This window comes from Canis lupus, chromosome 11, assembly GCF_003254725.2.
Source record: "Canis lupus dingo isolate Sandy chromosome 11, ASM325472v2, whole genome shotgun sequence".
Classification (NCBI taxonomy): Eukaryota; Metazoa; Chordata; class Mammalia; order Carnivora; family Canidae; genus Canis; species Canis lupus.
Window position 1 is genome coordinate 464,771 of NC_064253.1, and position 60,948 is coordinate 525,718.

The 60,948-nt window shown below is 41.7% G+C and overlaps 1 protein-coding gene and 1 pseudogene across 1 annotated transcript; one reads left to right on the forward strand and one right to left on the reverse strand.

The window, feature by feature from the left end:
* Window positions 1–17,201: 17,201 nt before the first annotated feature.
* On the reverse strand, window positions 17,202–18,278 carry LOC112659728 (olfactory receptor 56). Its single transcript, XM_025446800.2, has one exon. The coding sequence runs from the start codon at window positions 18,157–18,159 to the stop codon at window positions 17,212–17,214; it is 948 nt and encodes a 315-aa protein (XP_025302585.1). The 5' UTR covers window positions 18,160–18,278; the 3' UTR covers window positions 17,202–17,211.
* Window positions 18,279–36,609: 18,331 nt separating this feature from the next.
* On the forward strand, window positions 36,610–37,575 carry LOC112659715 (metallothionein-2-like; annotated as a pseudogene).
* The last annotated feature ends 23,373 nt before the right edge of the window (window positions 37,576–60,948 follow it).

Sequence of the window (60,948 nt, forward strand, 5' to 3'; positions counted from 1 at the left end):
ATTCTGAAACCCAGTTTCATCATCTATAATGGTTATGAGGATAAAATGTGATTATGCATGTAAAAACCCCTACTTTAATACCTTGCACATAGTAAGTATCCAATACAAAGTGACAGCTATTATGAAATCTACGCTCCCCAACACTTATTATGTTTTGTACAAATGGGGTAAGGGAGGAGGGAAGTTTTTTTAAAAAAAAAATGCTCTTTCAATTGGAAATCAGAAATTTCAAATTGAAAGGGAATTTGGATATGTTTACTCTGACTCCTATCAGAGGCATCTATTGATTTTTAATCAATTTATCAGATAAACTAATCTTTGCAAAGAAAGTCACCAATCCTTTTTTTTAATAATAAATTTATTTTTTATTGGTGTTCAATTTGCCAACATACAGAATAACACCCAGTGCTCATCCCGTCAAGTGCCCCCTTCAGTGCCCGTCACCCACTCACCCCCACCCCCCACCCTCCTCCCCTTCCACTACCCCTAGTTTGTTTCCCAGAATTAGGAGTCTTCATGTTCTGTCTCCCTTTCTGATATTTCCTACCCATTTCTTCTCCCTTCCCCTCTATTCCCTTTCACTATTATTTATATTCCCCAATGAATGAGACCATATACTGTTTGTCCTTCTCCGATTGACTTATTTCACTCAGCATAATACCCTCCAGTTCCATCCACGTTGAAGTAAATAGTGCGTATCTGTCGTTTCTAATGGCTGAGTAATATTCCATTGTATACATAAACCACATCTTCTTTATCCATTCATCTTTCGATGGACACTGAGGCCCCTTCCACAGTTTGGCTACTGTGGACATTTCTGCTAGAAACATTGGGGTGCAGGTGTCCCGGCGTTTCATTGCATCTGCATCTTTGGGGTAAATCCCCAGCAGTGCAATTGCTGGGTCATAGGGCAAATCTATTTTTAACTCTTTGAGGAACCTCCACACTGTTTTTCAGAGTGGCTGCACCATTTCACATTCCCACCAACAGTGTAAGAGGGTTCCCTTTCCTCCTGAAAGAATATGTGACCTCCAAACCAGCTCTGCAAGAAATTTTAAGAGGGACTCTCAAAATCCCCCTTTAAGAAGAAGTCCAATGGAACAATGCACAAAAACAGGGACTGAATAGATATCATGATGACACTAAACTCATATCTTTCACCAATCCTTGTAATCCAGACCTTGCTACCAATTCAGATGCAAATTCCTCATAAAAAAGCCTTACCAGGTGACTACAACACACCTAGTTTCTGTTGGGCAACAGTGGGAGATATTAGGGCAGGAAGGTCTTTCTATACCTCTCAGATCAGTCTTACCAAGGCCCTAAGCTATGCAGCAGAGATTCTTGCAGAGCTTTCCTTGAGAATTTTGTCAAGGATCCCTTCAAGAGAAAGGGGGAAAAGCAAAGATACAGATGCAATGAAACGCCAGGACACCTGCACCCCGATGTTTCTAGCAGCAATGTCCACAATAGCCAAACTGTGGAAGGAGCCTCGGTGTCCATCAAAAGATGAATGGATAAAGAAGATGTGGTTTATGTATACAATGGAATATTACTCAGCCATTAGAAACGACAAATACCCACGATTTGCTTCGACATGGATGGAACTGGAGGGTATTATGCTGAGTGAAATGAGTCAATCGGAGAAGGACAAACAGTATATGGTCTCATTCATTTGGGGAATATAAATAATAGTGAAAGGGAATAGAGGGGAAGGGAGAAGAAATGGGTAGGAAATATCAGAAAGGGAGAGAGAACATGGAAGACTCCTAACTCTGGGAAATGAACTAGGGGTGGTGGAAGGGAGGAGGGCGGGGTGTGGGGGTGACTGGGTGGTGGGCACTGAGGGGGACACTTGACGGGATGAGCACTGGGTTTTATCCTGTATGTTGGCAAATTGAACACCAAAAAAATAAATTTATTATTTAAAAAATTAATAAATTTATTATTTAAAAAAATCAAAAAATATAAAGTGAGTCTCTTGTAGGTCCAAAAGAGAGAGAGAGAGAGAGAGAGAGAGAGAGAGAGAGAGAGAAAGGGGAAAAGTCAATTGGTTGCAACTTTCTCAAAGAGAAACAAAACTAGAATCGGAAGAGAAAGGAGCAAAGGCACCAAAGTATGCTTTTCAAAATAACAGCAGGGCCTTAACTGTCCTTCAAAAGAAGGAGCATTCAAAATCCAACAACCAGGGACACCTGGGTGGTTCAGTGGTTGAGCGTCTGCCTTTGGCTCAGGGCGTGATCCCAGGATCCAGGATTGAGTCCCATGCTGGGCTCCTTGCAAGGACCCTGCTTCTCCCTCTGCCTGTGTCTCTGTGTCTCTCAGTAATAAATAAATACACCTCTAAAAAAATTCAACAGCCAGATGTCATCAGGAACAGATAGCTTTCCCAGTCACTCAGGGAGCCAGTTTCAGAAGGTCCAGCCATTGTCACATCCTCCCTAGACTTGAAAAGATAAAAGAGTGTCCATCCTTCCTAAAACCTGTGGTGAGACCCTGAGGAGTTCACTTCCTCCCCTCGGTCTCAGTCTCCAAAGAGCAACATGACAGGTTGGATGAAATAACCCTGAGGTCATCTCTAGTTCTACTCACAGAATAATTAGGAGGCAAAATGACATTCCAGAAACAAAATCTAACCACACAAGAGGCCTGTACGTCAAGAGAAATAGTAAGCAATAGAATGGCAAAGGTAGTTATGGGATGAACAAACATTTTAAGCATTTGATAATAGAGAGAAGAAATGCAAGACACATAGAAGGAAGAACCTTACCTAAAATCATGTAATCAATGATACCAGGAAGTGCTGTAGAGTGAAAGGGCAGATCAGGAGTCTGGAGCCCTATGCCCTTGGAAAATAGACTTCACCACCAAGGACAGGATGCTCTAATCAGTCAGTTGGATCTGCAATGAGTCTCTTTCAGTGCAGGGAAGCCAGTGAACCTTCATCTCCTTAGAAGGAAATGGAACTGAAATGGAAAAAGGAAGGACATTCTCTTAGAGGAGCCATGTTTCCAAAATTAAAAAAAAAAAGACTTGTGTAGTTCGAGCTCCTTCATAATCTCTCCTACATTGTGAAAATGGGAATTGACTGTGGGGCTTGAGGCACTCCCTTTTTACAGACAGGAAATACCAGATGCCTCCCATGAGGGTTATGGAAAGGTTTTGAACAAATGCATTAAAATTGGTTAAAATGAGAAGAAAACAGGTTCTGTTTTCTTCTGTTTTTGAAAGGAGGAAACACACACCTAGAAGTCTTAGCTGCATGCTAAAACCTTGGTGGAATCTTCAGGCGTTAAGAAATAGCCTTCCAGAAACAATAATTGTAGCACAGAGAGATAATATAGCTTTTATCCAAATAGAAGGCAAGCTGGCAGTGGACTGGGCCAGGAAAAGAGAGAATCTTGCAGGGACTCAGAAAAGAACCTCTTACCTATGGTTGAAACCCCTCACTGGGCCAGGACCAACACCTGAGTGTGAGGTTTTATTCCCTCACTCCCCACTACTACCTATTGTTCTCCTCCCCCTCTGTGACTAAGGAAAGTTGCTTCTATTTTCACAAATCCTTAGAGACCCCTCCTCTGTCACATCTCTGTCCCCAGTCTCTGGCAATTAAATTCCCAGGGAAAGGAGCCTCCTGCAAAGTTCTCTGCTCATCTCAGCTACACCAACAAACAAACTCTCTCCCAGGAGAAGGAGGAGAAGAAAATTTAGGAGGATTGCTATGGGTCAATCTGGGAGGAACTGGCTCTCCCTCTATTCCAAAACGGAATAGGAAACATTGGTTTTTGTTCAGTGTTGTGGCTCATCTTCAGAATGTCCACTAAATACCATATTGTAAGCAAAGGGCATCTTCCAGTGACTTCCAGATCATCACCCTTCTGCATCTTTCTGCTTTCTCCAGAACCTCAGCCTAATAAGGAGGCAACCATCCAAGATCACACTGACCTTTCTGAGCTCAGAGCTCAGTTCTACTGAAATTCAAAGCAGTCTCTAAGAAGCCAAGGATTCAACAAACGTTACTATTACCAACAGTTCATCTGTCCCTGGCACTGACCACCTCCTCCCACTCTCCTGTCAGCTCCCACACACTTGACTTTCTCTCACATTAAGAAATTCACACAAGCAAAGATAACATAGCACAGATACTTGACCTCAAAGTCAGACAGAACTGGTGGGAATTTCATGTAAATTTGACCTTGGGCAAGGGACTCATCTGAATCCATTTCCTCATGTGTAAAATGAGAATGATTATGTTCACTACAAATATTTGTTGTGAGAATTAAATGGAATAAAATAGCAAAAGTGTTCTCCCTGTCACAAGTTCTAAAAATTCTAGTTACTAATGTCACTGCTCTCCCACCTCTCTAAAGCTAGAAAGCAGAGACAAAAATACACACTTTATAAAAATAGTCAAACTCACTAAAAAATAACTGAAGCCTATAGAAAGCAATGAAACAGATGCTGAGGCTGGGAAATTGATCTGATTTTTAGAGTTACCACATTATAGTATTCTAAATGTCCAGTTTTCCTTGTTTTAAGCTTTTAAAAAAATTTTTTTTTGAGGGAGGGCAGAGGGAAAGTGAGACTCTAAAGCAAACTCAGCACTGAGCACAGAACTCAACATGGGGCTTAGTCTCATGACTGTTAGGTTCTGAAATCAAGAAATCAATGGTCAGATGCTTAACTGACTGAGCCCGCCCTAGGTGCTCCCATAAATGTCCAGTTTTCTATGTAAATTACAAAGCATAAAAATAAATAAGAGCTAAAGGAGGGGAGTCTGGATATGTGAATAGGAAGATGGTGCTGGAGTAGGAGGACCCTAGGTTTGCCTCATCTCACAAATACAACTAGATGACTATCAAGTTATTCTAAATATCCCAAAAACCAACCTGAAGGCTGACATAACAGACTCCAAGAGTAAATGGAGAGAAGAAGTCACAGTAAAGGAGGTAGGAAGTACAGAGACAAGGCTTAAGTGAGAAATGGATCATGGGGCTGCAGAGAGAAGGAAGTAATGATCACAGAGAAAGGCAAGAATGAGGAGCACACAGGGGAATGCACAAGGAAAACATTTCCCCAAAGCCATTAGTTTAGAAAATGAGAGGAGCTGAATCTCATGACTTAAAACCAGAGGAGCTTCATGACTGGAACTGTAAAGGTTGGCATACTTGGCCAGGATAGATCCCTGAGGGTACTGCCCTACACCTGGAGAGAATGCAGGAAAACAACCCAGAGGCAGGTGACATGAAAATAGCAATCTGAAGAATGCCTGGAGTACACATGTAGGAGTGTTTCTCTTTTTGGAGGCTGTCTCTGAGAAGCAGTGTTCACAGGGATGACTCCCTAGGAACAAAGGAACTGGTTGTCACCATTTCCTTCCCTTATCCCTCACCAAAAACAGAACCACCTATGGAAAGCAGCACAGCACCATGATGGCTGCATAACTTGCTTACACCAAGCTCTACACCCCTGTCCTTCCCAGTCATACTTGCCTCAGTCCCCACAGAGCAGACCCCTCCCCCAGAAGACCAGAAGAAACTCCTGCCCACACCATATTTCCCAAACCAGAGAGTCAGTCCTACAGGGCTTAGGTTCCAGTGGAAGTAGTATCAGGTTCATTTAAGAAGCAGACCAGAGAACACCTAGTTAAAACCCACCACATTCAGGCCAAGACCCCAACATTGCCCACACAGGCAAGGAGAGCCTCTCCAGATGACTGGCAAGAAGGATAGAACAGCCAGAACACAACAGTATGTTGCATGCAGCATATGCCACAGGCAATCCCTGGAGTGTGAGGCCCTGGGAACTACATGACCTCTTCTTCATAAGGCCATTACTTTCAGGAGCAGGAGACATGCCTGGCTTTTCTAACCCAGTAGGAAAGCAGAGGCTTATACAAAATACCAAGACAGAATCATTTATGCCAAATGAAAGAACAAGTGTCTATAGACAGATATCTATGCTAAACAGATATAGATAGGTAACATACCTGATGGAGAATTTAAAACAACAATCGGGGATCCCTGGGTGGCGCAGCGGTTTAGCGCCTGCCTTTGGCCCAGGGCGCGATCCTGGAGACCCGGGATCGAATCCCACGTCGGGCTCTCGGTGCATGGAGCCTGCTTCTCCCTCTGCCTATGTCTCTGCCTCTCTCTCTCTCTGTGTGACTATCATAAATAAATAAAAATTAAAAAAAAAAAATAAAACAACAATCGTAAGGATATTCATTGGGATTGAAAAAAAAAGAATAGAAAGCATCAGTGAGACCCTTACAAAGATAGAATAGATTTAAAAAAAAAAGAATCAATCAGACACAAAGAGTGCAATAAACCTGATTGGAAACAGGCTTGATGCAATGAATAGCAGACTGAAAGAAGCAGAGAAACAAATTAGTGACTGAGAAGATAAATTATTGGACAATAATGAAGCTGAACAAAAGAGAGAAAGTATTATGCAATGTGAGAATAGACTTAGGGACTCCAGTGACTCCATGAAACAAAATAACATTCATATTACAGGAGTCTCAGAAGAGAAGATAAAAGGGTGGAGAAAATTTACTTGAATAAATAGCTGAAAACTTCCATAATCTAGGCAAGGAGACAGACATTCAGATCCCAGAGGAACAGACAACTCCTATCAAAACCAAGACATATTGTATTTAAATTTGTAAAATATAATGAACTTCATCATTAAAAGTGGCAATATAAAAGAAGTCCCTAAGTGCACAAAGAAAAACCCACAAAACAAGTTTCTCAACAGAAACTTTGCAAACCAGACAGGAGTGCCATGATATATTTGAAGTGCAGAATGGGAAAAAGATGCAACCAAGAATACTGTAATGAGAAAAGCTATCATTCAGATTAGCTGAAAAAAACTAAAGGAGTTTCTGACAGTAAACCATCCCTGAGAGAAATATTAAAGTGTACTCTTTTTGTGTGTGGAGAGACCAAAAGTGACAAAGAAAGGATCAGAGAAAATCTCCAGAAACAATAAAAATCAAATTATAAAATGGCACTACATACATATTTGTTAATAATTACTATGAATGTAAGTGCACTAAACAATTAAAAGACATAAGGTGATAGGAAAGAAGATGATGGAGGAGTAGGGGACCCTACATTCATCGAGTCCCTTGAATTCAGCTAGATAGCTATCAAATCATTTTGAACAACTGTGAACTCAAACTGCGATCATAGAAAAGAATGGCTTCTATCTACAAATAGAAAAGTGACCACTTTTTTTCAAGGTGGAGGTATGCAGAAGCGAATCTAAGGAGATACGTTGGAAGATAAAGCATAGGGGGAGGAAGCCTCCATAAGCTGGCTACCAGAAAGTGGCATAGCAGAGGAGCACAAAATCAGAACTTTTAGAAGTCTGCTCCAGTGAGGGAATTTCCTGGCTGAAAGGTCCTCAGGTGGTAAAGAGGGGCAAAATCCTAGGGTGCAACGGTGTAGTCTCAGGATCCCCAGGGTCACAGAAAGAACAGGGGTGCCTGAGGGCAGCAGAGTAATCAAGCATTGCAGCAGGGAGGCTGGCTGAAATTAGTGAGCCCAGAAGTGGGCTTTCAGCTTGATGTTGTCACAAACCATGAATTGGTTTGGGCAGTTGGGCAACAACTCCCTGAGCAGGGACCCAACAAAAGGCAGGACTGGGGTGAAACAATATTAGAATAATAGGGCTCCCAGAGAAAGAGGAAAGAAGAGAGGGACAGAAGCTATATTTGAGCAAATTATAGCTGAGAACTTTCCTAACCTATGAAAGGAAATAGGCATTCAAGTGCAAGAAGCATGGAGAACTCCCTTCAAAAAACAATAAAATAGATCAAGATTTTGACATATTAATGGTGAAACTTGCAAATTTCAAAGACAAAGAGAAAATTCTGAAATCAGTCCATGATAGGTCCTTAACCTACAGAGGTAGAAACATAAGGCTAGCAGCAGACCTCTCCACAGAGACCTGGCAGGCCAGGAAGTACCAGCATAATTATACTCAAGGTGCTAAATGAGAAAAACATGCAGCCAAGAATACTTTATCCAGCAAAGCTGTTGCTCAGAATGGAAGGAGATGAAAAAATTCCAGGACAAACAGAAACTAAAAGAATTTGTGATCACGAAAACACCCCTGCAAGAAATATTAAAAGGGATCCTCTAAGCAAAGAGAGTCCAAAACTAATATAGAACAGAAAGGAATAAAGACAATATACAGAAACCATGACTTTACAGGTAGTACAATGGAGCTAAATTCATATCATTCAATAGTTACTCTGGACGTGAATAGGCTAAATGCTCTAACAACAACAACAACAAGATATCACATTGGCCAAAAACAAAAAACAAAAAAACCCAAGACCCATCCATGTGCTGTCTAAAAGAGACTCATTTTAGACCGAAGACCCTCTAAATTGAAAGTGAGGTAGTGCAGAAATATTTATCATGCTAATGGACACCAAAAGAAAGCTGGAATAGACATCCCTATATCAGACAAATTAGATATGAAACAAAAGAATGTAGTAACGAATGAGAAGGGACACAATATCATACTTAAAGGCTCTGTCCAACAAGAAGATCTAACAATTGGAAATATTTATGATCCTAACTTAGGAGTAGCCAATTATATAAATAAATTAATGACAAAATTAAAGAAACACATTGACAATAATACAATACCAGTAGGAGACTTTAACATCCCACTCACAACAATGGACAGATCATCTAAGCAGAAGATCAACAAGGAAACAAGGGCTTTAATGACACACTGGACCAGATGGACTTCACAGATATATATACAGAGAATTCCACCCTAAAACAACAGAATACATATTCTTCTCAAATTCACAAGGAGTTTCTCCAGAACAGATCCCATACTGGGTGACAAATCAGGACTCAAATGGTACCAAAAGATTGAGATTAGTCCCTGCATATTTTCAGACCACAATGCTTTGAAACTTGAAATCAATCACAAGAGGAAATTTGGAAGGAACTCAAACACTTGGACGTTAAACAACATCCTACTAAAGAATGAATGGGACAGCCAGGAAATTAAAGAAGAATTTTAAAAATTCATGAAAACAAATGAGTATGAAATCACAATTGTTCAAAGCCTTTGGGATACAACAAAAGTGGCCCTAAGAGGGAAGTACATAGCAATACAGCCTTTCTCAGGAAACTAGAAAAGTCTCAAACACACAAGCTAACCTGACACCTAAAGGAGCTGGGGAAAAAAAACAACAAATAAAGTATGAACCAAGTAGGAGAACAGAATTAATAAAGATTAGAAGGGAAATCAATGTCATAGAAACCAAAGGAAGAGTAGAACAGATCAATGAAACTAGGAGCTGCTTCTTTGAAAGAATTAATAGGATTGATAAACCCCTAGCCAAATTATCAACAAGAAAAGAGAGGAAGGGCAGGGCAAGATGGTGGAGGAGTAGGGTCCCCAAATCACCCGTCCCCACCAACTTACCTAGATAACTTTCAAATCATCCTGAAAAACCTACAAATTCGAGCTGACATTAAAGAGAGAACAGATGGAAAGCTACAGAGAGAAGAGTTTGTGCTTCTAACAAGGTAGGAAGGCGGGGAAAAAAAGAATCAAGTGGAGGAGGAGCCCCCTCGAGGAGCTGGGCTAAGGCCGGGTGGGGAGAGCCTCCAGAACAGGAAAGCCCAGTCCCAGATAAGCAGGAACTTTAAAAATCCACACCAGATTCTTCTGGGATGGAAAGGCACTTAGCAGGGAACTTGGGCAGGATCCCAGGAGGGGCAGTATAGCCTCCAGTCTCCCAGAATAACTAACAGAGGAAGTGCACCCTGGGGGAAAGCATGCCACAGACTGTGGGCCAAGCTCCATAAAGCGCTGGAGCACACAGCAGGGCATCGCGAGAAGCTCAGGTGGTGGCTCCAGGCGGAGAGGGCTGCGCCCAGCTGCCTTCAGGACTGTGGTCCAGAGAGTGCAATTCCAGCAGCACAGGTCCCAGATCCCAGGGCGCCAGGGGACACAGCCCAGGATCCTGTGCTCCCCCCAGGACAGGAGGAGGTGGGGAGGGCACAGGACAGCGAGGACTCTCCTGCCACTGGGCACCCCCAAGCCATGCAGATCAGCAACCCCCACCCCGGGAGCATCCAGGCCAGTGCAGACTGGGAGACTGCAGTAGTTACTGCGGGAGCTGACCCCAGAGCTGGAGCTCTGGCCACCACCAGTGTGGTTGTTCCTCCTTGTGTCACCTGTGCCTGGGATGTAGCAGAGCCGCCAGGGAAAAGGGGCCTCACGGGGTAAAGAGTTCCCACTGAGCCGTGCACCTGGCAGGGAGCAGGGCATCTCCCCTAGGTGCACACACCTGAGAATCAACACAGCAGTCCCCTCCCACAGAACACCAGCTGGAAGGACAGGGGAAGAGCAAGTTCCTGACCGCAGTGCTGGAAAGCTCCAGGGGAAATCAACAGATTTACAGTATATAGAATAAGAAGATAACCCTCCTTTTTTTCTTTTTATTTTTTTCCCTTCCTTTTTCCATTTTAGCCACTCTGCACTGAGCAAAATGACTAGAAAGAACTCACCACAAAAGAATAAGAAACTACTCTCTCCCACAGAGTTACACAATTTGGATTACAATTCTATGTCAGAAAGCCAATTCAGAAGCACAATTATAAAGCTACTGGTGGCTGTGGAAAAAAGCATATAAAGGATTCAAGAGACCACATGTCTGCAAAATTTAGATCTAATCAGGCTGAAATTAAAAATCAATTAAAAGAGATGCAATTCAAACTGGATGTCCTAACGACGAGGGTAATGAGGTGGAAGAAAGAGTGAGGGACATAGAAGACAAGTTGAAGGCAAGGAAGGAAGCTGAAGAAAAAAGGAGAAAAACAATTAAAAGACAATGAGGAAAGGTTAAGGGAAATAAATGAAAGCATCAGAAGGAAAAATCTACATTTAATTGGTGTTCCAGAGGGTGCCAAGAGGGACAGAGGACCAGAAAGTGTATTTGAACAAATAATAACTGAGAATTTCCACCTTGGGAAGGGAAACAGGCATTCAGATCCAGGAGATAGAGAGATCCCCCCAAAATCAATAAAAACCATTCAACAGTGTGACATTTAATAGTGAAACTGCAAATTCCAAGGATAAAGAGAAAATCCTTAAAGCAGCAAGAGACAAGAGATCCATAACTTGTATGGGGAGAAATGTTAGATTAAAAACAGACCTCTCCACAGAGACCTGGGAGGCCAGAAAGGGCTGGCAGGATATACTCAGGGTGCTAATGAGAAGAACATGCAGCCAAGAATACTCTATCCTGCAAGCTCTCATTCAGAATAGAAGGAGAGATAAAGAGCTTCCAAGATAGGCAGAAACTGAAAGAATATGTAACCACCAAACCAGCTCTGCAAGAAATATTAAGGGGGACTCTGTTAAAGAAAGAGGATGCCCAAGGAAATAATCCACAAACACAGGGACTTAATAGGTATTAGGATGGCATTAAATTCATATCATTCAATAGTAACTCTGAATGTGAATGGGCTTAATGACCCCATCAAAAGGTGCACGGTTTCAACTGGATAAAAAAGCAAGACCCATCAATTTGCTGTCTACAAGAGACCCATTTTAGACCTAAGGACAACTCCAGCCTTAAAATGAAAAGTTGGAGAACCATTACTATTCAAACAGTCCTCAAAAGAAAGCAGGGGTAGCATTCCTCATTGCAGAAAAATTAAAGTTTATCCCAAAGACAGTAGTAAGAGATGAAGAGGGACACTATATCACAATAAAAGGATCTAACGAACAAGAGGATCTAACAATCATGAATATAGATGCCCCGAATAAGGGAGCTACCAATAATATCAATCAATTAATAACCAAAGTTAAGACATACTTAGATAATAAACATGCTTGGATAATAATACACTTATACTGGGGGGCTTGAACATGGTGCTTTCTGTAATTGACAGATCTTCTAAGCACAAAATCTCCAAAGAAACAAGAGCTTTAAATGATACAGTGAACCAGATGGACTTCACAGATATTTACAGAACTTTACATCGAAATTCAACTGAATACACATTCTTCTCAAGTGCACATGGAACTTTCTCCAGACTAGACCACATACTGGGTTACATCAGGTCTTAACTGATACCAAAAGACTGGGATCATCCCCTGCATATTTTCAGACCATAATGCTTTGAAACTAGAACTAAATCACAAAAAGAAGTATGGAAGGATTTCAAACACGTGGAGGTTAAGGACCATCCTGCTAAAGGATTAAAGGGTCAACCAGGAAATTAGAGAAGAATTAAAAGATTCATAGAAACTAATGAGAATGAAGATACAACCGTTCACTATCTTTGAGATACAGCAAAAGCAGTCCTGAGGGGGAAATACATCACAATACAAGCATCCATCCAAAAACTGGAAAAAACTCAAATACAAAAGCTAACCTTGCACCTAAAGGAGCTGGAGAAAAAAAAGAGCAAATAGATCCTACACCCAGAAGAAGAGAGTGAATAAAGATTCTAGCAGAACTCAATGAAATAGAGACCAGAAGAACTGTGGAACAGATCAACAAAACCAGCGGTTGGAATTAATAAGAGAGATAAAGCATTAGCCAGCCTTATTAAAAACAAAAAATACTCTAATTAATAAAATCATGAATGAAAAAGGAGAGATCACAAACAATACCAAGGAAATACAAAAGATTTTTAAAACATAATATGACCAGCTATACACCAATAAATGAAGCAATCGAGAAGAAATGGAGGCAATTCTGGAATACCACAAACTACCAAAACTGGAATTGGAAGAAATAGAAAACCTGAACAGGCCAATAACTAGGGAGGAAATTGAAACAGTCATCAGAAACCTCCCAAGACAAAATCCAGAGCCACATGGCTTCCCAGCAGGAACTCTATCAAACGTTTAAAGAAGAAACAATTACCTATTCTACCGAAGCTGTTCCGAAAAATAGAAAGGAATGGAATATTTCCAAACTCGTTCTATGAGGCCAGCATCACCTAATTCGAAAACCAAATACCTCCACCTAAAAGGAGAATTATAGACCAATACCCCTGATGAGCACAGATGCAAAAATTCTCAACAAGATACTAGCCAGTGGGATCCAACAGTACATTCAGAAGATTATTCACCATGACCAAGTGGGATTTATCGCTGGAATGCAAGATTGGTTCAACACTCATAAAACAATCAATGTGATACATCATATCAACAAGAGAAAGAAACAAGAACCATATGATCCTCTCAATAGATGCAGAGAAAGCATTTGACAAAATACAGCATCCATTCCTGATCAAAATTCTTCAAAGTGTAGGGATAGAGGGAACATTCCTCAGCATCTTAAAAGCCATTTATGAAAAGCCCACAGCAAATATCATTCTCAATGGGGAAACATTAAGAACCTTTCCCCTAAGATCAGGAACACACAACACAGGGATGTTCACTCTCACCACTGCTATTCAACATAGTACTAGAAGTCCTAGCTTCAGCAATCAGGCAACAAAAAGAAATAAAAGGCATTAAAATTGACAAAGAAGAAGTTAAACTCTCTCTCTTTGCAGATGACATTATACTATACGTAGAAAACCCAAAAGACTCCACCCCAAGATTGCTAGAACTCATACAGCAATTCGGCAGCATGGCTGAATTCAAAACCAATGCCAGAAATCAGTGGCATTTCTATACACTAACAATGAGACTGAAGAAAGAGAAATTAAGGAATCAATCCTATTTACAATTGCACCCAAAGCAGAAGATACCTAGGAATATACCTAACAAGAGAGGTAAAGGGTCTATACCCTAAAAACTACAGAACACTTCTGAAAGAAATTGAGGAAGACACAAAGAGATGGAAGAATATTCCGTACTCATGGATTGGAAGCAATAATATTGTGAAAACGTCTATGCCACCCAGGGCAATTTACACGTTCAATACAACCCTTCTCAAAGTACCATGGGCTTTCTTCAGAGAGTTGAAACAAATCATCTTAAGATTTGTGGATGTAACTGGAGGGTATTATGCTGAGTGAAATAAGTCAGTCAGAGAAGGACAAACATTTTATGGTCTCATTAATTTGGGGACTATAAAAATAGTGAAAGGGAATAAAGGGGAAAGGAGAAAAATGAGTGGGAAATATCAGAAAGGGAGACATAACATGAGAGACTCCTAACTCTGGGAAACGAACTAGGGGTGGTGGAAGGGGAGGTGGGCGGGGGGTGGGGGTGACTGGGTGACGGGCACTGAGGGGGGCAATTGATGGGATGAGCACTGGGTGTTATTCGATATGTTGGCAAATTGCACACCAATAAAAAATAAATTTATAAAATAAAAAGAAAGATTTGTGTGCAATCAGAAAAGACTGAATAGCCAGGGGAATATTGAAAAAGAAAACCGGTGAAATTGGTGGTCTGGGGGTAGTTCTGACTTTACCTCTTTGAGGAACCTCCACAGTTTTCCAGAGTGGCTGTACTACCAGTTCACATTCCCACCAACAGTGCAAGAGGGTTCCCCTTTCTCCACATCCTCTCCAACATTTGTTGTTTCCTGCCTTGTTAATTTTCCACATTCTCACTGGTGTGAGGTGGTATCTCATTGTACTTTTGATTTGTATTTCCCTGATGGCAAGTGATGCGGAGCATTTTCTCATGTGCTTGTTGGCCATGTGTAGGTCTTTTTTTTTTTATTATTTTTTATTTGAGTTAAATTTGCCAAAATATAGCATAACACCCAGTGCTCATCCCACCAAGTGCTCCCTCAGTGCCCATCACCCAGTCACCCCAACTCCCCACCCACCTCCCCTTCCACCACCCCTAGTTCGTTTCCCAGAGTTAGGAGTCTCTCATGTTCTCTCCCTTTCTGATATTTCCCACTCATTTTTTCTCCTTCCCCTTTATTCCCTTTCACTAATTTTTATATTTCCCAAATGAATGAGACCATAAAATGTTTGTCCTTTTCCAGCTGACTAATTTCACTCAACATAATACCCTCCAGGTCCCTCCACATCGAAGCAAATAGTGGGTATTCGTCGTTTCTAATGGCTGAGTAATATTCCATTGTATACATAGACCACATCTTCTTTATCCATTCATCTTTCGATGGACACCGAGGCTCCTTCCACAGTTTGGCTATTGTGGACATTGCTGCTATAAACATCAGGGTGCAGGTGTCCCGGCATTTCACTGCATCCATATCTTTGGGGTAAATCCCCAGCAGTGCAATTGCTGGGTCGTAGGGCAGATCTATTTAGAACTCTTTGCGGAACCTCCACACAGTTTTCCAGAGTGGCTATACCAGTTCACATTCCCACCAACAATGCAAGAGGGTTCCCCTTTCTCCACATCCTCTCCAACATTTGTTGTTTCCCGTCTTGTTTATTTTCCCCATTCTCACTGGTGTGAGGTGGTATCTCATTGTGGTTTTGATTTGTATTTCCCTGATGGCAAGTGATGCAGAGCATTTTCTCATGTGCATGTTGGCCATGTCTATGTCTTCCTCTGTGAGATTTCTGTTCATGCCTTTTGCCCATTTCATGATTGGATTGTTTGTTTCTTTGCTGTTGAGTTTAATAAGTTCTTTATAAATCTTGGATACTAGCCCTTTATCTGATATGTCATTTGCAAATATCTTCCTCCATTCTGTAGGTTGTATTTTAGTTTTCTTGACTGTTTCTCTTTTTTTAAATAAATTTATTTTTTATTGGTGTTCAATTTGTCAACATACAGAATAACACCCAGTGCTCATCCCGTAAGTGCCCACCTCAGTGCCCGCCACCCAGTCACCTCCACCCCCCGCCCATGTCCCCTTCCACCACCCCTAGTTCGTTTCCCAGAGTTAGGAGTCTCTCATGTTCTGTCTCCCTTTCTGATATTTCCCACTTGTTTTTTCTCCTTGTCGACTGTTTCTTTTGCTGTGCAGAAGCTTCTTATCTTGAGGAAGACTGAGGTGGGCACTTGACGGGATGAGTACTGGGTGTTATTTTATATGTTGGCGAATTGAACACCAATAAAAAATTAACTTAAAATAAAAAATAAAATAAAATAAAATAAAATAAAATAAAATAAAGGAAGTCCCAATAATTCATTTTGCTTTTGTTTCTCTTGCCTTCATGGATGTATCTTGCAAGAAGTTGCTGTGGCCAAGTTCAAAGAGGGTGTTGCCTGTTTTCTCCTCTCGGATTTTTTGGATTTTTGTCTCATAGTGTATATATATTTTTTATTGGAGTTCAATTTGCCAATATATAGTGTAACACCCAGTGCTCATCCCGTCAAGTGCCCCCATCAGTGCATGTAACAATTTAAATTTTTTAATTCAATTTAATTAATGCCTGTATATTATTAGTTTCAGGGGTAGAATTAAGTGATCAATCACTTGCATATAACACCCAGTGTTCATTACGTCAAGTGCCCTCCTTAATGCCCATCACCCAATTACTGCATCTCCTTCCCTCCCCTCCAGCCACCTGTTTGCTTCTATTATAGTTAAGATTCTCTTATGTTTGCCTCTTTCTCTGTTTTTATCTAATTTATCTTTCCTTCCCTTCCTCTCTGTTCATGTTTTGTTTCTTAATAGAAATATGCAAGTAATTTCTAAACTGTAGGGATACATTTACATTTCCTACAGAAAGCTTTATCAATCCTTTAATGTAACATGGGAGAAGACTAGGAACTAACCATGAATAATTATAAAAACTCAATTTCTGCCCTCTAGGAAGTTTCCACTTAAATTGTCCATATTTGTTAGGCTAAATATTCAATTACAGTGCCCGGCAATAAAACAAGTTATAACCAAAAAGATTTAAGAAATAGGTAAATTTAATTTAAAACTTTCAAAATTATTAATAATGACAGTAATATCTATGCCTTGCTTCTTCGCGATACTTTAGATTTACATGTCGTGATCCCTATGAGGTAGTGCAGGTGTCATGATTCTCTCTTTTTTAAAGATTTTATTTATTCATTCATGAGAGACACAGAGTGAGAGAGAGAGGCAGAGACATAGGCAGAGGAAGAAGCAGGCTCCATGCAGGAAGCCCGACGTTGGACTTGATCCCAGGCCTCCAGGATCACAACCTGGGCCAAAGGCAGTGCCAAACCGCTGAGCCACCCAGGCTGCCCATGATTCTGTTTTATTGAGGAAACAAACAGAGTGAGTGACTTACCAATGTAATGCAACCAAGTAGTGGCAACACCAAGCACCAGGTGCCATTGTGCTCAGTGCTGGCTGCCAATCCTGCAATGATCCAGCCCCTTCCTCAGGGCCCCCATCACTTCTTGGTTTCTTAAGCTATAAATGAGGGGGTTGAGCATAGGAGTAAGGACTGTGTAGAAGATAGAGACCGCCTTGTCATGACTAGGGGCCCGGTAGCGCCGAGGCCTCAGGTAGATGAACATGGCTGCCCCATAGAAGAGGGAGACAGCTGTCAGGTGGGAGGAACAGGTGGCCAGGGCCTTTTTACGGGCCTGAGCAGAGCACATGTGGAGCACAGCCCTCAGGATATGGGCATAGGAGGCCACAATAATGGAGAAGGGAAGAAGCAGCATAAAGACACAGCAAGCAAAGAGCAGAGTGTCAAAAAGGGATGTGTCTGTACAGGCCAGTTTTAATAAAGCTGGCACCTCACAGAAGAAATGATCCACAATCCTTGAGCCACAGTAAGGTAAGCTCATGGCTGCCACCATCTGGATAATTCCATCTAGTATCCCAAAGGCCCAGGAACTCCCAGCAAACTTGAGACAGACCTTCTGACTCATGAGGATAGGATAGTGAAGTGGGTGGCTAATGGCCACATAGCGATCATAAGCCATGAGTCCCAGCAAGAGCCCCTCAGATCCCACAAGAGAGACAAAAAAGCCAATTTGTATGCCACAACCCACAAAGGAGATGGACTTCCTGCCAGACAGGAAGTTGACTGCCATCTTTGGCACATTTGCACAGACCAACATGAGGTCCATGAGAGAGAGCTGACTGAGGAAGAAATACATGGGTGTGTGAAGCCGAGGATCTATGTAGATGAGGAAGAGGAGGAGAACATTCCCACAGAGGGCCACTGTGAAGACCACCATAACCACAGAGAATAGGACAAGATCAGTCTGGCTATGGGAAAAGATGCCCAAGAGGATGAAGCCATCTATAGATGTTCGGTTCAACCATATCTCCATGGCCCAGTTGTTCACCGTCACCTGAGAACATGAATAGAGAAATTCTGAGATTGAATGGCATGTCTTTATTTATCTCTGACTTCTTCTTCAGTCAGTTGTATCTTTTGTAATTCATCACAGCTGAACAACATGTGCTTTGGTACATAAAAGAGAGTGCTCTTTCATGTTCCTGTGACATGGATTATAGGCTATTTGCTAGATCATAGAATTGGGCTACATATCTATATTTGCATATGTTCATATAAAAAATAATAGGAACCGAATTATTTTATGTGTCATAGGATTGGGCAATCCTCCTTTAGCAGGAAAATATTGGTTTTCCTTATATGGCATGATTCTTTTTAGCTGGGATTATCCAGACTCAAGAAACTATCTCCAATAGGAGTGGGGCTATTTCATGTCCAAGAGATAATTTACATGTGTTAACAATAAGGGAAATTAACAGAGACTTGAGATGTTCTTATTTTGTTCAGGCCTAACATCTTGGAATCATTTAAAATTTTTCTATGTCTTTAGTTCCCTAGATCTAGACCACCAGAAAAGCCTTTTGGTTCTACATTCAGAATACTCAGAATCCAATTGATTCCCATCATCCCCATTGCAAGTGCCCTGGTCCAAGCCACTATCCTGTCTCAGGTGGATTATTATAGGCTCTTTCCCAGTTTTCTGGCTTCTGTCCTTAAATCTTTTGAGTCTATTCTTGTAGCAATTTAAATGAATCTTTAAAAATATGTCACATGATATAACTCTCTTGCTGATAGTATGTCCATGTCTACTAAAATTACTCCAAATAAAAATGATTCCTTGCAGTGGCAAGGCTCTATGTATATCACACACACACACACACACACACACACACACACACACACACACCAGTACCTCCAACCTCATCTCCTACCATGCCCCCCTTTGCTCACTGTGCTTCCTTGAGTTTTCTTGGACAAACTGGATACACTCCCACCTTTGGGATTTTGTTGTTTATTTCTCTTTGGAATGTTCTCTCCCCAGACTTCTCTCACCTGCTTCAGATATTTACTCAAATGTCTACCTCCATAGAGATGACTTCTGTGAAGGTCATATTAAGACTAAAACTGTCTTGAAAAAAAAACTGTCTTGCACTCACAAGCCTTTCCTTGCTCTTGTTTTTTCCCATAGCACTTACACCATTTAACACACATTGCTTACATTTCTCTACTTTTATGGTCTGTCTCATCCCACTGGAACATAGGCACCATTTATTATTCACAGTGAAATTGGCAGATTCTAGAATGGTTTCCTAGGTCATAGTATAACCTCAATACATATGTGGTGACTGAATAATACATGATGAAGTGATATAAGACTGAAATTTTCATTTTCAGTCTTCAGAAAGACTCCTCTTTCAATTGCAGGAGCACTGTTCTTGACCTGAATGTACTAGTTCACTATGGAGATCCTTCCTCTAAGGGTGAGTGATCTAGTAAGAAATATCTCAGGTATTTTTAAAAGATAAAGATTCTTCCATAAATGCATGATAGCAGCATCTAGCAGTTGTTTATGTGGGGTGTATTAATATCTACCTTACCTCCCTACAAAGAGGAAATGAGACAACCCCATAGGACATGCTCTCTGTGTAAAGACTTGGTAATTTCCTAAACTAGATGGGGCCTACATAGATTCACCACCAAGAAGGCAGGCTTCCATGAGCTGTACCTACATAATGGACTATGGTCTGGCTTGTACCCACCAAGATGTGCCCAAGTATCCTTGCCACGACTAACATCCAGGTGCGATGTTGGGGAGGGCTGTTCTACAAGAGTAAACCACTGTTCCCATAGCCTTCAAATACCATTTGGGATATATTAGCTCCAGACTGAACAAATAAACTGAACAAACCAAGTCCCCCAGACCACACATCAGAAGTTCTTCCTCCTGTGCTGAGGACAACGAACTTTACCAACTGTGTGCAGAGGCATTCAGCCACATGCATCTTCAAAGAGATTCACTCCATACCTTTCCTTCCTTCCAAGTTTTATAATACAATACTACCTAGGTGATTAATGACATTTCTCGCCCTTCCTGGACAGCTCCTCTGAACTCTGATTCTTGTATCTGCTTATATTCAACACCTCCATTGGATGTCCAATGAGCTTTTCCTACCTAAACTGACCACAGAACCCTTGGTCTCCCCTGCAGAAATATCTGTTTTCCTCTCTTCCCAGCTCAACTTATGGTATCTCTGTCAGTTGCCCAGGATGCAAAACATGAGGTGTCCTTGAATCCTCTCTTCTCACGCACATCCTATCAGAACCCCTGCTGGCTCTTCCTGAAGAATGTAATCACTTCTGTCCACATCTCATTCCTGCAGGTTCCAGCTGACTATGCTGTCATTGCTGCTTCCCTAGATGATAGCAATGGCCCTTAATTGTATTTGCCTCTCCCTCTGTCCTTGTTCCCACTCTAGTCTATGTACATAGTACTAGAGTGAAGTTGTTTCTGTAAAATAAAAGATGAAATGGTTTAAGAATAAAGGAAGACTCATCTAGCTAGCCCTCCATCATCACCCAGACCTCCTTTTCTTTTGCTTTCCCTAGAATTTCCTCTACTCTGGTGTCACTGGCCTCCCTGCATTTCAGGACGAGTTGGTACATGCCCTAACTTCCTCATGGGAGGCTCTTCCCAGATATGGTCAACATCGTTCCCTCACCTTCTTCTCACCTATTCAACCAGGTCTTACTCAACACCTATTTGGAGTAGAAGTCTTTCTTTCCTGCCCTTGTGCTTCTCGGAACACTTAACACCATCAGGCATGCCACATTTAATTCACCTGGATTTGTTTTCTACTTTCCCACTTAGAACCTATAATGTATACATGCACATATTTTACTCTCAGTAAATGTTGTTGAATGATTAACTATAATATGCAAACAACTCCTTCTGCCTCTCTTTCGCTAGCACTTCTTTCCACTTATTCTTTGCCTTTCTGCTTTAGATCATTCTCTAACCCAGGAACCTATCACTGAGTCCCCTAATCCAGACAGAGGGATAAAGAAATAGATCAAAAGAAGGGGAATAGAAAAAAGATCAGAAAGAGGCACAATACTAGAAAGAATATACTCAAGCCCTTCATTTCCCCTCCCAAAAAGAAAACCTGAAGGAGACAGACAATAGGAAGAAGATGAAATGCTGATAAACAGATAGAAATAGAGAAATTACCTGCAACCAGTAATAGAAACTGCAAGGAAGAGATAAGGATGTGATAGAGAAACCCTCACTCACCTTTGAGTGGGATCTCTGGAAGAAAAAACCCAGCAGATATCCTGTGGAGGAATTTCTAACAGCAAAATAACTTCATTGTCCTTCCTTGGGTTTGTACTTACGGGGTCAGAAGAGAGAAGGAGGAGCCCTCAAGCTCACTTCCCCAGCCCCCCAATCACCTTTCAAACAGGCTACCAAAGTTCTTGTCACCATTAGCCCTCCTGAGGCTCTCTATCTCAGACAGTAAGGCTCAGATAGACAATAGCTTCTTCTCAGCAAAAGGGAAAAGAAAGAAAGGAGAGTTAGTCAAGGAGATCGTGGTGGGCATGTGGCCACAGAACCAGCACCTGTGCATCCAGCCCACCCACAGACACCCATCCACCTCCCACAAGCTGCCTCTAGCCCAGATTGCAGCTGTCTCCCACTGCCCATGCAGGCACTTAACACTGAACCTGAACAAGGAGGGTGAGGCTGATCACTCCCAGGGGAACTCACAAGCCAGCTCTGGAACAGTTCCCAAGCTCACAATTAAAAAAAAAAAACAAATAGGGAGCTTGGGAACAAGACTAGATAAGGGCCAGCTGCCATAGTGTGAGGAAATTTGGTCAGGGGAGGGAAGCTACTTTTGGTGCTCTATCTCCAACTGCAGACCTATACTTCCCTAGTGACTCTGAGGGCCCTCACAGGTCTCCATCTGTGGCTGTACCTGTGCCACGCAATCCACACCTGTTCTTTACCTGTCCTATGAAGTCAGCCTATATCTATCGAAGCCCATGATACATAGAATGATAGGTGAGATATTATACTTGAATGGGGACTTAACATAATCTGGCCTTATGGACATTATACCCCAGTGTGAAGGAAAGAAGAGTACCCACATTCAGGAGAGTAAGATGGTGGCAGGAAGCTGGTTGTCATCCCCAAACTGTCAGATGTTTTCCTAAAGTCAGTGCCCTTCATAGTTTGCTGTGGATAGCCCTATGGTCTACAGATACTATGCCTGTCTTCCCAGTGTAATCATGGACAGCACTCTCTTACCATCTGAAGAGTATCCCAGGTTGGATGATAATTTTACACTCACACTGTTTTTGGCCTTATTACCATAAAAGCAAGTCAATTTTCCAAATGGCCAATTCATTGGAAACTAATTGGCTAAATGACTAATTTATCTCTTGAGTCTTGTTTTATTTGACTGCTTTTAATTTATTTTCACAATAGCAAAAAAAAAGTTTTATCTGCCATACAAAGCTCTTGAGGCTTTGGAATCTGATGCACAGAGAAGAGAGATTGAATCAGGGGGCTAATAGAAAGGGGATTGATGGAAGATGTTAGAAGACACCAAGAGGTGCAGATAGAGGCACTTAGAAAAAATAGGCCTGCTGCCAAACATTCTAGGCACATTCAAATTGTCTTTTGAATTATTCAAAAGATAGATGACTATCTGTAGTCATCTCACCCTCTTCTTTTCCAGATTCCTTTTCTACTTATTATCTACTACCCACTGATCTCTCTGATTTCAATAGTTAACTGAAGAATTCCTACCTCCACATTCTTGTTCAAGTTATTGTCCCATCGGAACTTAGTTTGTCAGCTTTGCATTTCCTTTTTTTTTTTTTTTTTTTTTTTTAGCTTTGCATTTCCTATTGAAACTTCATTCTGTAAAGACTCATCTAAAGCTCATTGTTACTATTCTCACCTTCCACAGATTCAATCCACACCATTTCAGCCTCTGTAAGCCCCTTTGGACTATTGTCTATATAGTTTGCAATTATACCTGTTCTATCACATGAAATATGTTATATTGCCATATCTAACCCACATAGTTATTGGGTGAAAAAGAAAAATAGCTTTACTTTAAGCTAGGACCACCTTCATACCTGGAATCTTCTTGTCCACCTCTTAATGGATATCAGGCTGATTGCAGAGCTGTCTGGTCAACTTCAGGTGTAAGTCTCATCCCACTTAGCTAATCAAGACTGGCTTTCAGTAGTCTATGATCCAGCCTTCATCCAAGTCACAATTTGAATCTCCCGTCTAATTCAAAATCTATCGGATCACATCTGCCTAGCTCAGACGTGACAGGGCTTGGCAACCCACTATGGGAAGAGGGCAAGAATCTTTCCTTTCATTATTCCTCCTGCTTCTTTCATTTTGATACTTATGTTTCCCTCTTCCTTCCTTGGTTTGCTGGGGTTAGAAGAAGGATCATAGAAGTGGCCCAATGGGGGTAATCTGTTGAGGATTTAAAGTATTTTCTGTATTGAGATATCCAATGCCTAATGTATGATCAATCTATCTATATGTCTTCTATCTATCATCTATTATCTATCATCTATCTATCTAATCTATCTATCTATCATCTATCTATATCTAATCTATAATCTATGATCTATGATCTCTGCATGTTGATAGATGTTGAATGCTCTCCCCACTTTCTGAGAACTCTTCAGTAATAGTTCTCTGACATGAGTGAACACTCTCCAGTTGACTTATTGTTAGTTCTCTGACATGAATGAACACTCTCCAGTTGACTTATTGTGACCCCCTCCCATTTCATCCTTGAATTTTGGTTTTAGCCCTTCACACTGATCATTCTCAGAGTTTTCAAGAAGCTTTGAAATAGTGATCTCACAACGCATCTACTTTACAAATATATGATCTAGTCATCTTGGTCCTCCACTTTTGCTGCACTTTGTTCTTCCCTTGTCAACATGAGCTGCTCCACTATTAGAAATGACAAATACCCACCATTTGCTTCAACGTGGATGGAACTGGAGGGTATTACGCTGAGTGAAGTAAGTCAGTCGGAGAAGGACAAACATTATATGTTCTCATTCATTTGGGGAATATAAATAATAGTGAAAGGGAATATAAGAGAAGGGAGAAGAAATGTGTGGGAAATATCAGAAAGGGAGACAGAACGTAAAGACTGCTAACTCTGGGAAACGAACTAGGGGTGGTAGAAGGGGAGGAGGGCGGGGGGTGGGAGTGAATGGGTGACGGGCACTGGGGGTTATTCTGTATGTTAGTAAATTGAACACCAATAAAAAATAAATTAAAAAAAAAACATGAGCTGCTCCAGCTTGTCTCACAATCTACAATTCTTAAAGCACCAGTTCTATATTTGCTTATGTTCATAGTCTCCCTGGAAAACATAAGCCAGGCTCTCCCTAGAGGCCTCTCACCTGCCTTGACTTTATGGAATTGGGGCCGTAAGTATCTATAGTTAAGTTAATGAACTTCCATGCAGGATTTGAGGTGCCAATTTTACTTCTAGGGGTGTACCTGAGGAGGGAAACTTTTAGATTCTAAGTTACGATAGTGAAAAAAAAATAAGATAATGGGGGAGAAAGGGACCCTATTTTCTTCTAGTCCCTGGAATTCAGCTAGATATTTGTCCAATCATTCTGGACACTCGTGAAATCAACCATTAATCTGAGAAAAGAATTGTTGCAACTCCGCAAATAGAAAAGTGACTACTTTGCAAGGTAGGAGGTATAGAGACATAAATCTGAGCTAATATATTAGAAGATAAACTGTGGGGGCAGGAAGCCTCTGTAAACCAGGAACTGGAAAGTGTTATAAGCAGCAGAGCACAAAATCAGAACTTTTAGAAGTCTATTCTGGTGGGAGACATCCTTGTGTGAAAGGCGCTCAGGAGGAGAAGTGGGGCAGAATCCCAGGTGGGACAGTATGGTCTCAGGATCTGTAGGGTCACAAAAAGAACTGGTATGCCTGAGTGGGGCAGTGTTCCCAAATATTAGAATGAGGAATCTGGTTGCAAACAGCGATCCCAGGCACTAGCTGTCTGCTTGGTATTGCCAATAAACCAGGAACCAAAGCACAGTCAGGTAACCACTCTTTGAGCAGGGGCTCAGCAAGAGACAGAACTACAGCAAAACGCACCTACCTCCCCAGGGAAGAGGGACACAGGGGGGTACCACAAGAGTCTCTAAAGTTTGTAGACTTGAAAAGTGATCTATTGCCTGAGATAAAAATGCTCAGTCATAGGTTAGGTGAACAGAGTTCCAATGGAAACCAGAAAGATAGGAGTTATTGCTTTTCTGTGAGGGCTCACTGAAGATTGCAGGTGGTAGATCACACTTTCAGCTTCAAGGCTAGATATCACCACCATTTTCATCCCCCACATTGGCTCCAGAGCCACTTACAGTGAACCTAGTCCCTGGCAAAGGGGATGCAATTGTGCTTGTGCAAAGACACCTGAGAATCAGTGAAACAGGCCCCTCCCCCAGAAGACTAGCAAGAACTAGAAGGCTAATACCAGAACTTCAGAACTCCAGCTCTTGGAGAAAGAAGCATATAGCATTCATGGTTTTTATTATTATTGTTTAGTCAGTCAGTTTTATATTTTATTTTCCTTTTCAGCTACTTTCTTATGTATCAATGCTTTTTAAAAATCTGTTTTAATTTTCATTTTTATACTTATGTTTTATATGTATATATTTCATTTTTTGCTTCCTTTCATTGTATTCAACTTCATTTTTGTAGGTATATAAGTTTTTCTTTCCTATTTTGGAATCTAGTTCCTTCTAACAAATGTAACAAAATATACCAAGTATCTAGTTTAATAGTCTGTTCTGTTCAACTTCTTCTTTGACTTTATTCTCATTTTTTCCTTTTCTTCTGCCTTTGGTTTCTGCTCTCTTCTGATTTGTGTAGTATATATTTTCCTGGTGTCATTGTCACTGTTTTTGTATTTTTTCCTTCTTTCATCTACTCTTTTCTGGACATAATGACAAGATTAAGAACTCAACACAAAAAAGAGAATAAGAGACAGTACTCATTGCCAGGAATTTAATCAATATGGATATAAGATGTTGAAATTAGAATTCAAAACAATGATTATAAAGACACTAGCTAGGCTTGATAAAGGATAGAAGACACTAGAGAATCCCTTACTGGAGAAATAAAACTACTAAAATCTAATCAGGTCAAAATCAAAAAGACTTACTAAAATATGATAAAAATGGAGGCTTTAACTGCTATAATAAAAAAGCAAAAGAGAGATACAGTCATATAGAAGACAAAATGGTAGACAATAAGGGAGCTAGGAAAAAGAAAGATCATGAGGGGAGACTTCAAAAAATCAGCATTACCATAAAGTGAAACAATACTAAAATAGTAGGGGGTCCCAGAGAAATGGGAAAGAGAGAGGGTGCAGGAAGTTTATATGAACAAAATATAGCTGAGAATTTCCCTAATCTGAGGAAGAAAACAGGCATTCATCCAGGAGGCACAGAAAAACTCCCCTCAAAATCAATACAAATAGACCAACATCTTGACATATAATCGTGAAGCTTGCAAATTTCAGGTATAAAGAGGAAATCTTGAAAGTAACTTGAGGCAAGAGCTCCTTAATGACTACCAATAAGGGTAGAAACACAAAGCTAGCAGCATACCTGTCCACAGAGACCTGGCAGGCCAGAAAGGACTGGCATGATATATTCAGGATGCTAAATGAGAAAAATATGCAGGCAAAAATACATTATCCAGCAAGACTGTCATTCAGAATGGAAGAAGAGATGAAGAGCTTCAGGACAAAGAGAAACTAAAAAAATTTGTGATCACTAAAGTACCCTGAAAGAAATACTACAGAGGATCTTTCAAGTGAAGAGAGAGCCCAGAAGTAACACACACCAGAAAGAAAGAGAGACAATATACAGAAACAATGACTTTACAAGTACTAAAAAGGCACTAAATTAATATCTTTAAATACTTGCTCTGAATGTAAATGAGCTAAATGCTCCAATCAAAAGACACAGGGTATCAAATTCGATTAAAAAAAAAAAACAAGAGGAGGGGCAAGATGGCGGAAGAGCAGGGTCCCCAAATCACCTGTCCCCATCAAATTACCTAGATAACCTTCAAATCATTCTGAAAATCTACGAATTCGGCCTGAGATTTAAAGAGAGACCAGCTGGAATGCTACAGTGAGAAGAGTTTGCGCTTCTATCAAGGTAGGAAGACGGGGAAAAAGAAATAAAGAAACAAAGGCCTCCAAGGGGGAGGGGCCCGCGAGGAGCCGGGCTGAGGCCGAGGCGAGTGTCCCCAGGACAGGAGAGCCCCGTCCCGGAGGAGCAGGAGCTGCACCGACCTTCCCGGGCGGAAAGGAGCTCGCAGGGAGGTGGAGCAGGACCCAGGAGGGCGGGGATGCCCTGGGCTCCCGGGGACAGTAACAGACACCTGCGCCCCGGGAGAGTGCGCCGAGCTCCCTAAGGGCTGCAGCGCGCACGGCGGGACCCGGAGCAGCACGGGGGGCTCGGGGGCGGCTCCGCGGAGGGGGCTGCGGGGGGGAGCAGCTCGGGGGGCTCGGGGGCGGCTCCGCGGAGGGGGCTGCGGGGCGGGAGCAGCTCGGGGGGCTCGGGGGCGGCTCCGCGGAGGGGGCTGCGGGGCGGGAGCAGCTCGGGGGGCTCGGGGGAGGCTCCGCGGAGGGGGCTGCGGGGCGGGAGCGCGAATCCAACAGCGCAGGCCCCAGAGCACAGGGCGCCGGGACACAGCCCAGGATCCGGCCTCCCCCCGGGACGGGCAGAGGCCGGGAGGGCCCAGGACAGCGAGGACGCTCCTGCCCCAAGCTGGGCAGATCCATGGCCCCGCCCCGGAGCCTCCAGGCCCTGAAGACCTAGAGCTCCGGAATTACTGCTGGAGCTGACTCCGGACTCCAGAGCTGCCACCGCCACTGCGGTTGTTCCTCCTGGGGCCTCACAGGGTAAACAACCCCCACTGAGCCCTGCACCAGGCAGGGGGCAAGAGCGGCTCCCCCAGGTGCTAACACCTGAAAATGAGCACAACAGGCCCCTCCCCCAGAAGACCAGCTGGACTGACAACTTCCAGGAGAAGCCAAGGGACTTAAAGTATACAGAATCAGAAGATACTCCCCCGTGTGTTGTTTTTTTCTTTTTGATTACTGTTTGATTCCCCCACCCTTTTTTTTTTACCTTTCTTTCTTTTTCTTTCTCTTTTTCTTCTATTTTTCCCTTTTTTCTTCCTTTTTTCTTTTTTCTTTTTTTCTTTCCTTCTTTCTCTCTCTCTTTTTCTCCTTTTCCCAATACAACTTGTTTTTGGCCACTCTGCACTGAGCAAAATGACTAGAAGGAAAACCTCACCTCAAAAGAAAGAATCAGAAACAGTCCTCTCTCCCACAGAGTTACAAAATCTGGATTACAATTCAATGTCAGAAAGCCAATTCAGAAGCACTATTATACAGCTACTGGTGGCTCTAGAAAAAAGCATAAAGGACTCAAGAGACTTCATGACTGCAGAATTTGGATCCAATCAGGCAGAAATTAAAAATCAATTGAATGAAATGCAATCTAAACTAGAAGACCTAACGACGAGGGTTAACGAGGTGGAAGAATGAGTGAGTGACATAGAAGACAACTTGATGGCAAAGAGGGAAACTGAGGAAAAAAGAGACAATTAAAAGACCATAAAGACAGATTAAGAGAAATAAACGAAGGCCTGAGGAAGAAAAACCTACGTTTAATTGGGTTCCCGAGGGCGCCAAAAGGGCCAGAGGGCCAGAATATGTATTTGAACAAATCCTAGCTGACAACATTCCTAATCTGGGAAGGGAAACAGGCATTCAGATTCAGGAAATAGAGAGATCCCCCCCCCCTAAAATCAATAAAAACCGTTCAACCCCATGGCATTTAATAGTGAAGCTTGAAAATTCCAAAGATAAAGAGAAGATCCTTAAAGCAGCAAGAGACAAGAAATCTCTGACCTTTATGGGGAGGAGTATTAGGGTAACAGCAGACCTCTCCACAGAGACCTGGCAGGCCAGAAAGGGCTGGCAGGATATATTCAGGGTCCTAAATGAGAATAACATGCAACCAAGAATACTTTATCCAGCAAGGCTCTCATTCAAAATGGAAGGAGAGATAAAGAGCTTCCAAGACAGGCAGCAACTGAAAGAATATGTGACCTCCAAACCAGCTCTGCAAGAAATTTTAAGGGGGACTCTTAAAATTCCGCTTTAAGAAGAAGTTCAGTGCAACAATCCACAAAAACAAGGACTGAATAGATATCATGATGACCCTAAACTCATATCTGTCAATAGTAACTCTGAACGTGAATGGGCTTAATGACCCCATCAAAAGGCGCAGGGTTTCAGACTGGATAAAAAAGCAGGACCATTCTATTTGCTGTCTACAAGAGACTCATTTTAGACAGAAGGATACCTACAGCCTGAAAATAAAAAGTTGGAGAACCATTTACCATTCGAATGTTCCTCAAAAGAAAGCAGGGGTAGCCATCCTTATATAAGATAAACTAAAATTTACCCCGAAGACTGTAGTGAGAGATGAAGAGGGACACTATATCATACTTAAAGGATCTATCCAACAAGAGGACTTAACAATCCTCAATCTATATGCCGCGAATGTGGGAGCTGCCAAATATTTAAACCAATTAATAACCAAAGTGAAGAAATACTTAGATAATAATACACTTATACTTGGTGACTTCTTTTTTTTTTTTTAAAGATTTTATTTATTTATTCATGATAGTCACACAGAGAGAGACAGAGAGGCAGAGACACAGGCAGAGGGAGAAGCAGGCTCCATGCACCGGGAGCCCGACGCGGGACTCGATCCCGGGTCTCCAGGATCGCGCCCTGGGCCAAAGGCAGGCGCCAAACCGCTGCGCCACCCAGGGATCCCCTATACTTGGTGACTTCAATCTAGCCCTTTCTACCCTCGATAGTTTTTCTAAGCATAACATCTCCAAAGAAACGAGAGCTTTAAATGATACACTGGGCCAGATGGATTTCACAGATATCTACAGAACTTTACACCCAAACTCAACTGAAAACACATTCTTCTCAAGTGCACATGGAACTTTCTCCAGAATAGACCACATACTGGGTCACAAATCGGATCTGAACCGATACCAAAAGATTAGGATCATCCCCTGCATATTCTCAGACCACAATGCCTTGAAATTAGAACTAAATCACAACAAGAAGTTGGGAAGGACCTCAAACACGTGGAGGTTAAGGACCATCCTGCTAAAAGAAGAAAGGATCTACATTAAGAAAATTATTCACCATGACCAAGTAGGATTTATCCCCGGGACACAAGGCTGGTTCAAACAATCAATGTGATTCATCATATCAGCAAGAGAAAAACCTAGAACCATATGATCCTCTCATTAGATGCAGAGAAAGCAGTTGACAAAATACAGCATCCATTCCTGATCAAAACTCTTCAGAGTGTAGGGATAGAGGGAACTTTCCTCGACATCTTAAAAGCCATCTATGAAAAGCCCACAGCAAATATCATTCTCAATGGGGAAGCACTGGGAGCCTTTCCCCTAAGATCAGGAACAAGACAGGGATGTCCACTCTCACCACTGCTATTCAACATAGTACTGGAAGTCCTAGCCTCAGCAATCAGACAACAAAAAGACATTAAAGGCATTCAAATTGGCAAAGAAGAAGTCAAACTCTCCCTCTTGGCCGATGACATGATACTCTACATAGAAAACCCAAAAGTCTCCACCCCAAGATTGCTAGAACTCATACAGCAATTTGGTAGCGTGGCAGGATACAAAATCAATGCCCAGAAATCAGTGGCATTTCTATACACTAACAATGAGACTGAAGAAAGAGAAATTAAGGAATCAATCCCATTTACAATTGCACCCAAAAGCATAAGATACCTAGGAATAAACCTAACCAAAGATGTAAAGGATCTATACCCTCAAAACCATAGAACACTTCTGAAAGAAATTGAGGAAGACACAAAGAGATGGAAAAATATTCCATGCTCATGGATTGGCAGAATTAATATTGTGAAAATGTCAACGTTACCCAGGGCAATATACACGTTTAATGCAATCCCTATCAAAATACCATGGACTTTCTTCAGAGAGTTAGAACAAATTATTTTAAGATTTGTGTGGAATCAGAAAAAACCCTGAATAGCCAGGGGAATTTTAACAAAGAAAACCATAGCTGGGGGCATCACAATGCCAGATTTCAGGTTGTACTACAAAGCTCAGGTCATCAAGACAGTGTGGTACTGGCACAAAAACAGACACATAGATCAGTGGAACAGAATAGAGAACCCAGAAGTGGACCCTGAACTTTATGGTCAACTAATATTCGATAAAGGAGGAAAGACTATCCACTGGAAGAAAGACAGTCTCTTCAATAGATGGTGCTGGGAAAATTGGACATCCACATGCAGAAGAATGAAACTAGACCACTCCCTTGCACCAGACACAAAGATAAACTCAAAATGGATGAAAGATCTAAATGTGAGACAAGATTCCATCAAAATCCTAGAGGAGAACAGGCAACATCCTTTTTGAACTCGGCCACAGCAACTTCTTGCAAGATACATCCACGAAGGCAAAAGAAACAAAAGCAAAAATGAACTATTGGGACTTCATCAAGATAAGAAGCTTTTGCACAGCAAAGGATACAGTCAACAAAACTAAAAGACAACCTACAGAATGGGAGAAGATATTTGCAAATGACATATCAGATAAAGGGCTAGTTTCCAAGATCTATAAAGAACTTCTTAAACTCAACAGCAAAGAAACAAACACTCCAATCATGAAATGGGCAAAAGACATGAAGAGAAATCTCACAGAGGAAGACATAGACATGGCCAACATGCATTTGAGAAAATGCTCTGCATCACTTGCCATCAGGGAAATACAAATCAAAACCACAATGAGATACCACCTCACACCGGTGAGAATGGGGCAAATTATCAAGGCAGGAAACCACAAATGTTGGAGGGGATGCGGAGAAAAGGGAACCCTCTTGCACTGTTGGTGGGACTGTGAACTGGTGCAGCCACTCTGGAAAACTGTGTGGAGGTTCCTCAAAGAGTTAAAAATAGACCTGCCCTATGACCCAGCAATTGCACTCTTGGGGATTTACCCCAAAGATTCAGATGCAATGAAACACTGGGACACCTGCACCCCGATGTTTCTAGCAGCAATGTCCACAATAGCCAAACTGTGGAAGGAGCCTCAGTGTCCATCGAAAGATGAATGGATAAAGAAGATGTGGTTTATGTATACAATGGAATATTACTCAGCCATTAGAAACGACAAATACCCACGATTTGCTTCAACGTGGATGGAACTGGAGGGTATTATGCTGAGTGAAATGAGTCAATAGGAGAAGGACAAACAGTGTACGTTCTCATTCATTTGGGGAATATAAATAATAGTGAAAGGGAATATAAGGAAAGGGAGAAGAAATGTGTTGGAAATATCAGAAACGGAGACAGAAGATAAAGACCTCTAACTCTGGGAAACGAACTAGGGGTGGTGGAAGGGGAGGAGGGCGGGGGTTGGGGGTGAATGGGTGACGGGCACTGAGTGCGGCACTTGACGGGATGAGCACTGGGTGTTATTCTGTATGTTGGTAAATTGAACACCAATAAAAATTAATTATTAAAAAAATAATAAAAAACAAAAAAAAAAAGAGAATGATATTTGCTGTGGGCTCTTTGTAGATGGCTTTTAAGATGCTGAGGAATGTTCCCTCTGTCCCTACACTCTGAAGAGTTTTGATCAGAATGGATGCTGTTATTTTGTCAAATGCTTTCTCTACATCTATTGAGAGGATCATATGGTTCTTGTTTTTTCTCTTGCTGATATGATGAATCACATTGATTGTTTTACGAGTGTTGAACCAACCTTGTGTCCCGGGGATATATCCTACTTGGTCATGGTGAGTAATCTTCTTAAAGTATTGTTGTATCCTCTTGGCTAGTATCTTGTTGAGAATTTTAGCATCCATGTTCATCAGGGATATTGGTCTATAATTCTCCTTTTTGGTGGGGTCTTTGGTTTTGGAATTAAGGTGATGCTGGCCTCATAGAACGAGTTTGGAAGTACTCCATAGAACGAGTTTGGAAGTACTCCATCTCTTTCTTAGATGCAAAAATTTCAAGAAAACATTAGCAAACAGAATCCAACAATAAAAATTCATTCACCAGGTATTAGATGCAAGTAGTAAATCATTGTATTGCACCAAGAAACTAAGATAACATTGCATGTTAAGTATAGCAGAATTATAATAAAATTAAATAAAAACAAAATCATGTTCAAGTAAGATTTCCAAGATATAAAAGTGTTTAATGTCCTATCAGGCCATAAAACTCTGCGATTGTGTTTTCTACTAGACATAAATCCACAAGTTAACATGGAACTTCTCCATGTTTGGGCTCAAACTAGGTAAAAATTTCAGATTCAATCATAAAAAAGACTACTTTTTTCCTCAGCATACATCTGACAGACATCATCACCAAACTGACTACGAAACCAGATTCTCAAAAATAGTTTCAATTTTCCACCAATGGGAATAAATATCTACTGCGTCTGCACAGAGCCTAAACCAAACTTGACCAATAATCAGAAACAAACACAAGGGCACAAACACACAACATCAAAGAAGAAAAAGAGAGCCTCAATAAAATAAAGTTCTCAACACTTTGGGAATCATTATGGGTGCCTACATAACACGTGCTTGGGTTTAGGCACTCTGTGAGGTACACTTCTTCAGCAAAGTATATTTGTTCTCTCAAGTGAGTTCACACAAGTAACAATTATTTTTTAATAAAGGTAAAAACCTGACTCTCATACAAATATAAAATAAATATGTGTCAAAGATTTTATTCAATTGATATTCATTAATGAATTAACAAATAAGATGATAAAGTTGGTTCAAAGAGCACTTGAAGAGTTGGGGTTTATAGACAGTTCAATAAAGAAATGATAGTTCATTCTAACTAACTGCTAGATTAGGCACAAAACTGGTTAATGTGCTCAGAGAAATTAATTAAATCATTGAGATTATTTTTTCATCAGATGGAAATTTACAAGTTGATGCAACCTCACAGTGCTTGGGCTCTGATCAAACAGTAAGTAGCAAAGACAAACATGGGCATAATCTCCTAGAGTATTTATAATTTGAGGGTGAGCCTGTAAAACAATGACATTAAAAGAATATGCATTCATCCCCATTATTTCCAAATTTGGAGTAATTTTTCTTAACTCAGAATACAGATGATATTTAAAGCTATGAGACTGGATGAGATATTTCATGAGCCATGTGTTGCCTAAAAACAGAAATGGTTAAGAAATCCCATCACCTTTTTGTGTTCCCAGAAACAACTAAAGGGCTAACCACAAAAGACCATGTTGCTCACACATAGTCTAAGATTAGACTTACCTCTACCCTTCCTCAATGAATTCCCTAATTTTATAAACCCCCAAGTTTCCCTCTTCTTTAAGACTTCCCTTATCACTAAATGTTCTCCCCATTACAATAGCCTGAATAAAATCATTCCTTTAACTATCAAGTATATCACTTGACAATCACTTAGGGAGTAATTATAGTGAAAGAAAAGTTTTGGCTTTGTCTATGAAACCCTCCATTCTTTTTGCCAGCATTTCTCCAAATTAATTATTAAGCATAAATTATTGTATGCATTTTTAAAAGGTAATAAATCCAAAACAGGAAAGGATACATCCTGAAAAGTGTATTTCCTTTTCACTTCCTCCTCCTGCTGCCTAGTTCACCTCCCAAAGCAACCACTATTACAAATTCCTCTCATTCTTTTCAAGAGTTGATGTTTTTCACCATGTGGATGAGCCATAATTTATTTTACTGCCCCTCTACTTATAGTTACTTATGTAGTGCCCAATTACCAAATTAATTTTAAGCTCCTTAATATTAAGTGTCTTTCTGATGATAGTCTTCATTTTTATCCCCTTTTTGAGCCTTGTCCAAATTTCAATTTGGTCCAAAGTCTTCTCTTCCAGGAAGCATTCCCTGACTAAGCCCATGCCAACTCATATCTCTCTAGGATTTTGCACCCCTGCATCATCAGTGTGCAAACAAGACTGTTTATCTATAATTATGGAACTTCTAGACTGGAAGAAAATTCTGAGAACATTTAACTTAGCCAAATCCAGGGAGGCAGGAATTTGCACTACTATCACCTAAACACATGTTTTACAGTTTTTGCCTTTGCTGGTGATAGGAGATTCCTATTTCATTTTACTTTCATTTCTTGGAATGGACTAGTTTCTTTAATTCATTTCCTTGCACAAGGACTAGATTTTCCATTGACAAATGCCTACTGAACATTTAGGACCCTGTGGTAAGTTGAGGTTACAAAAGATTCACACAGGGGTGCTCTAATGCCCAGATACATAATTCAGTTAACTAACTGATACTTCTTATAAAATGAGTTGTGAAAAAAAAATAAAAATAAAAAAAATAAAAATAAAAAAAATAAAATGAGTTGTGATAATCTCATAACTAGTCTCACTGTGCCCAACTCCAAACTTAGAAATGTGCTAAAATAAGGAAATGAGAGAGAGAATACATTTCATGGGTAGGAGAATAGAGGGAATAAGAATCTGGCTTAGGACAAACATGGAAGTCTAAAATATCCACCTTTGTGTATGCTTGAAATTTTCTTAATAAACAGTTTAAAATTCTCATAGGCCAGTGGGTTTTACTTTATCAACTCCTTTCTCATCAAGTTTCCTTCAGCTCACTGGGGGACTTTTGTGCACATGTACAGCACAATACCCAATCTCCATAGTATTCAGACAGGTCAAGAGAAAAAAAACACAAACCAGTACCTACCCTTTAATGTCTGGCCTGGTTGGGTTCCTTAAAGAATATAAAATTTGATTTACATATGCAGTTGCAGAGACTGTGTGTTTTAGTTTATTAAAGTAGTTTACTAAAAAGGAGGGATAGAATCTGTCATGTTCACACTCTATCACATTGTCTGACCCCTCAAAAACCTGCATCTGGCTCCTTCCACAGTTTGGCTATCGTGGACATTGCTGCTATGGACATTGGGGTCCAGGCTCATAGGTGGAATATAAGAAATAGTGAAAGAGATTATAAGGGAAAGGAAGGGAACTGAGTGGGAAAAATCAGAGAGGGAGACAAACCATGAGAGACTCCTAACTCTGGGAAACAAACAAAGGGTGGCGGAAGGGGAGGTGGGTGGGGGAATGGGGAGGGCTTTGATGGGATGAGCACTGGGTGTTATACTATATGTTGGCAAATCGAACTCCAATAAAAAAATATACCAAAAAAATTTATTTAATGTAAAAAAAATCTAAATTTTAAAAATTAATTATTTATTTTAAAATGTTAATAATAAATTTAAATGTTTTAAAATAAAACGGTAAAAATAATAAAAATATGGGAAAAAAACCCTCATCTACTCTTGTGCATTATAGTTGAGATAGAGATTTCCCTTCCTTGCCCAGGAAAACAACTGGCCAAGGTTTGTGCGTTTTGTTGGTTTTTTTTCTTCAAGAAATGTAAGTCCTGACGCCTCCTCCAAGCGCCACTGTTTCTCCCGCAGCTGTCTCCAGACTCCAGGCACCACTTCTCGCTATGGATCCCAACTTCTCCTGCACCGCGGGTGACTTCTGCACGTGCACTGGCTCCTGCAAGTGCAGGGTGCAGGTGCACCGCCTGCAAGAAGAGCTGCTGCTCCTGCTGCCTGGTGGGCTGTGCCAAGTGTGCCCAGGGCTGCATCTGCGAGTCTGCATCAGACAAGTGCAGCTGCTGTGCCTGATGTGGGGGAGCACCTGTTCCTGTTGTAAATAGATCAAACCTGTACAAACCTACAGTTTTTTGGTGCTTTTTGTTTTGGGTCCAACCCTGACGTGTTTGCTACATTCCTTGTTTTTTTTGTTTGTTTGTTTGTTTGTTTGTTTTTCCTATAGAATATACGTGAATTATAATAAATGTTGTCAACTTAAAAAAAAAAAAGAAAGAAAGAAAGAAAGAAATGTAAGTCCTGAGCCATTTCATCAAAAAAGTAAAGGTGAGATTAGACACTAGAGATAAGGTTATTGGGGTTTTCTTTTTTAAAGAGTTATTATTTGGGGCACCTGGGTGACTCAGTAGTTGAGTGTCTGCCTTTGGCTCAGGTCATGATACTGGGGTCCTTGGATAGAGTCCCGCATGGGGCTCCCCACAAGGAGCCTGCTTCTTCCTTTGCCTGTGTCTCTGCCTCTCTATGTGTCTCTTGTGAATACATAAACAATATCTTTTTAAAAAGCCATTAAAATGCAACCTTGTGTTATCATATTAATTTGAACTGGATAGGGAAGATTTCATGGCAATTTGAGCTGGACCTGGAAAAGTAAATCTACTGTTTGGTGAAACAAAGAGGAAAGGGGAGTCTAGAATTCCATCCTTCCTATCTTTTGAACTTGACAAGCTTCCTAACTTCTCTGTGAATCAGTATTGTGATCTACAAACCTACTTCAAAAGGTTGCTGTAGCAGTAAAATGAGTGAAGTCTATGAAGGTAAGCATAGGGCCTGGTTTGTAGCAAGACTAGATGTTAGTCCTTGCCTATTGTTATTAATCTTAGCAAAGACATACACGTAAAGGTAAGTGTGATGAGACTTGGTGGAATGGGCACTTTGGAGGATAATGGGAAACATGCAGGCAGAGAGGATGTGTCATGATTATTGGAATCTTGAAAGCGAAACCAAGGAGTCTAGCCAGGGTAAGCTGGTGAGGAAGGGGCTGGAATGGAGTACTGTTGAATGCTGCTGAGAGTTCCTAATGGGATAAGGATCTCCTCTCTCCACCCAACAGTCACCACTATTTCTGAGTTTCCTGGGACTGCAATATGTCCATGTACCTCCTAAAGATTTTCCATGGTAGCTGTCTCAGGGCTGGAGACCTACCCCTAGAGCAGTCTGGCAGGACAATTCTGGGGCTCTTCGTAGAGCAGGCATATTCACTCTCAGCGGAGCCCCACCTCCAGGGTCATGCAGAAAAGTTCATCTTGTTTGATTCTTTCTGTGTGGATGCAGAAAGATCTTTCTTTCTGAAAGATGCAGACAAGAAAAAGGGGAGAAATGGGAAAAGATTGAAGGCACATGCCATTTGCACATGTTACAAATCCAGGCACTCCAGACCAGCATACAAATCTGCTAACATGTCAGAAATGTCAAGAGAGGGAAGTGAGTAGACTGTGGGCATAACAGAGAATAAACAATTGAATCTGATGAAATGAATAAATTTAAATACTAGAAAAGGGACTTGCACAGACTGATCATGAACAGAAATGAACTGTGGAGTCTGATCAGCTCTGGGCATGAAGTCCCAAACCAGTGTACTTAAATCAGGGCATGGAGGCAGGTGATCAAGAAAGAAATAAATCCATTATGACCCAGATTAGGAACATTACCACCACTTCATCCTCACAGAGGCTAGAGAAGAGACGTAGTCCATGATCAGCCTAGCATTCATTCTATTCCTGTCTCCTCACTTGTGAAAACTGGAACCAGGGTATGCTGTAGGCATTCGAAAAAGGAACCTCTACAGTCCCATCCTGTTTACCACGGTGCTTCACACCATTCATTTTGCTTCCTTGCATTCCTGCCTTTTTGAACTGGCTGATGAGAAGGACTTTTCTGGCAAACTCACTCCAACTGTCATAATTGGAGTAGGTAGAGGCCCAGTCTCCTCATGTTTTCCCTGTCTTCAAGGATGACCCTATGGGTCCTTCTGAGATAATTGCCAGCTTTGTCCCAATCCAGGGCAAGGGAGCCAGTGGTTAAAAGAGCTCTGATGACAAACAGCTCCTTCTCTGAACTCCTGTAATGTCCCACATCCAGGCCAAGGGTTTCAGAGATCAAGGAGGTAGGAAGAACAATGCCAGGAAGGAGCACTTGGGTGACTCCTCGCATGTCACATGGGCCATCTTCTCCAACTGTACTAAAGGCAGTCCGGAAAATACACTTTTTATCTTGGCCTTAACTCACCCTGATGATAGGCAGAATATTCAGCAAAGATGTTGGAAACAGGACAAATCTAAATGCCATTCTGATTTCAGAATCAGAAGAGACCTTTTGAGGTCACCCTATTCTACCTTCTCATTTTAAGATGTGAAAAATAGGCTCAGATGGGTATGACTGGCCCTTGTCACAGAGCAGGTCCTCCCTCTGTTCAGAGGTCTGCCTATGATCTCTCAGAACCATGCAGCCCTGGAACTGAATTCTCGTGGATTTCCATGTGATCATATGGAAATTCCATATGACCAAGCTGATCTGGCTCCCTGGACAATCGATTTGTGATGGGCCCCTCCAAGTCTGTGCTCTGCTTCTGTGCTGAGCTAGAGCACTGGTGAACAAAAGTCACTTCCTCAAGAGATCTTAACACACTCAGGCACATTCCTAGAGTAGCCCAAGGCCCAAGAGAAACCTTGAGGGACCTGAACCCAGAACCCACCTCCAGGTCAGATGAAGTGGGTACAGGGGGAGCTGGTCTGAAACTTTCTCCGGAAAGCTTCCCCAGGTGGAAGATGTCACTCGCTCCACTCTTTCAGCATCTTTTCTGTCCCTTTTTTGGCAACTGCTTCATTCTATCCTACCGAATACCCAGTACTTACATTCAATTAAGTTTTGGGAACCAATGAACACACCAAGCTCCCTTCCATCCCTAGATCAACCCTGAGAGTGGATGACCAAGGTCATACCCTCATTTATTTTTTTTCTTTTTCTTTTTTTTTTTAAGATTCTGTTTGTTTATTTATTTATTTATTCATTTATTTTTAATAATAAATTTATTTTTTATTGGTGTTCAATTTGCCAACATACAGAATAACACCCAGTGCTCATCCCGTCAAGTGCCCACCTCGGTGTCCGCCACCCAGTCAACCCCACACCCCGCCCTCCTCCACTTTCACCACCCCTAGTTCGTTTCCCAGAGTTAGGAGTCTTCCATGTTCTGTCTCCCTTTCTGATATTTCCCACTTATTTTTTCTCCTTTCCCCTTTATTCCCTTTCACTATTTTTTATATTCCCCAAATGAATGAGACCATATAATGTTTGTCCTTCTCCGATTGACTTCCTTCACTCAGCATAATACCCTCCAGTTCCATCCACATGGAAGCAAATTGTGGGTATTTGTCGTTTCTAAAGGCTGAGTAATATTCCATTGTATACATAGACCACATCTTCTCTATCCATTCATCTTTCGATGGACACTGAGGCTCCTTCCACAGTTTGGTTATTGTGGACATTGCTGCTATAAATATCAGGATGCAGCTGTCCCGGGGTTTCATTGCATCTGTATCTTTGGGGTAAATCCCCAGCAGTGCAATTGCTGGGTCGTACATACCCTCATTTAACAGCCCATCCAGGAGAAAAGTAAGGGCTGTGGGATATGAGCCAAGGAAGGAATGCTAAAGGATCTTTCAGGCCAGCAGAGGAGGGGTCCAACAGAAAAGTGCAGTTCCTGCTCCTGCAGTGGGAACAGTATCACTACGCTGTGCCCTGGAGTCCTGGCAGGTCAAGGACATCTGTCTTCAAGCCAGCTGGAGGCTCAGAGACCTCTTCCACTGGGAGCAGCCAAAGAGCTCCAGTGGACTTGCAGGCACAATAAGTTTCTTGGCACAACCAAGGGCCATGTTATATTTCCTGAGGGATCCTTGCCTCCCTGGCAGCGCATTTGTTAGAAACTTTGGCATTAACAAGCCCTGGTGGGAGGCAGGGTGCAGAAAGGGCTGGGGGAAGGGGTGGGGGAAGGCAGGGGCTGAAGCCTGAGGAACAAGTTTCAGAGGGAACCCAGGGTAACATTTACCCTCCTGGACATCATATCACACCTGGGAAACTCCTAAAAGAGCTTCAAGAGTGCCAGGCTCTGGCCACTTGCTTTACATATGCTCTACCAGTTAAGAGAAAAACACAAATCTAGGCTGCAAGAAATGAGTCAACTCCCAACACTTTTATTTTTTCTTAGTATCATTATTGTTTTTTTTTTTTTTTTTTAAGATTTTATTTATTTATGCATGATAGTCACAGAGAGAGAGAGAGAGAGAGGCAGAGACACAGGCAGAGGGAGAAGCAGGCTCCATGCACCGGGAGCCCGACGTGGGATTCGATCCCGGGTCTCCAGGATCGCGCCCTGGGCCAAAGGCAGGCGCCAAACCGCTGCGCCACCCAGGGATCCCTATTGTTATTTTTTTATTAAACATTTCTTTCTCTCTTTTTTTAAAAATCCTCTTATTGGAGTTCGATTTGCCAACATATAGCATAACACCCAGTGCTCATCCCACCAAGTGCCCCCCTCATTGCCCATCACCCAGTCACCCCAATCCCCCGCCCACTTCCCCTTCCACTATCCCTTGTTCATTTCCCAGAGTTAGGTGTCTCTCATGTTTTGTCATTATTGTTATTGATAATCACAATAACCTCAACCCAGCATTCCTGGTCTCTCTACCTTTTGTCTTCTACTACCCCTCTGATCTGGTCAGACCTCAGATGTTCCCCTCCCACCTCTGCTTTATCACTGAGCACTCTTCATTGTTTTGGGGATGCATACTGTGTTCCATTGTTCCTCCTCCTTGCATGTAAACACAGGAGAGCAGGGTCCTCCTGTCTCCTTTGCTCTCTGCTATATCCCCTAGACCTAGAACAGGGCCTCCTTCCCTGACACACCTGCTGATTCAGTAAGTATTTCTCAGCCCTGACTTGTGCTTTGCACATACTATTCCTGTAACTCTCTGCACCACCCTATAAGGAAAGTACTATCAGGGCATCTGGGTGGCTCAGTCAATTAAGCGTCTGCCACTCAGGTCATGATCTCAGGGTTCTGGGATTGAGCCCTGCCAGGCCCAGAGCCCCACATTGGTCTCCCTACTCAGGGGGGTGCCTGCTTCTCCCTCTGCCCCCTTCCCTGCTTCTATCTTGTTATATCTCTCTCTCAAATAAATAAATAAAACCTTTAAAAAAAGAAAGAAAGAAAGAAGAAAAGGAAGGTACTATCATCCTTTCTACAGATGAGGAGCCCAGGACAATGAGAAACCACATACTGTCAACACCACAAATGTTCTGCAACCCTGAGTGTTCATACGCAAAAGCTTTTTTTTCTAATTTAAAAAGACAGATACAGGAAACCTAAGTGGCTCAGTAGGTTAAGCGTCTGCCTTCAACTTGGGACATGATCTCAGGGTCATGGGAGCTAGCCCTGAGCCCTGTATCCAGCCCTCTGCTTAGTGGAGAGCCTACTTTTCCCTCTCCTTCTGTCCCTCTCCCTCATTCTACTCCCCCCCCCCCAGCTCATGTTCTCTCTCTCTTGCTTTGCTCTCTCTCTCAAGTAAATAAATAAGAAGAAATGTGTGGGAAATATCAGAAAGGGAGACAGAACGTAAAGACTGCTAACTCTGGGAAACGAACTAGGGGTGGTAGAAGGGGAGGAGGGCGGGGGGTGGGAGTGAATGGGTGACGGGCACTGGGGGTTATTCTGTATGTTAGTAAATTGAACACCAATAAAAAATAAAAAAAATTAAAAAAAAATAAAATAAAATATTTTTAAAAATAAATAAATAAATAAATAAATAAATAAATAAATAAATAAAAAGACAGATACATGAAGTAAAAGGGGAAAGCCCTCCCCACCCACTCTACCTCCATACCTCATACAGACACAGCATGGGGTGGACATACTTATTTTCACAATAAATTTGTCAATTATTTTATGCATCCCTATGGGGAGCCTGATGTGGGACTTGACCCCAGAACCCTGAGATCATGACCTGAGCCAAAGGATGCTCAACCACTGAGCCAGCCCCCCAGGTGCCCTGTGTTTTGACTTTCCTGTTTTGTTTTGTTTTAGTGTTTCATATCAGTTTTATTGAGGTATAATTTATATGCAATAAATTTCATTTGTTATTAAGTGTATAGTTCAATAATTTTTTAATCAACATTCAGAGTTCTGCAACCAGGGACACCTGGGTGGCTTAGTGGTTGAGTATCTGCCTTTGGCTCAGGTCATGATCCTGGGGTCCTGGGATCATTCCTGCATCAACCTCCTTACGGGGACCCTACTTCTCCCTCTGCCTATGTCTCTGCCTCTCTCTGTGTCTGGCATGAATAAATAAAATCTTAAAAAAAAAAAGTTCTGCATCATTTAAATCCACTTTTAGAACAGTTCCATTATCATAAATAAACATTCCCCGCATACCCATTAGCAGTCAATCCTGGCTTTCTTCCTCAGGCTCAGACATTACTTACCTGTTGTCTCCGCTGATTCGCCTTTTCTGGAAATTTCATGTAAATAAATAGTAAGAGTGGAATTGCTAAGTCATAAGCTTAACTTTGCTATACCAAATTGTCAAACATAGAGTTTATATTATACTATAGCTAGCAATTCCACTCCCAGGTATATACCTCCCCCCAAAATAGAAAACATGTGTTCACCTAAAAACCTGTACACAAATGTTCATAGTAATGTTATTCATAATAGTAAAAAAGCGAATGGATAAACAAAATGTGGTATATCCATAGAATGAAATATTATTCAGCCATGAAAATGGCTGAACTGATATATAGTATAATACGAATAATCCTTAAAAACATTATGCCAAGTGAAACAAGCCAGACACAAAGAATTGTATGATTCTACTTATATAAAATATCCAGAAGAGGCAAATCCATAGAAACAGAAAGTAGACTAATGGTTGCCAGGGACTGGGGGTGCAGGTGGGGAGGTGGTAGAGAGTGGAGGAAGTGGGGAATGACAGCTAATGGGGAGGGTGACAGAGTATCTTTTTGGAGTGATGAAAATGTTCTGGAATTTAATAGTGGTGATGTTTGCACAATGTTATGGATATACTAAATATATACTATATATAAAATATACTGAAAAACAACTGAATTGTACACTTTTAAAAGGTGAATTTTATGATCTACAAATTTTATCTCAATTTAAAAATGCAAAGAAAACATACTATTAGATGTAACAATATAAATAAATCTCAAAAATATAATATTAAGGGATGCCTAGGTGGCTCAGTGGTTGAGAGGATGCCTTTGGCTCAGGGCATGATCCTGGGATGCAGGATGGAGTCCCACACTGGGGTCCTTGCATGGAGCCTGCTTCTCCCTCTGCCTATGTCTCTGCCTCTCTCTCTTTCTCTTTCTGTGTCTCTCATGAATAAATAATCTTTAAAATAATAATGATAACGGTAATAAGGTAAGTAATTCAGACACCAAAGAATACATACTTGGTGATTCTGCATATGTAAAGCTCAGAATCTATTCTAAGTGCTAGAAATCAGGACTGTGATAACATTTGAGGAATAGTGGGCATATTGACTGGGAGGGAACACAAGGGGGAGCCTCTGGGCTACTGGTAGTGTTCTATTTGTTGAGCTGGGTGGTAATTACATGAATTAAAAAGTATATTAAAATATCAAGAGAAAAAAATCAATTGACCCTAACCATATGGTCTGTTTCTGCACTTTCTATGATATGTCTGTCTTTATGCCAATACTATCCATCTTGATTACTATAGTTTTATGAAAAATACTGAAATCAAGTAGTATTCTTTGTTCTTTTTCAAAATTGTTCTGGGTAATCTAAGGTCTATTGCATTTCTATATCATTTTTCGAAGGCTGATCAATTTCTACAGGAGAGTCAGCTGGGATTTTATTAGCAGTTGTGATGAATCTCTAGAACAGTTTGGGCAGAACTGCCTTCGTAAAAACTAGACTCTTCCATTCTATGAATGTGGACTGTCTCTTCATATTTTAGACCTTTATCTCAATAATGTTTTGTAGTTTTCAGAGCACAGGCTTGCACTTCTTTGTTTACATTTTTGTTATTGTTCATATTTATTCTTAAGCATTTTTTTCTTTTTGATGTTATTCTGAATTCGGTTGATTCCCCAATATCACTCTTGAATTATTTATTGCTAGTATAAATACAATTGATCTTATATTCTACAATCTTGCCAAACTTATTTATTAGTTTTCTGCTTTTTTTAAGATTATTTATTTGACAGAGATAGTGTACAAGCAGGGGGAGGGCGAGAGGAGCAGGCTCCCCACTGAGCAGGGAGCCCAATGTAGGGGCTTGCCCCCAGGACCCTGGGACCATGAGCTGAGCTGAAGGCAGGCGCTTAACCAATTGATCCACCCAGGCACCCCTCATTTATTAGTTCTCATACAGGTTTGTGTGTACGTGTTTTTTTAAAAGATCCCTTAGGACTTTATAAATGCAAGGACTTATTGTCTGCTATTTAAGACTGTTTTATAAACATTGGAGTGTATGTATTCCTTTGAATTAGTATTTTTGTATTCCTTGGGTAAATACCTAATAGTCCAATTGCTGGATCATAGGGTAGTTTATAGTAACAACAATTATCAACAATCGCCAAATTATGGAAACAGCCCAAGTGTCCATTTGTTGTGCCCAAGATTGCGAATCGGAGAAACCACCAAGGAGCCGACATTGATGCAAGCTCACGAGGGTTTATTAGCAAGCTCGAGCTTGGGTCCAAGTATACCCGACATAGCGGAGCAGGGACTTGGACCCCAAAGTGGGTTACAGCTGGGTTTTTTAGAGGCTGGTCTAGGGGATTTTCAGAAGGAGTGGAAGAATTTCTCAAGTTCTGTTTACATTCTGATACGGGGCTTTCAAGGGCATTGAGCTCTGTTCTCATTCTAAGATGGGACTTTCTACCACAGGTGTGGGCTCTGTTGTCTTTCTGATATGGGATTCTCTGCCGAAGACATTGAGGACATTCTGCAGTTTTTCCCGTAAAGTTCAGCTCTTATTCACAGGGACCTAAGATGGCTGTACTTGTGGTAATGCTAAACTTTAGGTGGGATGGCCTTAATTTTTCTTGGCCTCCACACTGGAAATATATATATATATATGAATATTACTCAACCATAAAAAAAAGAATGAAATCTTACCATTTGCAAAGACAGTTGGAGATGGAGAGTATTATGCCAAGTAAAATAAGTCAGAGAAATCCAAATATCATATGATTTCACTCATATGTGAAATTTAAGAAGCAAAATAAATGAGCAAAGGGGGAAAAACGAGAGAGGCAAATGAAGAAATAGACTCAACTCTAGAGAACAAACTGATGGTTACAGGAGGAGATGTCGGTCAAGGGATGGGTTATATAGGTGATAGGGATTAAAGAGTTCACCTGTGGGATCCCTGGGTGGCGTAGCGGTTTGGTGCCTGCCTTTGGCCCAGGGCGCGATCCTGGAGACCCGGGATCGAATCCCACATCAGGCTCCCGGTACATGGAGCCTGCTTCTCCCTCTGCCTGTGTCTCTGCCTCTCTCTCTCTCTCTCTCTCTGTGACTATCATAAATAAATAAAAAATTAAAAAAAAAAAGAGAGTTCACCTGTGATGAACACCGGTGTTGTATAGAAGTGTTGACTCATTAAATTGTACACCTGAAACTAATATTACACTGTCTGTTAACTGAAATATAAATAAAAACTGTCTTTAAAAAAGACTGTTTTACTTCTTCATTTCTAGTCTGATGCCTTCAGCCTTTTCTCTCACCTCCAGTACTATATTGAAAAGAAATGTTGAAGACTCCGAAGAAAACATTCAGTCTTTCACCATAAGCATAAAGTTTGCTGTAGTCTTTTGTACATGCAAAGCACTTCATCAGACTGAGGAAGTTCCCTTCCATTTCTACTTTGTTGAGGGGCCTTCCTTCCTTCCTTCCTTCCTTCCTTCCTTCCTTCCTTCCTTCCTTCCTTCCTTTCTATAAGCTGCACACCCATCATGCGGCCCAGAGTGGGGTTTGAACTCATGACCCTCAGATGGAGACCGGGTGGAGATAAGAGCCCTACACACTTAACAGACTGAGCCACCCAGGCACCCCCAGAGTTCTTCTTTCATAGACAGAAATAGACAAGACTAGATATAACTGGGAATGAGGTGGGGGATGGGGGATGAGCACTGAAGAAGTGCTGGGTATGGGAGTGGGATGAGTTGACACAATAGAACCGTTCATCAGGGGATGCTGGTTCTGGGGAAGGGCCATTTCAATGTTTGCTCAAGGTTATTCAAGGTCTGAAGGCCTGAAGGGAGAGGGAAAGCTGACAAGTTTAGTCAACTCAAGTTAACAGGCATTTTGTCCAGATTTGTCAGTTCAGCTAGTCTTTCTGAGTCTGGGTGGGCCTTATTCACATACACATCAGAAGGTCATCTCAAGTCACATGGAGAAGGCTGATTCCTTGCAATGAGCTACTTGCTAGAACACAGGTGGGTAGGAGGATTTCTTAACTGATGCTGTTTTCCAGGAACCCTCCATCAGGTAAAGTTCAGTGTCAGAAATACTAAAGACCCTCTCTTTTTGGGCCCTCTGCCACCATCCAGGCCTGCCACTAAGGAGGCCTCTCCTCAATCCAAAACATATTCGAGGATGGTTTCTTTATCTCCCTGGGCCACCTGTCCTACTTTCCCCTACTTTCTATTCAGAAATGCTTCCTACTACCCAGCACTCCTTGGTCTTACCTCAGTTGATGGCTCAGTTCCACTGAGCACCCAGGTCACCAACTTTTATTCCTTCTTTCCTAAGACAAAGGACAAATACCAAGGGATTCAGAACCATGCAGTGATAAGGTACAAATCCAGCCTCTTCTATAGGAGCCTCTTCACCCTCCCACCTCCTACACACTCTCAGATGAAATGCACTTCCCCTAGTCCTGGCCTAATGCTACTTCCTCCTCAAGTGGAGGAACTGATGCTCACACGTGCTCCCTCATGACAGTTACACAGAACGGCTCTCTCTCCCCCAGCAGTTCTGAGAGGCAAAGTCAAGGCCTGACTATCTGTGTCCAACATGCACAGTGGATTAGGTCATTTGTCTTTTGTTTGTTGTTTGTAAACTTTTTATTGAAGCCTGACACATACAGAAAAGCACACAAGTCCTAGTGTACAGCTTAATAAATTTTCACAAAGGGAACAGACCATGTAACCAAAAACTCATATGAAGAACATATTACCAACATCACAGAAGATCCTTCATGTACAACCCAACCCTAGGCAATCCCCAAATGTAACCTCAGCCTGAATTTCCACACCAATGGTGAGTTTCACCTATCTGAGCTCTAGGTGAATGGACTCATGTAGTATGTGGCATTTTCGGGTGGCTGACATAAAGCCTGTGAGATCCATCCATGCCGCTGGGTGCCATTTGTAGTAGTTTTTCACTGTCAATGTTATATCATAATGTTACAGGATTTTTTCTCCTTCAGTGCCCATAGTTTTCTGTCATTCTGCTTCAAAGAATAAAGAGGTAGACCAGGCAAAGTAGTGAGCAGAAAAGTAAGGTTTACTGAGCAATACTGAATAATAAGAGTACAAAACTCCCAAAAAGGGAGGGTACCCAAGAGGGTTGCCCCCCAGAGTTTCTAAGTCTAGGGGTTTTTATGGGCTTGTTAGTGGGCTGTTTAATCTGATTTACCTTCTCTGTGCCTGTCATCCAATCAGATTTTTCCCACCTATTTATCACATGGGAAAGGGTGGAGGGCTCCTTCCAGGGTAGTGTAAGATCATTTTTAGGGTGGTTTCCTCTTAGAGTGGGGCCCCCTTATCCGTGCCTGCCATTCTTCCATTTTCCTTCATCAATACTGCCCTGTACAAATTTACTGCCAAATAGAAAACATCTTGATTTAGGTAAGGAGAGGCTTTCTTCAAAAAGACCATTGTAATAAGGGAAGGATCTATTACAGGAGAGGGAAGGCTCAGACCTGTCAGATTTTTAAGTGTCTCAATGGTAAGGCAAAAGGAACTTTTTGATGATGAAAGCTCTAAAGAACTGCCTGTGGGTGAGCAAGGTGAGAGGGTGGAGTGATCTAGCTGAACAGAACATGTTTTTCTTTGTGGTCAGCCATGGTCTGCAGCTGAGGCTCTTGGTAGGACTTGCCTGGGGGAAGGAAGCTACCTCACCCACGGTTACCCAGAATCCAAAGACTGATTGATGCCTGGCCCACCCACCTCAGCCTTACCTCAACTGGGACATTTCTACAGGTTCCTCCCAGTTCCACAGCTCCATGTGGAACAGCTGAGGCCTCAATAGTAACTGCCTTGCAGCTCAGCTTCTTCCTCTGCCTTTTCTGCCTGTCTGCTGCCCTTAGAGGGGTTAATCGCAGGAGCACAAGCCAACAATCCTCCTGCATGCAAATCTTTGCTTCATGACCTGTTTGCATGGGATGCAACTTATGAGTCAAGTGTGTTGTACAGCTGGATTTTTTATAGGCTGGTCTAGGGGATTTTCAGAAGGGATGGAAGAATTTCTCAAGTTCTGTTTACATTTTGATATGGGGCTTTCAAGGGCATTGAGCTCTGTTCTCATTCTAAGATGGGACTTTCTACCACGGGTTTTGGGCTGCTCTGTTGTCTTTCTGATATGGGATTCTCTGCCGAAGACATTGAGGACATTCTGCAGTTTTTCCCGTAAAGTTCAGCTCTTATTCACAGGGGTCTAAGATGGCTATACTTGTGCTAATGCTTAACTTGAGGTGGAATGGCCTTGATTTTTTTCGGCCTCCGTAAGTGTGAGTTGAGTTTTCATGGGTATACCCCAGGTGTGGCATTTGGGCCTCAGCCTGAGGTCAGGGCTTGAGTCACCACCCTGCAATCTGAGCAGAATCACATACCTGCTCTGAGCCTGAGCATCTTCACAGTAAAACAGAATAGAACCCCCCAGATAATGACTGATGATTGCAGTAATGATCCCTGATAACCAGTAGTATGGATGCTATTGAACAGTTAACCCTGCTGTGTGCTGTTGAAGGGCTCTGGTGCCCAGTATCTGCTGGTCAGATCCTCTCAGCACTTCCCACATGACTTTAACCTCTTCCTGGCCCAGTTTCCTTATCTATAAACTAGGGCTAATAATAGAACTTACTTTCTAGGGCTGTGACAATAGTTAAGTGAGTTTGTTGCCATCGGGCCAGGTTCAAGGACCCAGAGAGGCAAAGTCTCACATGACCAGCCAAGAGGGTCCTTGTCTTCACATAGGATGGAAATCAAATGTGAGCCAGTAGGAGGTGAAAGCAGACTGAAGATATATATAGAGAGATGCAGACAGAACATACAGGAGACTCAAAAAGGAAAAGAGCATCAATCTCATCTTTGCTTGGGGTCTGGGATTTTTATTGTTGATTGGGGTCTGGTACATGTATCCTTTTAAGGCATCTGGGAACTAGTCAAAACAAGGACAGAATCCAGGTGTCCGCCAAAAGTCACTCATTCCCTGAAGCCAGGGGTCTCAGTGTCAAGGTGTTTGGAGTCAGTGGTCTTAGAGAATATTTATGATGACCTTGCCCTCTCACTCCTTAGGTGTTATCTATTGCTCTAGAAGACCCCAAAGGCATCATTAACCTCCCTCCAGCATTAGGAGGACATGTGCTATTTGCACTACAAAGCATGTGTAGAATGGGGTGAGGGTGCAGGTCCTGGTAAGAAGAAAAGCTAGAAAAGGAGCAAAGGGAAAAACCAGCTTTTTCTTTTTCTTTCTTTTTTTTCTTTTTTTTTTTTATGGGGTCCTTCAGTTTTCTTGCCTCAGATTGATCCAAGTCAATGGGTGAGAGGAAAACAGATGAGAGATTGAGTGCTTGGTAAAGGATAGCCTTTACCAAGGATGATAAAAAAAAACAATTCAGGGGTGCATGGGTGGTTCACCTGGTTAAATGTCTGCCTTCAGCTCAGGTCCCAGGGTTCTGGAACCGATCCCCATGTCTATCCCCATATCGGGTTCCCTGCTTAGAGGGGAGCCTCCTTCTCCCTTTCTCCCTCTACTGCTTCCCTGGCTTGTACTCTTAGCTCTGTCAAATAAATTAATAAAATCTTTAAAAATTTTAAAACAAAACACAACTCAACTGAATGAATCTTAAAGATCTCATTGGCTTTATTCAAAGATTCATGAATTGGGTAGCATTCAATCTAGTGGATAGAAAGGCACTCTGAGGAGCAATATAAAATGAAAAGAAATTTTTAAAGATTTTATTTATTCATTCATGAGAGGCATACAGAGAGAGGTAGAGACATAGGCAGAGCGAGAAGCAGACTCCTTGAGGGAGGCCCAATGAAGGACTCAATTCTGGGACCCCAGGACCACACCCTGAGCCGAAGGCAGACACTCAACCACTGAGTCACCCAGGCATCCCAAAAGGAAAAATATTTGTAAGCAAAGGAGAGAGGGAACAAGGAAGTTACACTCAGCAAAAAAGTGAATTCATTATGACAAGGTCACTTTTCCTTAGGAGATGGTTGAGGGTCTATCAGTCAGATTACTTAACTAGTGCTGATCAGGCCATTCCGGTTGGCTGGTTTAAGATTCCATTTCTGGGAGAGCCAAAACTACATAATTTAGTCTCAGTTCAGTGATGCAAGTCTTAGCATAAGTGACTCCACTTGGGGCCTGTTGTCTTGTTAACAAGGGTAAAGGTGTGTCCCAGGATTGGGAGGGCCTCAGAAGTGCAGACCACTCACTTAAGTCAGACTGTATCTGGATAGGCACTGGATGCACCTAGTATTCTATCCAGCCTAGATCTACTAGAGGGATGATAGGAGTTGATGGGACCCCATTTGGCAGTTGAGAAACAGGTCAGCATACAACCCTGTCTTTGGGGCTCAAACTCTCAGAAGAGCTAATGGTGAAAACTTCATAAGTTTTGAAGTCAGAATGATGTAGTTTTGGAATGTTCTTGTGTTGGTGGGTCTGGAACCAATAGCATAGAAAAAATTCTTGAGACATCTCTGGTGCAAAAAGGAGGTTTTATTAAAGCCCGGGGACAGGACCCTTGGAAGAGCTGCTGCACCTGCTTACCTGCTGCTCTCTGCTGCCCCAGCCAGGACTGTGAGGAGCAAGTGATCATAGACCTTGGGGTTGGGAGAAGTAAAGATAAAGGAAGTTCCAAAAGGGCTTTCATATGCTAAAGACTCACAGGATCCTGGAGGAATGTTATAATCTGCCTATCTCAAGTATTTGTCAATGGGCTACCGGTTATGAGGAGATTTAATTTTATCTAAATTTCCATTCTGCCTTTGTTTCCCACATCAGGAACACTAGGGCCTAGACCTAATCTACTTATGTCACTTCATTTTTTCTTAAGATTTTATTTTATTTACTCAAGAGAGATACAGAATGAGAGCAAGAGCGAGAGCAAGAGAGGCAGAGACACAGGCAGAGGGAGAAGCAGGCTCCATGCAGGGAGCCTGACGTGGGACTCGATCCCGGGTCTCCAGGATCACGCGGTGGGCTGCAGGCAGCACTAAACCGGGACCCTACTTACATCACTTTTTAGCTGTATGACCACAGCAAGTTACTTAATCCCTCTATCAAGCATATGATAAGAAAACTATCCCTACTCCATGGGCTTTTAATTAAGATTAGAGTTTAAATATTTATTGTGAATGTCCAGCATGTAGCAGGAACTTAAATAAACAGCAGCTGGCGTTAAAAAGCATCAGGAATTGGGCAGCCCTGGTGGCTCGGCGGTCTAGCGCCACCTTCGGCCCAGGGCGTGATCCTAGAGACTCAGGATGGAGTCCCATACATAGAGCCTACTTCTCCCTCTGCCTGTGTCTCTGCCTCTATCTCTCTCTGTGTGTCTCTCATGAATAAATAAAATTAAAAAAAAAAAAGCACCAGGAATTTTCTCTTGGATAAACATTTTTAAATCCAAATATTGTCACCAGGAAGACCCCCAGATTTGATCTTTGCTGCCCACCTGCTTATACTCACTGGCCTTTGTTCCACATTTTTCCTTAAGCTCTTTTTTCTAGTTTACCTCTTAGCTCAGGCCAACAGAGAGACTGCCCCTCGAGCTTTAGTGACTGCCTTGACCCAGACCATCTAGACCAGTTTGAGCTTAACCCCGGATTCATGTGTGTGAAAATGGACCATGGAGTGCCCTCTATAATGACCAAGAACTACCTTTACCTCATTATAATACTAAAATCAGCCAAGGAGGAGCTCAAGCCTCATTTATATAACATAATTTATGTATAGGCATGTTTGCTTAAGGCTCCCTGGTAACTTTATCTACATACAATGACAAGGTTTCACTATCTAAATATTCATCCAACCCTAACAAAAGAAACCCATCCACTTTTGCTCAGGCAGTCATGGTTTTGGAAGGTATTCCCTGTGATCTCATTTGCTGCAAATAAATTTTGCTTTGTACTGCAAAGTGTGGAGGCCGAGAAAATTAAGGCCATTCCACTTTAAGTTCAGCATTAGTACAAGTACAGCCATCTCCGGTCCCTGTGAATAAGAGCTGAACTTTACCTTACTTCAGTTACAGGAAGAAAACAGCTTACAGCTTAATGTCCTAGAAAGCTCCATATTCGAGTATGAACAGAGCCCAACCCAAGGGCAGGAAGCCCCTATCAGAATAAGAACAGAGCTCAATGCTCTCGAAAGCCCCATATCAGAATGTAAACAGAACTTGAGAAATTCCTCCAGCCCTTCTGGAGGTCCCCCGAGACCAGCCCATAACTAAGCTGAAACCCACCTCAGGGTCCAAGTCCCTGCTCCGCTGTGTCGGGTGTACTTGGACCCAAGCTCGAGCTTGTAAATAAACCCTCGTGTGTTTGCATCGGTGTCGGCTCCTTGGTGGTTTCTCGGATTCGCTATCTTGGGCACAACACAAAGGAACCTGGTGCAGTTTCTGACTCACCAAGGAGCAAACTCACATTGGTTCAGTTACAACGCCAGCACATTCATTCTGACCTATGGAACAAAGAGGAAAATATTTCACATTGAGGCTATATCAGGAAATCTAAGACACTGGACACAGAGAGTAAAAAGGGACCATGACAACTTCTGAGAAATTCCACACACACACACACACACACACACACACACACACACACACAGCAAAAGCCCTGACATTCTGGAGCTGGCCAAGCACTCAAAGCTAGACCATTTTGCTCTCCTATCAGGCATAAACAAGTCTACGGAATACTAACCTTAGACAAGATTATTCTGAGACCATGATAAAATGAAACAAAGCAAGGGCATTTTTAATTATGTCTACAAGCAAAGACAAAAACAAGGTCCCTGTGCCACTCATAAAAGACCAAACACCCCCTCTCAACCAAAATAAGTGACTGTTCTTTCTTTGCCAGCTACAGCTTTATCTTTAACCTGCCTTCTCTATACAATCCAGGGCACTGGGGCCTGGGGTCTGGCAGGCTGCCTTGATGCTACACTCTGACCTTCCTGTGTCCCTGGGAACTTGTCCTTCTCCCTTTGTAGCTGCCTGCCTCTCCATTCTCTACTTAGGGCACATTCATTTGTCTCTCAATCTTTTTTGTTTTTTAAATATTTTATTTATTTAATCATGAAAGACAAAAAAAGAGAGAAGCAGAAACACAGGCAGAGGGGGAAGCAGGCTCCCTGCATGAAGCCTGATGTGGGACTCGACCCAGAGACCCCAGGACCACACCCTGAGCCAAAGGCAGATGCTCAACCACTGTCACCCAGGCATCCCTGTCTTTCAATCTGAAAATCTGTCCTTCCCAGGAATCCATGAGTTGGTTTCCTGAATGAAGGATTTAGCCCAGAACATACCAGAGAAAGGAGCAGGTCACATACTCCTGACGTCCATTTATTCAACAATGGACCCTTTGTGAAGTCTGGTGAAAGTTATGAATATCTTTTCAAAATGTTTTTATATGTACAAAATACATAAAATTACAAAGGAACTCACTTCTATTGAAAAGTTATCAAAAATATTTTTAAAAATCAATTTGCAAGATAGAAATAAATGTGCTGCAGGGCACTGGGGTGGCTCAGTCAGTTGAGCATCCAATTCTTGGTTTGACTCCGGTCCTGATCATGGGGTCCTCGAATGGAGCATCATGTCAGGCTCCCAGCTCAGGGGGGAATCTGCTCATCACTCTCCCTTCCCCTTTACTCCTCCCCCTCTGTTCCTCCTCCTCTGCTCACTCTCGTCTGTTTCTCTCTCTCTCTCAAATAAATAAATAAAATCTTTAAAAAGAAAGAAAGAAATGCAGTTTAATCGACACACATCAAAATAAGATATAGAAGCTTATTTAACAACTACTGTAATTTTCTAAATACTAAGGAGCATAAATGGTAATTCAGGATATCTGTATCAACAATGGCATGATGTGAAAATGGCTGAGATTTCTACTGGCAATGAAGTTACAGGTCCTGTTAATCTTACTGGGGTCTGTAGCCTGCATTCATAATAAAAGGAAAGGCTCAGTTCCAGTTAGTGATTAGGAAAAATACAAGTGCTGCTATTTTTTTCCCATCCAGGTCAGGTCATCTGACCCCGTGACTGCATCCACCACCCCCACAGCAAGAACCTCTCTACCCGTCAGTTAGGTAAGTCCTTCACTTCCAAAGTTGCAACTACCGCCTTTCCACAGTGGAGGGCGCCAACAGCAAGGCGCTCCCATGGCCTGTGGGGAAATAGAATCCGGAAGACCTGAATATCTACCATTTACTTCCACATGGATGGAACTGGAGGGTATTATGCTGAGTGAAATAAGTCAATCGGAGGACAATCATCATAAGGTTTCACTCATACGGGAAATATTAGAAATAGTGAAAGGGACCCTAAGGGAAAGGGGAGAACCTAAGGGGGGAAAATTAGAGAGGGAGATAAACCATGAGAGACTCCTAATTCTGGGAAACAAAGGTTGCAGAGGAGCAGGAGGATGGAGGGGGAGGGGGTTACTGGACGGTGGGCATTAAGGAAGGCACATGATGAGATGAGCACTGGGTGTTATACTATATGTTGCAAATTGAATTTAAATAAAATATAAAAATAAATAAATAAAAGTTTTTAAAAACCTGCAAAATTAGAGCCTGCAAGCTATGATTAAAGAGCTTACATGACTAGGATTGTCATTATGAGTATAACAAAGAATTTTTTTCTCTAGAAAATTGGTCGTATTTTGCAAAATACGTGCATTGAGATAGGAAATTATTCGCAAGGTTGGGAGGAATTAAGTCTGTCCACATACCAGCTCCTTGCTGTGTCCTGGCAAGAGGGTAAGCAGTGCCTAGTCTTTGCTTACTTACTACCTCTGGTTTCTCGTTGTTTCCTAACACTCATCATGAGTGTCTATTGTTTTATTTCTCACTGCAAATTCTGGGCTTTGTTTACACATCCCTTTGAGCTTGGTTAATGCAATGAACACAGAAGAAATGACCTCTTTCCAATGTTCCTGTGGTAGGGCGTGTGAGAGTCCTGGCTAAAGGGTGTGCCAATGATCCTGTAGAGAGCTGATGGCGGCAGTGGAGTTGTCTGGAGCTGCTTGGTGGGCATGTGACTTGAATTGCCAGGAGCTGGCACCATTTCCAGAGAGGGGTAATGTGCAGGAGTAGCTGTTTGGACAATGGAAAAGGCATGCATTTGTTCTGGTGTGGATCTGGAGCTTGGGGGCCAGGAGAGACTTGGAGTAGACATGAAAGAGGAAGCCAAGTGACAGATTGGGCAACAGTTAAAAATCAAGAGGTGTTGATCCTACTGGCAACCATGGCAGTGGGCATGGGAAGAGCAGAGGACCAGGCACATGCCCTAATAATGGACAAGGAAGGGAGAAGAATCCCAACATTTAAGGCAGGTGGAGGAGAGTCAGACCCTGAGGCTCAGGAGGTGGGATGAGATTGGATGTGGTATATATCACAAGTTCAGTGTGTTGATGATTCAGAGAACTGAAAAACATGATGACTGTATAGTGTTCATGGCTTTTACTGCATGAAGGTCACTGGCAACTGCTGTGAAAGCTGCGTTGGGTCATTCACTCATCATCCAACAGATATGCTGCCTGTTTCTACCTACCTGGCTGCAAGACAATCCAGAAATCCCACATCTAGATGTATATTCAAAGGAAATATAATCATTATTTCGAGAGATATATGCATACCCGAGTTCATCATAGCATTATTCACAATAGCTAAGATGTATAAACAACCTAAGTGCCCATTGATGGATGAATTAATAAAAAAAATGTGATATATTTATAGTGGAATATTTTTCAGCCTTAAAATATAAGGAAAATCCTGCCACTTGTGACAACATGGATGAACCTGGAGGATATTGTGCTAAGTGAAATAAGCTAGACACCAAAAAACAAGTACTGCATGATCTCCCCTATATGTGGAACCTAAAAAAGTCAAACTCAAAGAAACATACAGTATAATTGTGATTACCAAGTGCTGGAGGTGTGGAAAAGGGAATTGTTGGTCAAAGGGTACAAACTTTCAGTTATGAGATGAATAAATTCTTGACACCTAATGTACAGCATAATGGCTATAATTAATAATAATACATTGTATACCTAAAACCTGCTGAGAATAGATCTTATGTGTTCACACAAAAGTTAATTATGTGAGGCGATAAATGTGTTAATTACCTTGATTGTGATGATTATTTCACAATGTATTTGTATATCAAACATTACATTATATACCTTAAATATGTACAATTTTTAGTTGTCAATCCTGCCTTGATAAAGCTGGGGTTCCAGCTAGGTTACGGAACAGCTCTCTCTGTTGGGTCCAGGGATTCAGGCGCTTATACACAGGGGAGAGCCAGACAGTAAAAAAAGTGACCCAGATTGATCAAGGCCTGAGTCACCATTTGAAAAATCAACCAATATAATTCACCATATTAACAAACTAAAAAAAAAAAGAAAAACCATCTGATTATCCTAGTAAATGCAGAAGCATTTGATAAAATCTAATATCCTTTTTTTTTTTTTAGGCACATTTAAAGGCTTTACTTATTCTGCAGTAAAAACTTACATAATGTTATGGTTAAACAGCAAGATGTAAAGATTATGCAAAACATTCTCTGGATTCTAGCTTTTTTATTGAGGTATTATTGACATATAATGTCATAGTAGTTTCAGGTGCACAACATAATGATTTGGTATTTGTATATTTGATAATGTGGTATATACTATGTTTGTACCTGTTTTCACTAACCAAAAGAAATTGAAAGATTTTTATTTTAAGGAAAAAGCCGTGACCATGATACCGAAGGTCTTTTGTAAAAGCAAAGTTCTGTGACTTGAACTTTTGGGAAGTGGGCAATACTCTTCACTTTATGCCATTTTGGTTTGCCAAAGTTTTCATAGGAACATTCTATTTTTGGAAAGCAGGAAAACCTGTATTGCAAAATGATTACCACAATAAGTCAAAATCTGTTACCAACTTAGTAACAAATCTTTTTGGTTTTTTTTCTTGTGTCTAATATCCATTTTTTTATAAAACTCTCAGCAAACTAGGAGTAGAGTTGACTCTAACCCTAGAAAAGGCTAACATACTCAATGTTGACAGACTGAGAGTTTTCCCCAAAAAATGAAAAGCAAAGATTTCTACTCTCACTGCTTCTATTCAGTATTGTTTTAGACATTCTAGCCAGTGCAACAAGGTGAGAAAAGTAATTAAAGGCATCTGGATTGAAAAGGAAGAGGTAAAATTTTCATTCATCACAATGACATAATATCCGTGGGGAAAATCCAACAGACTCTTCTCAACCCACACCACGCCCCAAAATACTAGAACTATATGAACTATATGTGTTTAGCATGGTTGCAAGATAGCAGATCAATATGCTAAAATAAATTGTATTTCTATATACTAGCTATGAATGATGGGAAACTGTCTTTTAAAAATAAAAGAAACTGTTGAATTCTGTTGTGTTGATTTTAGACATAATTGAAAAAACAAAAAGTTATGCCATAGTTTCTGAAGAATTATAATGAAGAAAATGGTGCAGACACAATCTGCATTTTGCAGGCGTTACAGCATGCCTCCCAGCTGAGTGCTCAAGGTTTGGTTTGGTTTGGTTTTGATTTTTGGAGAAACTGGAAATTTGGAGAAACTGGAAATAAGTGAATCATTTTCCCAGGAGCTAAACCAGCCCCTTCTGGGGGCAGGCCCTCAATCTAGAACCCTGCTTGGGATAGCCTCCCGCTAAGCAGGTTACCTGTGAGAAAAAAGACCCACTCTCCAATCAGAGAAAGACAATCATCATATGGTCTCAAAAATACATGGAATATAAGAAATAGTGAAAGGAATTATAAGGGAAAAGAGGGAAACTGAGTGTAGAAAAATTAGAAAGAGGGATCCCTGGGTGGCGCAGCGGTTTAGCGCCTGCCTTTGGACCAGGGCGTGATCCTGGAGACCCGGGATCGAATCCCACGTCAGGCTCCCGCCGGCATGGAGCCTGCTTCTGTCTCTGCCTCTCTCTCTCTCTCTGGAGAATGAATGAGTGCCAGTTAATTAACATAGAGTATAATATTAGTTTCAGGTATATAATATAGTGATGCAACACTTCCATTCATCACCCAGTGCTCGCACAGGTGCCCTCCTTAATCCCTGTTACCTGTTTCCCTCATCGCTCCCCGCCCCCTTCCCTTCCATGCTGGTGACCATCAGTATGCTCTCTATAGTTAGTGCTCTCTGTTTCTTGGTTTGTCTCTCTCTCTTTTTTCCCTATTGCTTATATTTTGTTTCTTAAACTCCACAAATGAGTGAAATCATATAATATTTGTCTTTCTCTGTGTAACTTACCAAAAAACATTTTTAAATGAGCTTCTTTGGTTTAGTTCTTTTTTTTTTTTTTTTTTTAGTTTATTTATTTGAGAGAGAAAGAGGGAAGGGAGAGTGCACACAATAAGGAAGAGGGAGAGGGAGAAGAAAAGAGAGTCTCAGGCAGACTCTATGCTGAGCACAAAGCCCAACTGGGGGGCTGGGGGGTTGTGGTTCAATACCACTACCTTGAGATCAGGACCTGAGCTGAAACCAGGAGTTGGATGCTTACCGGACTGCACCACTCCAATGTTCTTGCTTTAGTTTTTTTTTTTTTTTTTTTAAAGATTTTATTTATTTATTCATGAGACACAGAGAGAGGGGCAGAGACACAGGCAGAGGGAGAAGCAGGCTCCATGCAGGGAGCCCGATGTGGGACTCGATCCAGAGTCCCCAGGATCACGGCCTGGGCTGAACGCGGCGCTAAACCGCTGAGCCACCCGGGCTGCCCCTTGCTTTAGTTCTTAAGGGCTACTCCTGCCCCACCTCCTTGGTCTATTGCTCTTGTTTAAAATTTCATAAAAGTGGGGGGAAATGATGTAGAAGAATTTATGGCATGAATTTACAATAATTACACTTTTTGAGTATTTTTACAAAGCAAGTTATAAAACAATGCAAAGTATTTTTGTTAAAATGGTGCATATGTTAAAATATGCAGACAATCTGAAAAGCTCTAAAGCAAAATATTAACAATTGGGTGGCATGGTTGAGGGTGATTTTCATTCTTTATGCTTCTTCATACTAATTATTATTCTTATGCCTGCTTATCTTTTCTATAGTGTGCGTATATTAATGGAATAATTTTTAAGTGTCTAAAAATACAAATGTGGGGGGTACCTGCGTGGCTCAGTCAGTTAAGCCTCTGCCTTCAGCTCGATCATGATCCCAGGGTCATGGGATTGAGCCCAGCATCGGGCTCCTTGCTCAGTGGAGAGCCTGCTTTCTCCCTATCTCTCTCCATCTGCCTGCTACTCCAGGCCACTCCATCTGCCTGCTTGTGCTCTCTCTCTGTGTCAAATGAATAAATAATATATTTAAAAAATACGTAAAAAAAAAAAAAAAAACCCACAAATGGGAAGTCCTAAGGAACTGGAGGAAGTTGACCACCCACATGACACTTGCAGCAGGGAGAGCCCCACTGTGCATC

What these genes read in the sequence shown, in the direction of transcription:
- LOC112659728 (XM_025446800.2), bottom strand. Translation starts at nt 18,159, where the DNA reads ATGGAGATATGGTTGAACCGAACATCTATAGATGGCTTCATCCTCTTG.